The 72,089-nt window shown below is 36.5% G+C and overlaps 1 protein-coding gene and 1 pseudogene across 3 annotated transcripts; one reads left to right on the top strand and one right to left on the bottom strand.

The window, feature by feature from the left end:
* Positions 1-15,271: 15,271 nt before the first annotated feature.
* Positions 15,272-61,587, bottom strand: CHIC2 (cysteine rich hydrophobic domain 2). 2 transcript variants are annotated; one of them, XM_084900169.1, is made up of 6 exons: positions 60,898-61,587; positions 38,206-38,260; positions 37,984-38,055; positions 20,354-20,410; positions 20,131-20,190; positions 15,272-16,711 (listed from the first exon to the last, which is right to left on the bottom strand). In XM_084900169.1, exons 1-6 carry the CDS (start codon positions 61,014-61,016, stop codon positions 16,661-16,663), a joined length of 414 nt encoding a protein of 137 aa, XP_084756295.1. In that variant the 5' UTR covers positions 61,017-61,587; the 3' UTR covers positions 15,272-16,660. The 2 variants fall into 2 exon arrangements, with proteins under 2 accessions (XP_084756295.1, XP_084756294.1); XM_084900168.1 differs by having other exon boundaries at positions 37,900-38,055; positions 60,898-61,575.
* On the top strand, positions 32,078-32,952 carry LOC311625427 (small nuclear ribonucleoprotein-associated protein B-like; annotated as a pseudogene). Its single transcript has one exon. The product of its transcript is annotated as a small nuclear ribonucleoprotein-associated protein B-like (transcript).
* Positions 61,588-72,089: the final 10,502 nt, after the last annotated feature.

Raw genomic sequence — 72,089 nt, 5'->3', positions numbered from 1 at the left:
TAGCACACTTTAAATAGGATACATGATTTTACTCTCAGAAAACATGTTCTTCAATTATGGCCTAAAGCCGTAATGTCACTATTACTGATGCCAATAACCAAAACTAGGGCCTTCCCCATCATTTCTTAGGCACCTGCTTGTCAATTACCCTCAATGGCAGCTTACTTGATGGCCCGCATAGACTTCTGATTTCCACGATTTCGTTACATTAGTCAGTCACTATTTTCTCCATGCCTCCAAATTCTTTGTAACTTCACAGAACTTCCCCAAAGTACAACATGCTTGAAAGAATGGCAAGCTGGAGTTGGGTTAATTCTATTCTAAACTCTAGTGGGTGTTAATCATCAAATACTACATTTTTATATTCTTGCTCAGTACTGAGATTAATTTCTGTCCATGTGGATGCAAACTAGAATGGCAAGTCTATGGAGAACTGGCTTACCACATAGCTGAGCAATGTGCTCAGAGTACCTTTCATTATCACAAAGACTTTGTCATATAAAGAACATTACACAAAGTGTGCGTGGATTTATAATGTAAAGCAGTTCACCGAGATTAATGTTACTATACATTACAAGTAGCTTATGCTTTAAAATAAAAAAAGGAAATTAATGGTGAGGAAACTAGTGTTACGTTATTCACTGTTTGCTTGAAAAATGCAATGAGCACATACACACACCCCCCATCAGTATTTGCAGACCTGCCTTTGTAATTTAAAATGTTAATGAAATGTAAATTTTCTCTATACAAAATTCATGAATGTTCAACTCTAAGCTGTACTGTGTCCAACCTTGTTGGAGTCCTTTTTGTTTTATTAGTACAAAAAGTCTCTCATTGTCCGTCTCTTCCATTTCATCACCACCATACATTTGACGATCACAGAAAATACATTTGACGATCACAATCAGATGGTGTCAGTAAAACATAAAATAACTTTAATTTAGAAAACAACACACCCCTCACACATTTTGGTAATAAAATCAAGTTTTAGGGTTCCAAGCTATTCATCATGAAGAGAATGTGTTTAATCTGATGTGAAGTTGGCTACCCAGCAGTCTAGTCAGGCTGTAGAATGTCTAACTCAGGGTCTGGGTAGGCTGCCAGACATTCTAAATGTTTTCACATGGACCAGCAATACATAATTTTATGTCTAAGTCACAGTTCCCAGGTTGGACAATAGATAGAGCTAACGTTTCTTCACTGGTGGAAATTATTTTGCTTTTTGCATTGTGTGTGTAAGCATTTTGCCTTTAGGTGCTTTAGGCATAGATGATACTCTTTCAGTTACAAAGAAACAATTTTGATAATGCTTTCTGGATTTCAATCACTTTTAGTTTTTTTTTAAATTGCTAAGTTTGCAAAAGGGAAAATTCTATTTATAGTATTTATTACAGGAAATACCCCACATATGTATACTAGTGGTCACATGTCTGGAATTTTAGTCCTAGGACTGTCACTGATAATCTGTGAGCTCAGACAAGTGACAAACTCCCTAGGTTAGAATGGAAAGGGAAGATGTTTTATCATAATTGGGAAATGTTTAAAATAATATACATGCTCTCCTTTCCTCTTTCCAGTTCTAAGCGATGGGTTATGGGGGAGAATACAGTCATGTATGTTTGAAAACAAAACACTCTCCAGTTGATTATAATGCACATCCCCACTGGACATCTCTGGGGTTTCCTCCAGCTCTGAGATTCCAGCTTCTCTTAAGTGGGCGTGGGCCATGGCTAAAGAGCAATACCAAGTACTGGCAGAATTGGAAGATTATGCTTTCCTACACACATACTTTCTTCAAAGCTTTTTCCTAGTGCAGCTTAATTACCGATGGTTTTGACAGTATTTAAAAACATGCCATGCATTTATAAGTTACTTAACTCATCTTTGCTCTAAGCAATGTATAGAAGAAATACTGATTGATTTCTTACACTTGCATTCTTTTACACATCACCTTCCAGACAACAGTATGTTACAAACAGAAGACTGAAAAAAACTGTTTTTTCAAAGTTCACAAATATTACTGATACACTTTCCTATCTTTAGAAAATAATTTTATAGGAGTGTTTGTTACAGTTTGATGCTCAGAAATAAATTATACTATTTGTGTTGTATGCATGAACAGAACCGTTTTGCTTTCCTCTTCAGAGCAGTCTAAGTGTGAAAAAATTTAAGTATAAAGTAATTTAAAAGTAAATTTCAATAGATCATTTCTAATTTGGGGAAAGAAAAAAAACCAAACTTCTCAATAAAACCATAAAAACATTTTGTTTCTCACTACCTTTCACCTATAATTCTTAGCTTTTTTTCTCATTCTTATAATTCTTACATTTAGGATTATACCATAAAAGAATGGCATTATTAATATGGAAATCACTGACAGAAAGTACCAGATTGAAAATAAAATTCATTCCTATATTTTTAAAGTTTAGTCTTTAAGGTGGAGATTAATTTTGAAAGCTTTAAAAATATTGGGGGGAGGGGAGGCACGTGTCAACCAGAAGTACATGCAAACTAAAATTTGGGGACATAAGACAAACATTAATACATTTCGTCTGAGAATTTGGATTTTATCCATGAAGCAAAATAGTTGGCAGGCATCTTTTGGGGGAGAAATATGAAAAGACATGGTAATAATAGGAATTAAGAATTTTTTCAAATTTTTAAAATAAATTTTATATTTCCCACTGACACTAGAATGCCTGTTATTTATGCTTCTTGCCCAGACCATTCAATATTAAAGAACTGATAATTAGACTTTTAAATTGTTTTAACAGAAAGTTTTTCATCTTCAAATAATAAGAGGGTTGTTTTTATAACCCTTGATATTGCCTCACTTATGATCAATTTTTAAACTCCTCAGACCTGTGCAGCAATTTTTCTTCAGTTTTATATTATTTTTTATATTGATAATTTAAAAGATCTAAAATTTCCTCAAGTTGTATCAGTGCAGTATTTGTTCTCTGATTAAAAAACAAAACCAACCATATGGATGAACACCAGCATGCCCGAACAATGCAAACCAGAGGGTATTACTGTGCCACAAAGGAATACCTTAGCACCTTCAGATACTGCAACCTAAGCAAATCACTTCACTGGTTCAAGGTAGGTCTAGTAGCTGGCATTCTCCTTCCACTCACAGATAGAATATGAGTCTCATAGTAAGAAGAAAGTTTTTGGAGTCTAGAATACCATACAAAGTAAGGAGCATATAACTAAAACCTTCAGTTTAATCTGCCTAACATCCTTCTCGCTTAAAATGACACACCAACAAAAATATTTAAATGTGCTAGTCCTCACAATCAAAGAACTGGTTGATCCCTGGGGCTTCTTAAAGGACAACTAAAAGTTGTAAGGTATAGGCTAGTCTTAAGTCACACTCCAGGAAGGATTAAAAAAGCTTTAGGGGTGAGAGAGAAGCATCTCTTTGCCACCTCAGTTTCTCCCTTTTTAATGGCCCTATATTAGTCAATGAGGTAATCTATGGTGTGCCAGACTGGGCTCCAAAAAGTGGGTGGTCTTTGCAGAGGGAGGTGCTCACTCACTCTACCTCTGGCCAGGGCCAGTTCCTGCAGCTGGACCTAAGGCAGCCCACAGACTACACTCGGCACATTTCTTCATTTCTCACTTGAGTGCCCTTCTTTGGTTCCCTTTCAACTGCCCACTTTATATCGGCTTCATTACACCACTGCTCCATTTGTAATGTAAATTGGGAAACTCAGGGGAAGTTTTTCTTTTGGCCTTGTCTACGGAAGAATACAGAGAGGTATTCAAAACGTATTAACACAAATCAATGGCACCAATAAAAGCAAAATCTCCTTAGCAACATAATCTTGATTGCAAAAGGAGAACTGAGAGCATTTAGCAGAACACAGGCCCACATGGAATACGCATTTGTCTGGAAGAATCCAGCACAAAGCCTAAAAGAGAGATTTTGAAAAAATCCAAAATTAACTCACAGGGAACAGTTACTCTTTTTTTCAAAAGTACACAATTGGCTACATTAAATCTATCGTGTGCTTTTGGCTCAGCAACATTGTATCACACCGCTTTGCAAACTAAAATTACAACACCCTGCATGCTTCACATGAGTTGCAGGGTGTTTTTTGTTTGTTTTTTTGTGTGTGTTTTTTTTGAAGTTTTTTTTTTTCCTTCGTTGATTTCTTTAGTAAAGCAAACAAAAAAGTCTCAAGAAATATTCATCTCACATACAATGTAAGAAAATTGAATGGCTATCTATCTCTAAGACTATCTTTTTGGCTTTCTAAGATAGTTTAACTACTGCAAGCGCAATGGCATTTTTGCTTAGGTCTCCATTTGTGAAAAAGGAAACAATATACTGCTGAGAATTCTCACATTTTTCTTGGTAGGATAAAAAAAATGAATAAAAAATAAAAATTTGGAAAATAAAAAATTAGTTACAAACTACAATACTGAGATGACTCAAGGAAACATAGAAATAACCCATGTACACAAATTTTTCCCCTTAGTTTTTAAATGTTTAAGAATCAATTTTATTTTGTATTTTAAGTAAAACAATCCAGGCGGTGGAAGTAAAAGCATCTTTACTTCCTATTGCAAGAGATGCCTTAGTGAACTGAATTACAAATACTTTATTTTAAAATTATGTATGTATATATGCACAACATATCTTCTCCCATATATATATAGATGAAATTATTTTTTAAGGTTTACACTAGAATCTGGGTCACTTAAGTAAAATGAAAAAATAGAAGTCTGTATGACAAATAATCATTTGATAAAATACAACAGAAACTTTACTGCTAAATATGTATATTTATAGGGTGGTAAATTAGATTTCTGCCTTCCCTTGAACGCTTAAAAAGCAATATGAAATCTAAATAGAATAACTGTGAACCCTAGTAAAAAGCTGCATTACCTTTTAAATTTTAGGGACAACTTAAGATCTTTGGAAAAATGTTAATTATATGTTGTACTTTTTTCCTATTCTTTTTTCCAACTATAATGCAAGCTCATTGTTATATTAGTGTGATGTTGTGAGAATAATTATTTTTGTGATTTAAAATAGGAAAGCATTTATTTTTATGAGTGATTCATAGTTTAAATGTGAATTGTATTTCTGATCTTATTCTGATTTTAAGTAAAATATATTATTTGAATTGTGTTTAAGGCTTAGTATAAGTAACTCCATTTTGTGTGACTTGAATCCATTTTGTAAAACTTAAGTTTTAAAGTGACTCTGAGCCCAGACTGTGTGAACACCCTAACATGTGTTTATCTGGAAAGTTGTAACTGTGTGAACACCTTAACATGTGTTATCTGAAAGTTGTAAAGCGAGGTAAAAAGTACCTTGAGACCCCCAATTAAACACACTTAAGACTCTTCATGATACAGCGGAAAATGGCCATAAAAGGGACACTGAAGCACCAGGTTAGAGACCACGAAGGGCTCCTCCACCCGCCGTGCTCTCAGCTCCCTTCTGTCCCTGTTCGATACTGCGGGAAGCTCTGCCAGAGTGAGCTGTCACTCTGCCCGTGAGCTGAACCTCTGAGGCCTTGATCGTCACGGCGTGTTCCTGTCCAGTGTGTGCGTCTGTCGGCGCGGATCTCCAGGTGAGCTGCCTAGGCTTCTGGAAACCACCAGGACGCTGGTAAATAAACCGTGTGTGATTCATGCATCTTAATATTTGTCTCTGTGTTTAGTTTATGCTCGGTCAAATTTAATTAAGTACTGTGGGCAAACCCATATAAGTCCAATCCTTTGGCTGAGGGACCCCAGTCACCTGTGCATACGTTCCCACCTGAGGGTGAGTTGGAACACTCATGAACACTTAAGATTTTCTTTAAGTTTATTGCACATATTTCCTAAATTACATTCATGTCAATTATTTTATTCCCAGATATTTGAACAGGTCGTGTCCACAGAAGAAATATGTGTATTCATTCATATATGAGGCCATTTCAACAAATATTACTAGTTTTGTCAATATCCTTTTAAGTGATTTCATCTATAATTTCCAGACTCTTTCTCTAAATTGGTTTAAATTTGTACTTAATATATTATAGTACTTAAAGATCAAGAGCTATGAGCTAGCCCATATTTTAATTCTAAGAATGAAATTATGCGCTAAAGTCTTGTGTTAAAACAGACTCACTTAAAAACAACAACTTGCCTGGCCGCTGTGGCTCAGTGGCTGAGCATCAACCTGTGAACCAGCAGGTGACGGTTCGATTCCCAAGAGGGGCATATGCCTGGGTTGCAGGCTCGATCCCCGTTTGTGCAGGAGGCAGCCGATCAATGATTCTCTCTCATCATTGATGCTTCCATCTCTCTCTCTTCCTGCCTCTCTGAAAACAATAAAAATATAATTTCTAAAAAACAACTAAAAGCATGTGACCAAAGTTCAAATTAGAACTCCATGTGTTTACTAAAAATATTTGTCAATGAACACTTAATTTTATAAAACTCAATATACTGCAATCAACATAGGGCCAAAAACCAAGCCACCCTAAATATTACCCATCTACATATTTCTTCACAATTATGACAGCCAACTAATTTTCATCTAACCAAAAAAATCTTTTATCGGGTCTAGTAATAATTAATGTCGTTTTCAAACATTCGTTTAAAATCTTGCTTGGCGTTGACTTGTATTGACATAACCTTCAAACACGTGGTATCTACAGAACGTGTGAAGTGCAATTAACAAGTTTTGCTTGAAAAAGTTTGTGTTTGGTTTGGTTTTTGTTGCAAAACTAGGGCTAAGAAGATGGCGGATGAAGAGCATATTCGGCACTGCATGCTTTACGAGTTCCAATTAGGAAGAAAAGCAAGTGAGGCTGCAAAAAACATCGGTAGTGCTCTTGGTCAAGATGCAGTTAGCGCCAGAAAATGCCAGCGTTGGTTTGAGAAATTTCGCGAGGGAAATTTTTCGTTAGATGACAAGAGTGATCGAGGCCGCGTGTCCAATTTTGATCAAGAAGCTCTTCAAGCTCTTTTGGTGCAAAATCCTCAAATTACCCAACAAGAGTTTGCGACAACTTTAAATTGTTCACAAAAAACAATTTCCAATCAACTGTGTGCACTTGGCAAAGTCCAAAAGTTTGGAAAATGGGTTCCTCATGAGTTGACTGACAACAACCGTAATCAAAGAGTCACAATTTGCAGTTCGCTCCTCTCTCGTCAAAACCGTTTGCCGTTTTTAGAGCAAATTGTTACCGGAGATGAACAATGGGTGCTGTATGTTAATTTGAAAAGGCGGCCTCAATGGTTGAACAAAAATGAGGCTCCTCAGCCCACGCCAAAACCTGACTTGCATGCGAAAAAAGTGATGTTGTGTGTTTGGTGGAATTTTAAAGGAATTCTTCATTATGAACTTTTACTATCTAACCAAACCATTACAAGTGCAGTGTATAGTGCCCAATTGGAAAGGTTAGCCCAAGCTTTAAGAGAACAAGAACCTGCGCTGATTAATCGGAAGGGCGTAATTCTTCACGATAACGCACGACCGCATACTGCAAGAATCACTGCTGAAAAACTGCGCCAGTTGGAATGGGAAGTTCTCCCTCAACCTGCATATTCTCCTGATATTGCCCCTTCCGATTACCATTTGTTTCGTTCTTTGCAAAACTTTCTTCTTGGAAAAAAATTTAATAATGAAGAATGCCTCAAAAATGCATTGACCGAATTTTTTGCATCAAAATCACAAGAATTTTACAACAGAGGGATTAAAATGCTTCCTGAGCATTGGGCACAAGTAGTAGAAAACAACAGCAACTATATTGTTGATTAAATTTTGTTGTATTGTTTAATAAATTCGATTTAAAAAAGTATTAGAAAACGACATTAATTATTACTAGACCTAATAAACAAACACAGGTTATGTTTGGCAATGGCTTTAATTTCTTAGTAATGAAAAATGTAATACATACCTTTAAAATTCAAGTTTGTAGCGAAGTTATTTTCATTTTTTTAAAATGTCACTAGACTTAGCTGAATGTAACTAGAATCACCAGAAAGCATAATAGAGACCCTGGTCATGGGTGTACATAATTGCCCAATCAGAAGTTCCTGATATATTATACTTGAAAGCTATTCCATGCTCACTGAGGACATAGGAACAGGTTCCTAGAATAATTTATTTAGTATTTTTAATTGTTTGTCACACAATTATAAAAGATAAACAGAATACTTTATTCAAGGTAGCCTCCCACTAACTTTTCAAAAGACATGATAGCAGAGAACTATTGATAGAACATTTTTCTTTAAAAAAAAAAAAAAAATTTCCATTATAATACACAAAGAATGTAATAAAAAGAAAGCTGTGTGCAATTCCTGGCCATTGCATAACCTTCCCACTTGTAAACCAAAGTACAGGTAGGATAACAATGTAGTTATTTCTCTCAGCCAGATTTCTGCATATTGCTTTCCAATCATGTCTACTTTGCTTCCACTGCCAATTTCACAATGCTAAACTCTTCTGGGCAAAATATCATTAACTCCAACAAATGTAAAAATACAATATATGGACATTTTTAAGAGATCTTTGATAACTTCAGTTAAAACAAACTCATGTTTTTGAAGACTCCATGGCAATGCAATGAAACTAATTAAATAAGCTGCTACTAAAAGAGAAAGGGAGGAGGTGGTTTTTTATTTAGTACGAAAGGTTTCTTGAGGAAATGGGCTACTCTTTCCTTCTAGGACATTTTAAGTCTATATAGTGTTTGTGTCAAAAAGAATTTGAACCAGTTTTACTAAATTAAGAACCAGTAAGAGATAATAGGAGAAAATCTGCAGTTTGAGGGTACATTATGGTACAATAGTACCCAAAACACTGACACATTACTTATGTTCTCCTGAAAGCTGGTTGACGTTGCTTCTTTAAAAAGGAAAAAAGCAACAGATAGCTTATTTGCCAAAATTAATGCCTGGTGTAGTCATTAAAGGTCTCTAAATACATTAAAGTATTTCTGAGATAAAGAGCTAGGAAAGTGCTCTGCCAGTGTAGCACAGCAGTTGAGCTTTGACTCAGAAACCAAGAGGTCGCCTGTTCAATTCTTTATCTGGGCAGATGCCTGAGTTTTAGGCTGGGGGTATGCAGGAGGCAGCTGATCCAATATTTCTCTCATCAATGTTCCTCTCTATCCCTCTCCCTTCCCCTTTCTAAAAAAAAAATCAATAAAAAACATTTTTTTAAAAAGAGCTAGGAAAGTAATATACTATGTTTTTATAAAGAGAAAAAAAGTCATCTCTCAAATTCAGATAAAGCACCATATTTATGTAGAGAAAAACTTTTTAAGGCATGATTTTGCTTAAGTATCTGAGATGAAACAATAGTTTAAAAGGTATTGGAAAAAAACTTTTCTTAATTACTATATAATATTTAATGTCTACCTGATTTTAAAACATGCAAAGCTTTACTATGCTGAAAGCCAATTCCAGCATGTCAGCAGGGCTGAATCATTTGAGAATGGCTAACGGCATTTCCCCAAATCTGAAAAGGATGATTGCTTGCTGCAGACAGCTCAGGATCTTAATTTACACGTTATTTCCTCCTACTGGCTAAATACCTGAACAGCCTGAGGTAATCCCCCAATTCTGTATACAAACCTTTGATGTGTATTATCTACCTTGCTTTATGACAAAATGTGTTAATAAAAAAACAAGGGCCCTGAGACAGGTGAACTTGGTTTCTTTAGCTAAGTTCCTCTGGCCCCCATAATGCCTTCCAAAATTATGTTAGCACTCTGGACTCTTGAATAATTTACGCACAGTGCCTTCTCCAGATTGCCAGATCAAGATCACCAGCATTATTACTATAGGTAGATACAGGGAGTATTCATTCTAATGCTTTAATTTTAAATGCAAAATTTGAAAGTAGCTCAAGTTTTTGCTGACACTGAAAATTAAGTCAGAAAAGCTACTCAACTATTAGTAGTAAACATCTAGCTATTCTTACTTTTATACAGGATGTAATAAGTAACAGCATAATAAATGATTTTTAAAAATATGAGGTAGTCATAGTATCTTCCTTTTGTGGAAATGAAAATAAAAGCAAAGAGGCAAAGTATCTTGATGATCTTGCAGAACAGAAATGAATTAAAACTCAGGATTAGCATTCTGAATTTCTGTTTTCAGAATTGTCTATTAAGGCTATAAGCAAACTCTGTTGTTTCAATTTACCATTGGGGGTGCAGTGTGGAATATTATTCCCTATTGCAGAAACAAGTACACTGAAATATGACTAACATAAACAATATATATAGGCTTCTCTTAAGTTACTATCTAAAAATCTTTGTAAAAGTATAGAACAAGATAACTCAAATTTATAGAGAAATCCCCTTCAAATACCAATTTATATGTTCCTAAAAATAATAGTTGGCTATTGTATACACAAAAATTAAAAGTTACTTTACATCCTTTTCTAAAGGGTAAATACAAACTATTATGGAATAATTAATAGTTTGGTTTAGAACTGACCTTTAGTCTATTCTTTCTGCTCTAATACTACATATAAATCAGCTTTCTTCAGAAATGGTTTGAGAAGCCCCATGTAACTATCCTATTACTTCCTCCCTGAAATGTCTGGACTGATAGGAGCTGTTGAAAAAAAAACCAAAAAAAAACCCGCCAAATACACCTCTACACCAAATTGGAAATTTAAGACACTCCATTTTAAAAATGCAAGTACCATCTTAGCAGAATTGAAAGTGTCAGCTCTTCATCACTTAATGTGACTGACTCACTTTAACTGGCCTTCCAAACACCCAGCTATAAATGCAAAAGAAATTGGCATTCTTACTGAGAGCTTCAGGGAAGGACAGTAGAAAGGCAATTCTGGACTATGTCCCTGCCTGAGTGAAGACTCTGGACATTGAGAGGGCAGCAAAAGGACCCGCAGTGCTTCAGTAGGATAGGAGAAGGAAAGAGGCTCCAGGACCAGAGGCTGGAATTCAGCTAAAGACAGTTTTAAACACACTGTACTTTTGAGTTAGTACGACTGACGAACAGTTGAGCCAAAACAAATATGAAAATCAGGAATGCTGCTAAATGTTATAACTGTGGAGCAGAATACCGTAAGAAACAGTCTGTATATAATGTTATATAAAACTAGTGTGAACTCAGATGGCTGTGGGTCCAACTGTATGTTTTTAATAGCCAGAGATTAATAAGAAAGGTCAAAATTTTATACCTTTGCTGTGTCTACTAATATAAAGAAGCAATGAGAAGCTCTGTACAAATAACACTGAAAACACAACTATGGAAAAAGTGGTTGTTCTTAAATTAAAATTATTCAATTACAAAACTAGTTTTTATAGTAAGAAATCATTGTTTACTGTTATTAAAAATTTGAACATTTACTGATTTTAGGCCTAAATTACATGTTCATATTTTAAATGAATAAAACCCAGTCATTAAAGAATCTTAATAAAGCATCTGATAACCATTTTATATGGGTAAGGTGACCCTCTTGTGAAGGGAGGGCATTATCTACCTTAGAAGCTAAATGTGTCCCTTACGTTTCACTATAGTCATTAGGTTTTGGAGTATGTATTTTAAGCCAGATATATGTACACTGAGTGGGCAGATTATAATGATCTCTGAATGCATAATAATCTAGCCACTCAATATATGTATTAGAGGCCCAGTGCATAAATTCATGCATGGGCGGGGTCTGGCCATCCTGGCCAGGGGGAGGGGACATGGGCAGTTGGCTGGCCTGCCTGCTGGTCAAACTGCTGGTCAAGGCGACAATTAGCATATTACCCTCTTATTACAATATATAGGATATACACTGCGTGGCCAGGTTATTATGCTTTCAGAGATCATAATAATCTGGCCACTCAGTGTAATTCATGTATTAAGTTGAATAGAGTTTGCTAAGTACATTATTTGATAAAAGAATGTTTCTACCCAGGAATGGTGACTGATGGTAAAATGCCAGTAATATATAAGCAAAGATCCTAAGTCATTCATTTAGCCTATGTAAAATCTATACATTAGGTTTTCTGCCAATATTTTTCCTTGGTCAGTTTTAAAAGTACCTATGATTCATGCTTCACAAACTTTAAGTCAGAAAATATGAACAGAAGAACAATCATCGTTTTAAATATTTATAATTTCCAATAACATGGGCACTAATATTCATGAATCAAGAAAGGATAGGCCAAATGAGTTTACTGGAGGCTACTAGCCCAGAAGCTCAAGCTCAAGGCATAACTGACTTATGGTAAAACCACATATTAATCATTCAGGGTTTTGGTTTTTTTTCTATACATTAGAAATTATAAGAGTGCACATTTCTAGGGAATCCTATATAATAAAGAGCTAATATGCAAATGATTGTCATGCCCTCACGCCCTTGCCAGGGGACCTGAGGCCATGCCCTCCGCCCCAGTGTTGGAGCTGGAAGACCTGAGGCTGGGCCAGGGGGTCATGAGGCCGCGCCCACGGCACTGGGTGACCCGGTGGGGCTTGATGGGGGACCGCAGGCTGCGCGCCCCGCCCAGTGGGACTTGACAGGAATGGAGCCCGCTGGGTCTGGGTCTCACATGATTTCGAGGCGCACGCAAGTGGGCAGGGACTTGACTTTGGGTCCTGTGGTATGCCCCAGACTCTGACAGAAATGAGGTTTTCTAAAATATACATTTTACTAATTTTCTTTCATCTGACACTTCTATTATAAAGGGCAAATAGCAGTATTAAAATATTTCCTTTCATTAATTCCCTTTTAAATGTGCACAAATTTCAAGCATCCAAGCCACTAGTTATGGTCCTCAGGTTACATCAGAGATCTGTTCCTATGGCACAACATAACACGATTTTCGCCATAAGTCAGAACCCACTTACATAAGCACCTACGTCACTCACATGGAGCACATACACAGCAGTAATGAAGTTAAACAGTAAAAAGAATTTAAAAGAAAGATAGCAATTCCTGACCTTTACTTGTGGTAAATAATAAACATAAAGCACAGATGTACATACATCAAAGTGACAGAACTTTTTTTTTAATAAATGGAAGATGGCGACGTAACCACAAAATGACATAACATTGAGTCCGACGTAACCAAGGACTGCCTGTATATAAAAGCCGAAGTGACCAAACAACTGGTCAACCAGTCGCTATGATGCACACTGACCACCAGGGTACAGGCGCTCAACACAGGAGTTGCCCCCTGATGGTTAGTGTGCTACCCACAATGGAGCACCACTTGACTGAAATGAGTGGCTGTTCCTACTGCAAACCCTGGGCTGACGGGCAGGAACCCATGCTGCGATCATCATCTCCTCGCCCCATGCTGCTCCTCCTCCTCCTCCTCCTCCTCCCTCCCTACTGCCTCCTTCAGGTGCTTGCAGGCCACGCAGTGCCACCACCGGGCTGAGAGCTGACCCTGGAGGTGGGAGGCAGGTTCATGGCTGCTGCCAGACTGAGGCCTACTCCACTGCCTCTCAGTGCTATTGTCCCCCGGGCCCGGCCCTGACAGGGTCTCCTGGAGAAGCGAGTGCTCCAGCTCCACAGAAGATGCCAGACCAGGGAGCAGCTTCTCATAGGGCAGGTCACAACCACTTGGCTAGGCTGATCAGGATGGGTGGCACTCTACAGCAGGCTGATCCCCGTAGGCCATGCCCCCTACCAGTGCAGGAATCCCGTGCACCAGGCCTCTAATATGCATATAAGATCTTTGGTTAATCTCTTCCCACTCTCCCCCCTACCCACTGAGATTCATCAGTTTGTTCCATGCTTCTATGCCTGTGTGTCGAGCATCTGTCCCATGGTGGTCAGTGCGCATTATAGGAAATGGTCAAATGGTCACTTAGGCATATATATATATATATATTGACTCAAGGCCCAATGCACAAAATCTGTGCAAGGAGCTCAGCCCTCATAGCCCCGGCTGCCTCAGTTGGCCCTTGCAGCCTCGGCTGGCCCTCACAGGCCCTCACAGCCTTGGTCAGACCTTGCAGCCCCAGCTTCATCTGGAAGGTTGTCTGGGAGGATGTCCAGTCATTCTGCTGTGTGGCCTAATTAGCATATTAGCTCCTTATTATATAGGACTAGAAGCCTGATGTATGGATTCGTACACTGGTGGGGTCCCTCAACCTGGCCTGCAACCTCTTGCAATCTGGGATCCCTCAGGGATAGGGCCAAAACTGTCACTCTGACATCCCGAGGGATGTAGTAGTGCGTGAAGCAGCAGGTGGCCTGGGAGAAGCCTGCACTGCTCTGCTCATCCCAGCACCACTGTGCCTGCAGTGGCCTCTGCTCAGTAAGCTTGCTGAGCAGCGCTCCCACTGTGGGAGCACACTGACCACCAGGGGGCAGCTCCTGCATTGAACATCTGCCCCCTGGTAGTCAGCGCATGTCATAGCGACTGATGGACTGGTCGTTTGGTTGTTTTGGCTTTTATATATAGACTAGTGGCCCACAAGTGCAGATTTGTGCACTGGTGAGTCCCTTGGCCTGGACTGTGGGGATCAAGCCGAAACCAGCAGTCTGACATCCTGAGGGGTCCCAGATTGCGAGAGGGCGCAGGCCAGACCGAGGGACCCCACTGGTGCATGAATCTGTGCATGGGGCTATCGTCTTTAATAAAATTAAGGCTTTTAAAAATCTTATACTTAATACTATCAACTATGAAATTATCTTACTATTAAATATTCTTAAAGGAATAATAATTTTTATTTTATTCCTTTAAGAATATTTAATAGTAAGATAATTTCATAACTGATAGACTAGTAACAGGAGAAAAAAATTATGTCTCAAAAGATACAATTCTTCTTATAAAAGCTGATCAATATGCTGTTCTACAAATTTATAAAATTTTAGATATAGAACACTATGTTGCATAGTCTGTAGTCATATTTTTCTGCTCTTGCTGAATATTGAGGCAGATTTAGTATTCCCCATACCATTTTCCACACTGAAACCAGAGGAATACTAGAGGTTTTAAATAGCATTACCTTTTAATTGCACTACTTTAAGGTGTCAGGCAACACCCTAGACATAAGGTAAATGAAGTGAGAAGTGTTTAGATTCTTTCTACTTAGACCTCTTCAGAAGAAAAATGTTTTATAAGTTTAACTTGTTAAGTATTTTAGGGGGCAAGGGAAAGAAATAATTCTGATACAAAAAAAAAAAAAAAAAATCCTAGTTTTTAAGATAGTTCCTAATGTCCGATATAGGATATATAATACTGACATTCAACTATTCAAATTCATACAGAATTACAGTACTTTGGAGAAGTACAAAGAAATATTTTTTAAAAAATACAGGTATATAAATTAATGAAACTGGTATTTAAAAAATTTAATACAAGGAAAAAAGGTATAGTGGTACCAATTCTTAATACAAATTATTAAGCACAGTTTATATAATTTCAAAAGTTATTCACATTATTGCTCGATACCACAGCTGTATGGAACAAGTTCTTGACACACATCAAAATTTTTATAATTTCAGGTTTATAAAAACAAAAATTTACATATAGGCCATTCAGAAAGCTTTAAAATGCATGGACATATGTACAACCAAAAAGAGGGGGGGAAATGTATGTTTGGATATATGTAAAAGAAATAAGCTCATCTGATTTAAACTTAAATGTCACCTTCTCAAAAAAAAACAACACATAACTGGACCAAAAGCAAACTAGTAGATAAAAACAGTACTAAATATGCTTTCCATTTTTTAGTAATAGTCTGTTCTAAATATCAATGGGGTATTAAACACCAGTTTATTTTCAATTCTAAAATTTTTACTTTCTTTCAAAACTTTTTAGAAACATATATCCATTCTACAACTGTGTTAGATTAGGAGAAATATTTTCCTTAGAAACTTTTTAAAGGAGTATTTCCATACTTTTGTATATAAGATTTGATAAACAATAAAAAATAACCCAAATAAGGCATTATCATTTTGACAAAAAATATACACAGATTGTAATGATATTAAAATTTTATGATCCTGAGCTCTAGTAACCATTAGATGCATGCATACCATTCACTGATTTGTCTATTCTAATAAAAAATAATTTAATTCTGCCTTGCTACCTTTGAAACCAGAAATCCTTTCAAAACTTTTTTATAGGTCTTCATAATGTTACAGATATTTCCGCTGTAAACAGAGCATTAGGAATTGGATGAGTAAGGATATGTTAAATTCCAAAAAGCTATTAAAGAAAACTTACTATTTTAAAAGAATAACTATGTTAAATTTAAAAGGGGTGAAAAATAATACGAAGAGTGTGCTTGCTATAAATGATGAGTAGAGCCTTACAAAAGTGTTTCTCTATATTAAGGAATTAATAAATAAAAGACTGTGTATATCTTGGTGATAAAATAAAAAAGGCTGGCCATTTTTTATGCTAAGTTCAAATGTATTTTTTTTTTTTTTGATAATACAAAAAAGTAACCTTGAAAATCAGAATACATAACAGAAAAGAGCACAATAACTTAAGTATTAAACATCTGTATGAAATAACTGTTGCAAAGTTGGACAAAAATGCACACTTAGAACATGCGGTTATTTAAAAAAAAAAAAAAAAGAAGAAGAAAAAAAAAAGAAAAAAACACCACACGATTCTGTAGAACCAATGTTATGTCACCACCAGAAGAGCACCAAGCAAGGCACCATTGGAAAGACAACATACTTGGAAAGTCTCTATAAATAAAGTAAATGCTAATCTGGTCGAAAAATTGGTGTCTTTGGTAAAAATTCTATGAGGATGACCTGTAGAAGGAGAAAAGAAAAAGTTTTTAAGCTACTTAAATAGATTTTCATCTTAATAAAACTTTAGTTACATTCCAATATTTAAAACAATTTGGGTAGTGACACACAGAATACATGCATGAATAAAGGAGAAAACAGAATTAGCACTTACTAAGAATAATTATAAGTGTTTCATACTATCTGGATTTATTTAATCCAAACAACTTTTCTTATGAGGCAAACATCATCCTCATTTTACAGATGAGGAAACTGATGATCTGAGAAGGGTAACACTATAGATGTTAAGTCACTATTTGAACAAAGGTCATTAACTGCAAAGTTTTGCCTTTTTCTACTATACTCTGTGGCTGCAGTTTCCACCTTCAACTAACCCAATTCTATGGGTCCGTGGGTTCTAAGGTTGCTCTCATTTTACTCTAGCAAGATATGTGATCTCTATATAAAGGGTATTGATCCCTTCTCTTGTAACTTTTTGTTTTATTTTTTTAATATATTTTATTGATTTTTTACAGAGAGGAAGGGAGAGAGATAGAGAGCTAGAAACGTCGATGAGAGAGAAACATCGACCAGCTGCCTCTTGCACACCCCCGACCGGGGATGTGCCCGCAACCCACGTACATGCCCTTGACTGGAATCGAACCCGGGACCTTTTAGTCCGCAGACCGACGCTCTACCACTGAGTCAAACTGGTTTCGGCCTCTCATAACTTTTTAAAAGTCCTTTTCTTCTTAACAAAATTAAAGGTTGAGATTTGTTCCAAAGGATCTTTTACAAAAAATCAGATAAACAAACAAAAAAACATAAGGAACCCTAGCCGGTGTGGCTCAGTGGATAGAGAGTAGGCCTGCAGACTTAAGGTCCCAGGTTCGATTCCAGTCAAGGGCACATGCCTTGATCCCCAGGAGGGGTTGTGGAGGAGGCACAATTTTTCTCTCTCATCATTGATGTTTCTATCTCTCTCTCCCTTCCTCTCTGAAAGCAATAAATATATATTAAAAAAAAACAAAAACAAAAACTAAAGGAAAATCAACAAAGAGAGAACACATTAACACAGAAAGACTAGAACTAATTTGTATTCCAAACTTGAACTGTCTTAAATTCCAATCGATTATTTCCCTTTTGCAACTATGGTATAGAATACATGCTAACAAAAAAATTATTTGATTTGAATATTTCCAAGTTTAGTGAACTTATTTTCTTTTTCAGAAACTGTCTCTAAAAATTGATGATTAAATGTTTAAACTACTTATAAGTCAATATTCAATAAATACTTCTATATTTCAAATGTGTCCTCAATCAAGCAGTCTACACAGTTTCAGCTCCTGAATGTAGGCATTACATTTTACAGTGTATATGACAGAATGGAAAATAAATGCTATCTTTGGCCATAATTGCATTATTACTTTTTAAAGAATATAATGTACAGAAATTAGCCACTTTGTTGCATTCCTTCTAAATCATACTGCTCTACCACATCAGTATAAAAGAAAAATTGGTATCAAGTTGGTATTTTTCTAGAATATCTCCAATATTCAAAATATAATCAAGGAGAAATATTTCCTTTAACAAGTGAAATATTTGTAAGTTTAAGAAAAGTTCAGTCAAAGAAAAATACATGATAAGAATACCCAATTCATTAGATAAGAAGCCCTCTCTCCTTACTAGATTATTTGTTATCTTAAGTTTTAAAAATTATTTGTTAGAAAGTTTTTGCAATTATACTATTCTCCCATTCAACTACCACAAATATAAATACATTGAAATGCTTAGAAAAAATATAATTTTTTAACAATTTTATTACTCTTCTGAATATCTTCTATGATGGTATGGAAAATACAATGGTTTTAATAGTAGAGTTTAATTATCTACAAACTCATAAAAAAGTAAAGGAAATTATTTTACAAACAAAGCACACAGCTCATGATGTTTTGAAAGATTAGATTTTATTTTTAGTTCAAAAAATATAAAACAAAGATGAATATAAGAAATATATTTTATGAATGAATAACATTCCTATAGTTCTATCTGGAAATAATTGCATTGGAAATAACTTTTGTTTTTCTTTCCAATATAAATTTAGAAATGTGCAAATATAAATTTTAAAAGCCTCAGTTTTTTAATCTTAGTGGTTGAGTTTATAAATAGAGCTTTTTTTTTTTCCCCCCACAAAGTGCTTTAAATTTCTTACATATCCATCCCTCCCACCAAAACACACAAACTATCTCTGATGAAAATACAAGACTAGCATTTTCATAAGTCAATCTAAAAACAGTTATTTGAATGTTTTATTGTTATAAAGTATCAAGTATCTTTCTCATCAGTATAAAGTAACAGATTTTATATAAAAGATAATGATAAATTTTAAATTATTTGGTTCACTGAATATAGACCTATTCTATGAAAAAAATGTATTTTAAGACATCTTTTATGTTCAAGGCTAGAAATGGGATTTGACTGTATGATAATGAAAGAAAGGGTAAATACTATAGATCAAAATGATTTTATGACAATTACCAACTATTTAAGCACTGTTTTAATCAATCTTTTATACACACACACACAATCTCTGATAACTTAACTGTATCAAATAGAATTCGTCAAAAATGATGAGCTAGGCACTTCACAAAGACGATAACTTTAATTTCAACAATCAATTCTTCCTTAGATGTTTTTTAAGTAATATAATAACTTTTCATATTTATAATAAAATACCCAAGCTCAAAGCAAAAAAAAAAAAAAATTCGTAATTCTGAATTTTTCAAAAGGAGAGAAATTGTTCAAGTAAATGAAAGAGTTGGTAGATTAAATATCATACTGAATAAGTTCTTAACTTCATTATATACATGTGCCAACTTGGATTATCTTTTAAAGAATAAATAAAGGTCAGGCAAAATCCCAACTCCTACATACTTTAAGGACAATTTTTATAAAACAATATTCTAATAACACTTTAAAAGATCCTTTAAAGGCCACTGAGGTATGGGTAGTTAAAATTTATAAAGGCTAAAGGTTTCTTAAGCTCCAATGGCTTGGCTGAAAGGTTTTCTTCCACACTTGGAAACTTGATTAGCATTATATAAAAAAGCCATATCTGACTTGCTGCGTAACCAAAGTTGTGGTTATTCTTTATACAGCACCTAAAATTTCACACTCCATCAACACATGTTCAGGCTATTTTATCTTGGCAATTAATTTATTATTTTTCAGAACACAGTGAAGCCTTGTTTTCAAGTCATTCATAACTTTATAAATCAGTCTTGCACATGAAACCATGCATCTGTGAACCGTAGAAAATCCTTGCACTCAGGAGATTAAGCTCCTGACACCTTTGCTGATTAATAATCATGGAAAGAATAAGATCAGAAGCAAAATAAATGATCATTTAATAGAGAAACTCACAAAACAGCCCTTTAACTTACATATTCCATCATGTTATTCGTTTCACATTTCCTTTTGCTCAGTCTCCAGTGCAAGCACAGCTAGACAAGGAGAGTAAAAGAAGAAAAATGAGCTCTAGTTTATTGCAGCAAACAGACTAACCCATTTGTCCACCTTTCATATTTTTAGTTCAACAAAAGCATCTGTTTCCATACTGTGCAATTCAGACCCCAACAGTACGAAGCTGCTCCCTGTGGTACTCACCTTGTGGTATAACCTATTGTTTTCCCATTCTAATAACTTCTCAATCGATCTTCGTGTCTGGAAGACAAATGAGAAAAAAGTTTACTCTTGACTGGTTTTAGAAAAACTGTTTTGCAGCTGCTTTTTGTGTGAGAAGAGAGGTATAAGACAGTGACTGAATATAGGGTGGCCTATAACACTATCAACAGTCTAGCATTAAATAGTAATCTAAATACAAATAGTACTCTAATAAAGATAGGCTTCGTTTTGTTTTTAGCATTGATTCCTTTTTTTTGCTATTTCAAACTTACTAACCTCTGATTTAAAACTATCAAAGTCTAAAAAGCTAGTTATCTACCAAATGATATAAATTTAAATTCCCATTTAGTTCAAAAATAGATTTGCAATACTGAAATAGTATGTAAGTATTAGGTATTAAAACAGGAGCAAAACTGTATTTAAATCCACAAGAATGATAACAAAATCAAACTCTTAATCAACACTATTGTTAAAGAAATTAACTGCGAAATTTATGTTTAAGATTACTTAATGTTTGTGACATGTATGCAGCATGACATGTTTCTTGCTTGGGAGTTAGAATAAAGGAAAGGATAATTCATGGTGCCAGGTGTTAGGATGAGACTGACACAGCTGCAGGTGCAAAAAGGACAGTGTTTCCACAAGAATCAATGCAACTTGGTACAGCTACAGCTTCCTCACAAGGGAAGGAAAGAAGCATCTAACACTATTAATGTGGCACAACTAAATAAGTACTAGTAATCAAATTGTGAAAAATTGCATATCAGGCAAGGATGAGGTAGGTGGGAAACTGTAGGATCAAGCTGGTTTTCAATAGTCAAATGTTACATAAGAAAATAGTATCTACTATTAACTACTTACCATATTACCTTACAGCATGTTGAACATGCTAAAGACACACCACAGGCACAAGGTGCCAATTATATTTCATAACTATCAGTGAATTATCACTACCGGCTTACATTTTCCAAGTATATGTCATAAAAATCAGAAAACCAACTAACTCTTTGGATAATAATACAACAATGACCAATTTATTACATTATTCTTTTTAACACTTTTGGGGGGCAAGAATTTTAAAGGGAAAATAGTGCCCTTGCTAACAATGATCAGCAGACCTCACTTGTTTCTTTGTAAAGATAGCCTTTTAGAGGCAGCTCTCCTTTTAAATGAAAATAGGGCAGCAGTTATGGTCACACTTTTTGTTAATTTAGTTGCCAGTCAGCCCCAAATCAAAAGAAAATAAGGCTGCAGAGTGTAATTAACATTCAGTTCAGTCGTTTTGTCCCTTGTCTAGCCCCCAAGCTTTGTTAAAATTGCCATCTGAATGCTGAAGGCTGTAGGGAAATCGATTTGATTCTAATCGCACCATGAAAAGAACATGATCTAACTGCTTTCAGCCCTCCGTAAATCTGTACTAGGTCTTTAGCACAATGCAACTTCCAATTTAAAAAGCACTGAATGTCTCGTCAATGACTTTGTGAAGAAAAAAGAACAAGGAGCAGACATAAAAATTCCAATAGTTGTTTAAGCATTAAAGTTCATTTGCATCACAGCAAACCTGAAAAGGGCTGACCTCTCAAACCGCCTCTCAGGTCTATGAAGTTGTAGCCTTGACAAGCTCACATTGACAGAGCTCATTGACTCTGAAAGGCTACTCTATCAATGGTGAAAAATGGCAATAGGTTCTACTCTGAGCAGGCATCTGCCTGCCCACCCGCTGCTAAACCAATGGCAAAACCGATTCAAGACCTGAATCTACCTTGTAATCTTCCTTTCTAGGACCTTTTAATAATAGATTAAGATTACTATACAATTTGAGGTTTTCCTTTTAATGATGGTTTAAGAATTGGGGCTGGGGGTGAAAGAACTAGGGTGGGAAGAACAAGATTTCCAAGTCTTGTTTAATATTAAAGTATAAAAATTAAAAGCTTAAAATTACATTCTGCAAAACTTCACTACTCAAAGAAAAAATGTATAGTTCCCACTATCATCTTTTCATCATAAATTTAAACCCATGTTATATTATAATGAGAAAGAACCTCACTGTGAATGAATTTCATGATGTATATTATCATATACATACACACACACACAATTTAAAACTTTTTAAATATTTACTTTAAGTAATTTAAATCAACTAGCAGCATCTGAATAAAAGGTAAGTATAAAGTATGAATCCTAAATTCCAAAATATTTACAAGGAATTCTGAATATACTCTTTGCCTCTAATTAGTTTAATGATTTAATAATAGGTTTGGTATAATAATTGCATCTTACAATATTTAAGAATTCTAAACCAAACAAACCCTGCTATGGCATATTCTGGATAGGCATCTAAATATTAAATATTTCTACACACTTGACAGTCTAAAGTAAAAGCTGTGAATTAGCACCATCTAATCTTGCTGTAAGACCTCTTTCCTGCTTGACAGGTGAAAAAAAGAGTACTTGCACGTGCAGCTTAATTAATCATTACACTTGACATTTCCATGATTTACAGGGAGGAGCAGGTGAGAACATACAAAACCAGAAAGAAACCCTTGATAGGAGTGGAACATTTCCAGCACACTAAGGTGACAAGTATATAGATTCTATCAGAAAAAGAAAAAGAAAAAGAAAAAGAAAAAAGAAAGAAAGAAACTGTGCCACAAATTATTTGTTAGTAACAACAAAAGCTCAAATTAAATGGGGAAAAAAAAAAACTTTAACTATTGAGAATGTTAAATATTCTGCAATTATTTTTAATTAACAAAATCAAAATATATTTTTAAGATTAAACACAATACCAATTTGGCAAATACTAAATATAAATATGACACTTCAGCATTTATAAGAGCTATTTAAAGGCCTTTGAGCATGAAAAAAAAGCACCTATAATTGCAGTATTCTGTCCACATGGTTGCCAGATATTATTTCTAATAAAATGTATGATTCAACACTGCCAAACTCTATAATTACTATTAAGTAAGCAAACCTAAGCATATAAAAACCTGTCCTTGATTTTTAAAAATTTTATCGACCACTAAATTCAACATAAATTAAAACAAACTAATATTCATTAGAAAAAAATACTATGTTTTGAATCTGCCAACATGACATATAAAAAAAAATTTTTTTTTCGGTATTCTAGGCCAGTGATTTCTAAAAATAAGTTATCTTAATTTCTTAAAAAGAATTTGGTGCTTGTGAAAAGCACCAGATTGATAGTCATGGGAACTAAAAATCTTCTATTTAATTGAAAGAACAGAGGAAAGGGCAGTGCAGGCTTCAGTGCAAGCTTCCCTACAGTGGGCCTTAATCCTTTTCAGTGCTCACACCCTAGGGGTGAGAGGACAGGTTAGTGGTTCTTAACCAATGAATTCTCACTCCTTCTGCATCAGATGATCAACAAAAAAAATCTCATTTTATCATGAATTATTGCCCTTAATTAAAAGGGCCAAGACCACCAACTCACAACATGCAAGCAAAACAAGTTTTTTATGAATGACATAATACATCACTAACCTGGTCTGGAAGAGGATGTCAAAGTACAATTTTAAAGCCATCTCTCTCATCACAGAGCTCACTTTAAACTTTTTCACATATTTCCTTATTTCAACACCTTGCTAATCATATTTTTCTCACTGGTGAACTAATTCTAGCATAGCCATTAAACAATTTTAAAGTAAAAATTAACCAAGATTCAAACATCATTTCAATTATTCAATAGATTTATTTATTAAATAGATTTAATTTGAATAGCAAATAGTAGCAACAGAAGGATAGTAATTTTGGTTTCAATTTCTATTGCCTTTGATTCTTTTAAAATTAAAACATACGTCAAAACATGAAAACTACAAAAGAAATAAATGGCCTATAAATCACAAAATAGCTAATCACAAATAATAATCAACAATTAATTTTATCAACTTCCAAAGACCCTATAAAGTAAGCTTAAACTTGTCAAATACATATTCATTTAGAAAGAGTAAGTTACAATAGAAAATAAGGGTTTTCTGAAAATGAAAATTTATCTCACTATGAAGAAGCATTTTTGTAAATTCTACATCTCATAACTTTCTGAGAAATAAATTATTACATAAATTATGTGCAATTAGATATAAATAAGTCTTTCAGGGAAGCAAGAAGTCTTTTTAAAATTTTGAATATATTACTTCCCTACTTTATTACCACTAATAAAGTTCTTACAGTATAGTTCATTTATTTATATTCAATCGTTTGAAAAAGTGGTTTTTCAAAGACATGATTTTCTAAAGTTGCTAATAAAATCAATGGGAATCTCATGGATCTTAAAGTACTTAAAGCCAAAGGGGGGAAAATGTGGAAGCTGTAACAAAATTTCTCTGAAATTCCCCCCCTTAAGATAGCATTATAATCAGGTTTTAGGACAGAAATATGCCAATATATGTTAACAAAATGTATAAATAAAATATCTCACTAATTACTATAAAGGTTAAACTATTTGAATTTGAAATTTATTTGAATAGTACTTATTCATAATATCACAGAATGTCAAAGTACAATTTTAAAGCCAATTTCTTATTTAAAACTGGTTTTAATTTTACACTCCCAAATTATAATGCATTAAGCTTTCATAAGAATAATGCTTTGAATGTACTCATAATTTTATTTTTTAACTTTTCAGCATTTTTAAGAACTACACTTATATTTTGACATCTGTACAAATTCAAATTACCAACCTAAGTTAAAAAAGGTTAACTATAAGTCATTAGAAGAAAACCATCTAAATTTTTAAATAAGTTATTTTAACTTAAGAGAAAATTACTTGATTCACCTATTTGTTCTGGATTAATAGAAATCTTATATTGCAGTGATATGAACAAAATTAAACTGCTTATCTCAGTATCATAATACATGAAAAATCTGGACTCACTAAAAAGATAAACTAGAATATGGTCAGATTTCTCAAAAAAAAATCTAATTTCCTTGTACTTAAACGCTCCTTTTGGGAGCCAAAAACACACAATGGAGAAAAGAAGGTCTCTTCAATAAATGGTAATGGGAAAATTGGAAACCCACATGCAAAGAATGAAACTAAATTAGTTTGTCCCATGTATAAAGATTAATTCAAAATGAATCAAAGATCTAACTATAAAATCTGAAACAATAAATTACACAACAGGAAAGCATAGGTACTAAATTTATGGACTTGGACGTAGGAAACATTTTATGAATTTGACCCCCAAAACAAGGAAATTAAAGGCAAAAGTAAAATGGGACTGCATCCAACTAAAAATCTTCTGCATGGCAAAAGAAAGGTACAAAACAAAAAGGCAGCCAACCAAATGTGAGATATTTGCAAACAACAGCTCCAACAAGGGTTAATATCCAAAATATATAAAGAACTCATACAACTAACACCAAACAAACAATCCAATTAAAAAATGGGCAGAGGATCTGAACAGACATACAAATGGCCAACAGATGTATGAAAAGATGCTTAACTTTACTAGCTATTAAGGAAATTCAAATCAAATCTACAGTGAGCCCTAGCTGGTGTGCTTCACAGTTAGTTGGGCACCAGCCTTGTGCATCAAAAGGTTGTTGGTTCCATTCCTGGTCAGGGCACATGCCCAGGTTGAGGGCTCAATCTTTGGTGTGGAGCATGCAGGAGACAGCCATTCTTCCTCTCACATCAATGTTCCTCTCTCCCCATACCCCTTCCTCTCACTCTAAGAATCAATGCAAATTTAAAATTTAAAGTACAATGAGATAAAATGGCTATTATCAACAAGGCAGGTAATAACAAGTGTTGGAGAGATTATGGGGAAAGAGGAATTCTCATTTGCTGCTGGTGGGAATATAAACTGGTATAGCCACTATGGAAAATAGTATGGCGGTTCCTCAAAAAACTAAGAATAGAGTTACCATATGACCTAGGAATCCCTCCTCTGGGTATCTACCTGAAAAACCCCAAAACATTTATTCACAAAGATACATGCACCCTATGTTCATTGCAGTATTACTCTTAGTGGCCAAGACATGGAGAACACCAAAGTATCCAACAATAGAGGATTGGATAGAGAAGGTGGGGTTACATATATACTATGGAATACTACTCAGCCATAAGAAAATATAAAATACTGCCATTTATGATAACATGGATGAACCTTGAGAATATTATGCTAAACGAAATAAGTCAGTCAGACAAAGCTAAGAACTACTTGATTTCATTCATATAAACAGAAACTCATAAACGTAGACAACAGTATGACTGTTACGAGGAAAGGGGATGGGGTAAGGTGGGGCAATAAAGTATAAAGGAGGCCAAATATATGGTAACAGGTGATTTTACTTTGGGTGATGGGCAGACAATACGATATACAGATCCATGTATCACTTGAAACCAATATGGTCTTATTAAATAATGTCACCTCAATAAATTTAATTTAAAGGATAAATAAAAAAGTAAAGCTATAGTAATTTTAAAAAAAGGCTCTTTTAAAAAAATTTTATGTGCTGAAAGAAAGTGAAGGGATTAGTCAAGAGCATATAGGCATAACCCACAGACACAGACAGCAGTGTGGTGACGGTCAGACGGAAGAGGCGGCAGGGGCAGAGAGAGGATGAGCAAAGGGCAGGAAAATGGGGATATCTGTAATAGTGTCAACAATAAAAAATAAAGTTTAAAAAAAGCTTCTTTTAAAATTTTTATGTAAACATTAACTTTTGAATATATATTTTTTATTGATTTCAGAGAGGAAGGGAGAGGGAGAAATAGAAACATCAATGACAATGATGAAAGAGAATCATTGAATGGTTGCCTCCTACACGCCCCCTATTGGGAATTGAGCCCCCAACCCGGGCATTTGCATTGACCAGGAATCAAATGGTGATCTCCTGGTTCATAGGCCAATGCCACAACCACTGAGCCACAACCACCAGGCTATAACTAACTTTTAAATATCCTAGATACACTAAAACATCCACCAAAATATAATTAGAACAACCCTCTTAGTACTGTTTATTAAAATAGTTTTAGATGAATATTAGTCAAATATCTGCAAGCCTTTTGCATATAAAAAATCCTCTGAGCAGTGATTTATAGGAACTAATCTTAAAGACAAAAGTATACTTAAATACAATTTCATAAAGAGGTTATGGGTAGTAGTTCTTAACCTTTCTAGATTACTGTGAGTACTTTACAAATGACAAAAGGCACATACACACAAATATAAAATGTTGCACAAAATTTTAAGGGGGTTAGCCCACTCACCTCTGATAAAATTTCAGAAAATACTGTTAACATCTCAAAAAACTAAAACTGACCTTCTATTGATAGCAAAAAATTAGAAAAACTGTACATAAGACAAATGAATTTTAGATAACACAAAAAATATTACTATCAGGGATTTTGAAAAACTGTATGATCATACAAGGAAGAATCACTTGATCAGGATCAACAAGTGGGGGAGAAGGGGATTACCTACCAACTAATTATAATGGACAACTGGAGAAACAAAAATGGGTAAGGAATAGTATCTGTTGATCTTCACTTTTGGTTTGATTCCATGCTAGGAAGGTGTCTTTCTTTTATTACCTTACTTAATCTTCACAACAAACTTATTAAGGCAGCTTGTTAACTTTCTTTTTACATATGGAAATTACAGTTAAAGGGGTAAGAAACTTAAAGCTAAACTACGAAATAGTGGAACTAAGATTTAAAACCAGGATGGTATGGCCTTCAGCATCATACTCATTCCATTATACTACAGAGCCAAGAATTTGTAATTCGTTGAATAACATGTGTATGACATGCAAGGTATGTTAAGCCACTAAGCTGTAGTGCTTGAACAATCAAACTTGCTCTAAAATTTGTAAAACAAAATGTACTGTAAAAATAAATTTTTTTCGGCTAACAGGCTAACAGGCTGTACAGGCTGGCTCAATGGATTAGAAATTAGTTGTGCTCTTAAATGCAGACCAATTTTCTCTAGAGACATTACTGAGTTCTGGGGCAGCATAGAAGGGTTGGGAGGCCAAGCCTGAAAGGCCGAGAAAAATAAGTCACAGTCTACCACTGCTTAAGAGACAAAATTCTGTTTACATGGGGAGTCAGGGGTAAGGATAGGCATCAAATACATGACTGGTCTCCCCACTCAAGACAATGAACCTGCATGGAATGAAAGGCTAAAATCCCAAACTCAAAATATGCTAAGGATACAAGTTTTAGGATAGAGGTGAACTGAATATTACTAAAACTTGCAACCTAGTACAACCTAGCTCAATCTTTTATTACACCAAAGTGACCATTTCCCTCACACTATCTCCCTAATACAGAAAAGATGAGACCCTTGATTGTCAAGTTAACTATGATTAACGTGTTCAATAAAATAGAGGGAACAGAATTTTATTTCAGAATAAAGTGAGTGAAAACCATTTCAGAAGAGAATGTGATTCTATATATTAGACTCAAATATAGAGTATTAAATGAAACTGAAAAATACATATCTGAAACTAAGAATTCATTGGATTAACAACAGAATGGACACTGAAGAAGCTAGGCAAAGCTTTCTACAAACCACTAAACTAATACTATCTTCTAAATATTTAGACAGAATTAAATTTCAGCTAGCTCTTGGAAAAACACATTTTCAAATGAGTCTAACACAAATTTAAAGTCCCAGTGTCAGCCATCTCTGAACATTTAAGACTCAAAGTTTACACTCTTTTGAATATCTTTTTTCATGATGAGAATTTAGTAACATTTTTTTTCCAATTAAAAGCAAATTGTCAGTGTAATTTATTTCATTTATATGTCAGTTTTCTAAAATTCAAGCTTAAAGTATTCTTTAAAATGAAATATATACCTCTGGTTATCAGACATCTTTTAGAGAAGTAAAAACTGATGTTTACAGAGAGTGAACTGATAAATTAGTCACTCAGAAAAGCGCTTCTTTCCAAACCAGTTCTTTCTAGCACCAAAGTACAGGTCCCAGCTACCACATGTTGCAGCCTACTTCCTTCTCTAGACTGTACTTCCCTATACCTAAGTGAATGGGAATAGAAATATACACTATTTATTAAAAAGTCCTTACAGAGCACTTTTAGAAAGTCACACGACACTATTCATATGCAAAAGAGAGATTAAAGCACTAAAAATGGAGAAAAACACGACTAAGAAGTTGGTGTATAAAGTCTAAAATTTAGGGTTCTTCAGTCAGAAGGGATATGGCTAAGAGCATACATAAACAAAGTCTATAAAGTCACTAATGTTCGGATATAATATTTATATGCAAAATCTCAGAAGACTAAAACTAATAGTTACTTTCGGATAGAAAACAAAATAAAACAAAATACTGTTACACATCATATAGTAAAATTATGACACTTGTTTCCTCAAAATATGAGTCAGGCTGAAAGCAGATACGTACAAGTTAGAGAGAGTTCACTTACTTGGACATCAATTTTTTAAACTACAATACTATAATTAGGACACAATTAAGAAGCAAAATATAAACAAAAGTTTTTAAAAATAAATGTCAAAATCTATTTAATGAAGCATTTTACTCACTTGTAAGCTCCTCAGGCTCTTACAAAGAACCTACTAAAAGGCTGAGATTTCCTGTTTTATTGTCTCCCAAGTACCACTATTTGTAATTATCTCTTTGCTTTTTATCTTTTTATGTCCACAAGAGGAACCTTATAACTTCTAAACAGCATTTGTCATATAAATGGCATCTAAAACAGTACCGAGTCTCACAGTGCAGGTTCAGAAATATGAGTTAATTAATGAGTAAGTAACTTTCAGCAAATGGCACACTAGCAGCATAAAGAAATAGCAGCCAGCTTGCCAGTTTGGCTCAGTGGATAAAGCATCAGTCTGCAGACTGAATGGTCTAGGTTCGATTCTGGTCAATGGCACATGCCAGGTTATGGGCTCGATCCCCAGTAGGAGATATGCAGGAAGCAGCCAACTGATTGTTCTCTCTTATCACTGATGTTTCTATCTCTCCCTCTCCCTTCCTCTCTGAAATCAATAAAAATATATATATATTTTTTAAATAAAAGAACCAGTTGTTGAACAAATAAAATTACATTTAAAAAGGCAGTTAAAACCAGCAATTTCTTAAGACAAATATCCTTATTTTCCAAGAGTATCAACTTTATTCATTTTAAAGTTTCTATTAAAGCAAATATATGCAATATAATACAATTGAAATTTCAAATGGGTGTTTGAAATATAATAGAAGACTTCAAATATATTTTGTGGATATAGGTGGCCAGTTCATATTTCTAAACCCTAAGGACACATATTTATTGTCTTCTGATATTAGAGCTTCATGAAAAATATTAGAAGTACTTACATACTTAAACTATCTCTGTACTTACCTACCAATTATCCAAAGACTAGATGTTCTTTAAGTAGAGTATTAATATACATCTTTCTATTCTTATCACCTAGTATAGTACTTATATGTCAAGAATACTTCTATTAAAAAACAAAAAAGATATTCAAACTCTCCTTTTCAGTAAAGATAAAGCAATAGCTTTACCTCTAGCCTGAAATATATGAAACTGTTTTCAAGACAATGTACAATGGGAAATGAAAGAGAATGATTCCTGAGAAACGAGAAACAAGTCAGATGGGCCCTACGATTCCTAAGCTTATTGATGTAAGAGAGCTCCAGGTGGCAGTGAATGGAGAACTGACAAAGCCTGGAGATTTCCTGAGTTAAGAAGCCAGCTGAGAGTCTAGGGAGACCAAGGCAGCTAGCAGCCATAGAACAGATCACTAGAAAAGAGAGTGCTAAAAAGATAAAGAACTCCAAAGATCTGAACAAAGTCCCTACTGAATATTTCAGTGAATACTGAGCAGCACATGCAAATAAGGAAACTACCAGAGGTGGAGCAAAGAACTACTAGGAAGAATTGGAGAAACAGTTCCCAAAGCTCACAAAGATCTGGCACAATGCCTCTTTCCATCAGCCAGACTACAAAACATTGTAATTCACAAGCCACTGACTACACTATCCAGGAGGGTCTTGCCTATTAATAGGCAATAACTAGCCCTACACTAAACACGGCTCTGGCTCCTCAAAAAGTTCAATACAGGGTGGAGCAAAAGTAGGTTTACAGTTCTGAGTATGAAAAACACAGAAGTTATTCTCGTATTATTACTTTTTGATTATCACTTTTTTAAAAAATATATATTTTATTGATTTTACACAGAGAGGAATTGAGAGGGATAGAGTTAGAAACGTCGATGAGAGAGAAACATCAACCAGCTGCCTCTTGCACACCTCCCACTGGGGATGTGCCCGCAACCAAGGTACGTGCCCCTGACTGGAATCGAACCTGGGACCTTTCAGTCCGCAGGCCGACGCTCTATCCACTGAGCCAAACCAGTTTCGGCTCGTATTATTACTTTTTAATTATTGTATTATTTCCCATACAAACAACCTACTTTTAACCCATCCTCTATACACTTATAACCCCACACTCTTAGGTATATACCCCAAAGAACTGAAAACAAATATCAAATGAATATATATTCATCCATGTTCATAGCAATAGTAAGCCTTTGGATGGAAACAGCCCATTAATGGATGAATAAATAAACAAACTATAGTATATCCATAGAGTGGAATATTATTCAGCCATAAAAAATAATGAAGTATTGACACATGCTACAACATGGATGAACCTCAAAAACATTATGCAAAATGAAAGAAGCCAGACACAAAAGGTATATAATGTATGGCTCCATTTATATAAAATATCCAGCTGGTAGTAGTGGCTAAAAGCGAACTACAGAAGGGCCAGGCCTTGGCACAGGCAAATCTGGTGGGAATTGAAGCCATCCGAACCGCCACCATGACTGTGGGCAAGAGCAGCAAGATGCTGCAGCACATCAATTACAGAATGAGGTTCATCCTGCAAGATGGTCGTATATGCATTGGCACCTTCAAGGCTTTCGACAAGCATATGAATTTGATCCTATGTGATTGTAATGAATTCAAGAAGATCAAGCCAAAGAACTCAAAACAAGCTGAAAGAGAAGAGAAGCTAGTCCTCAGGCTGGTGCTACTTCGAGGGGAGAACCTGGTATCAATGATAGTAGAGGGACCTCCTCCCAAAGATACTGGCATTGCCCGAGTGCCACATGCTAGAGCTGCTGGGGTCCCGGAAATCAGCAGGGCTGCTGGCAGAGGAATCCCAGCTGGTGTTCCCATGCCCCAGTTTGTGGGGTTGGTGGACCATCCCAACAGGTGATGACCCCACAAGCAAGAGGCACTGTTGCAGCTGCTGCTGCTGCTACAGTTAGTATTACAGGGGCCCCAACCCAGTACCCACCGAGCCATGGAGGTCCTCCCCAACCAATGGTAGAGGGGCACCCCCTCCAGGCATGCTGGGCTCACCTCTGGTATGAGGCCTGCCGTGGGTCCCCCAATGGAGATCCCCTCGAACGAGGAACTCCAATGGGCATACCCCCTTCAGAAATGTGAGGCCTTTGATCCTTGCCACAGAGTTAGTACAAAAGTAGCTCCACAGAGGCATGGTCCCGGTTCACCAAGGCCACACTACCACAGACCTGTTTGTTTGTTATGCTATTGTACTTGGAGTCTGACCAGATTGTCTGGTTTCCCTTACAGGGCCCCCTACCTCAGGAATGCACCCACCAAGGCTCTCCTCAGCTCCCTGCCTGTTTCCGGAAAGCCTGTACATAGGTTTTTTTTTTTAATTTCTGTGTGGCCTATGAAACAAAATTTCTTAATAAACTCTTAATAGGATAAAAATAAATAAAATAAAATATCCAAACTAGGTAAATAAGTCTGAATATAGATTAGTGATAGCTAGGGGCTGGAGGGAGAGGATAATAAAAAGAAACTAATGGGTAAGGGGTTTTAGTTTGGATTGATGGAATTGTTTTAGAACGAGATAACAGTTGCACAACACTGTGAATGTAAATAACACGAATGTCCTTCAAATGTGGTATATCAATGCAATAGAGTATTATTCAACATTTAAAGGGAATAAACTATAAATCCAACAATATGGATGAACCTCAAAATAATTATGAATAAAGGACAAAAAAGCACACATTTACACAGAATTCTAGAAAATGCAAATTAATCTTAAGTGCCAGAAAGCAGATCAGCAGTTGCCTAGAAAAAACAAGGGGATTACAAAGAGAAATAAGGACACTTTTAAATGTATTAAACAGGTTCACTGTCTTGATATATACATGTATGTATTAACATGTGACCAAACTTACCAATGATACACTTTAAATATGTGCAGTTTACTATATGCCAATTATACCTTAATAAAGGCACTAAATATATATATATATATATATATATATATATATATATATAACTTTTAAAGATGTTATTATCAAGATATATTGTATTCAAAGACATAAAACAAAACTTAATACATAAAAAATGTGTTAAGGCATACCTCTCCATTTACTTACATCTTTTACTTTTTTTTTATCATTGTTTTATAGTTTTTGCATACCATACAGATTATGCACATATTTTGTTAGTTTTAAATGCATATATTCCTTTGTGTTTGGTGCTACTGTTAATGCTATTTTTAAAATGTTTTATTTTCTATTGTTTAAATTCACATTTTTAAATCCCAGGAATGGTTTTTCTGTAGATTTTTATGGGATTTTCTACAGAGATAACCATGTTGTCAGAAAACAGTGACAGTTTTATTTCTTGGTTTGTGATCTGCATATCATTATTTCTTTTAATCTGTTTTTCATTGGGTAGGATTTCCAGTAAATGTTGAATAGAAATGATATGAGTGGATTATTTGCTTTAGTCCTGATTTTCTCTATTGTTTCCTGTTTTCTGATTTTTTTATACACTAATAAAGAAACATTTGAAAATCATATAGTTGAGGGGTTTTGTACTTTAATGATTTTATTTTTATATATATATATATATATATATATATATATATATATATATATATATATATATATATATATATATATCTATGGCTAATATGCCAAGTGTCCAACTATCCAACCAGTCGCTATGACTCACACTGACCACAAGGGGGAAGACAATGCAGGAGCTGCTGTGACTCGCACTGGCCATTTACTGAGAAATGACACCAAGGACCTAGCACGAACAAAGTAACACTCTGCTTCCCCCAAGTGGGACCCAGGCCCCACCACCACCCTGGAGCAACACCCCACCAAAGCACCGCCAACACTGCCAAAACCACAGGGCACAAAATGCAGCTCACAGCCCAGCCCAGCCCAGAAATGGTGGATGTGGGCGCCAGGTAATGACATCACATAGCAATGCCAGGCTTCCTCTCCCTAGTGACTAGCCTCCTTAGAATTTCTTCATCCTAGGAACACAACTTCCTTTATAGCCAGGTGGAAACATTTTACACTTTAACCAAATGTCTGTGAAGCATTTTCCTGTGCTTCATCTCATTTGATCTTCACAGAAGTCATGGAGTAGGTAGATGGGAGACTCAGTGAAATCCTTTTTTCATTTGCCAGAAAATGGAGATTTAGAAAGCTTAGAAACTTGACCTGGCTAAAAAGAAGTAAGAAATGGTGGACCTTGAAAATGACTGCAGGTTTTCTCACGGCACAGAATATAGTCAAACACAACTGCAGTTAAATATTTTACCCTTTGTTCTCCCTGTGTGATCTACAATAATAATCTGGTTTGTGTTGATATTTATTGCTGTGTTGCTGACAATTACCTGAAAGAGAAGTTGTGGTGCTTCACTGGCTGGAAAAAGTTTAGTTAAATCAGAAAACGGGCCGGGACTGGTTTGGCTCAGTGGATAGAGCGTCGGCCTGCAGACTGAAAGGTCCCGGGTTCGATTCCGGTCAAGGGTATGTACCTTGGTTGCGGGCACATCCCCAGTGGGGGGTGTGCAAGAGGCAGCTGGTCGGTGTTTCTCTCTCATCGACGTTTCTAACTCTCTGTCCCTCTCAATTCCTCTCTGTGTAAAATCAATAAAATATATTTTTTTAAAAATCAGAAAGCAGGTCTAATTAAGCATATATATACCTTACTGGTACCAATCACACACGTGTGTTTTGATCTGTCATTGTCAATCGTGAATTTGGATGAGACTTCTATTATAAAAAAAGGGTGATTAGCAATATTAAAATATTTCTTCTAACTAATTTCCTTTCATTGTGCATGAATCTGTGCACCAGGTCACTAGTATGTTTTGTAATTGGTTCTCTTTAGAATCCTATGTATTTTATACTTTTAAAATACATTAAATCTTGTAAAATACTCTCTCACATCAGCAGTCGTCCCCCCCTCTCCCTCCCTCCCTCCCTTTAATTTTTTCTAAAAAATATCCTTGGGTGAGAATTAACAGGGGGGAAAAAGGTTAAAAATCCATGCTGTAAATTACTCTGCTCTTATCTTACAAAGCATCCCTCTCTAATACATGCACCAAGTGTCACCCACTCCATGATTATACAGTTGACACCCAAAACAGAGAAATGCATAGTTTTTTTTAAACAATAATCATAACTGTTTATGCTTAAAGATAGTATAGTCCATATAAAAATGTATCAAATAAACATTCCATCTAACCACCTATATAGAGAGACCTTAAGTTAAATACTAAAATGTCAAATTAAATATACTTTCTGAAACTACAATGGGAAAAACCTGAAAATATCTACCTTAATCCCAAATAAAAAAAAGTATAATGAAAACATCTGAAAAATGATCTTAAGTTGCTAAAAACATGTGGAGAATATGAAATTTACTTTTTGTCTTCTCAATCCTGTACTGTGCAAACATTGCAGTATCTTGTTTACTCATTTAAAAAGTGAAAAACAGAGGATATCAAATGATGAGTGAATAAAAAACTATGGAACATTTACACAATGTAATGCCATTCAGCTATAAAAGGGAAGGAAATCTTACCTTTTGTGACAGCATGAATGGACCTGGAAAGTATTTTGCTAATTGAAATAAGTCAGTCAAAAAAGATAAATACCACATTATTTCACTTATATGTGGAATCTAATGAACAAAATAAATTAACAAACAAAGTAGAAACAGAGAACAGATTGACAGTTGTCAGAGGGGTGGGGTTGGGGGCTGTGTGAAAAAGTGAAAAGATTAAACCAAAAAACAAACAACAACAAAATCAACTTATAGACACAGACAACAGTAAGGTGATTACCAGAAGGAAAGGAGACTTCACGGGCGAAGTAGAAGAGGATGAAGGGGGAGATAAATAATAATGGAAGAAAATTTGATTTTGGGTGGTGAACACACAATATATAGATGATGTATTATAGAATTGTACACTTGAAACCTATAAAATTTCATTAACCAATTTCACCCCAATCAATCAAAAAAAACTTAAAAAAAAAAAAAAAACCCCACAGAGAATTTCCAATGATTCCTTGGGTTAAATGACAGAAAAGTATAAACCAAGTAACATATAGTAGTTATTTAAACAACAGAAACACCCAAACAGTTGAAAGTGAGGGGATCTATACTACAAGAGCTACAAATTCAACTATGAGTCCAATAACAACCAAAAATTTAAGAAGTTTAAAAATCAAATAATTCTACGGTCTGAAGATGATCTGGAGAAAATAGACATTATCTCCTTCTTATCAATAAAAAATACTAGCTTAAAAATATTTTCAGTAGAAATATATCTTATTTCATTACAAAAATCAAGGGACAAACAGAATTTGCTTTTCTGTATTTCCTATCATTTGAAGACAAAATGAAATGTAGCCACACAATTGCATTCATTCAACTTCAACTTAACAGTATTTCATTTTTATACATATAATTACCGCAATTTTAAAAATCTTTAACAAAAATGTAATACATTCGATCGATACCAGTTTTTTATGTCTCTACCAACATCTTGAAAATTTTATTATAAGCACTCAAATTACAACACCTTAGATAATATTTTCTGATTACAGAATCATTATGTACTCATCACAGGAAACTTGTAAAATATAAAAGAAAGAAAACAGAATTCCCCATAATCTTACCAATTATAAATAAGCATTGTAATAATTTTATTTCTTTTATGGGAAGTATCTTATATATTAATAAAAATGCTACTAATCAATATTGGATTCTTTCTTTGAGCTACTTAGCTAAGAGCTTTAAAAATACTATTTTATTTCATTCTTACAACAACCCTGCTTTAAATGAGTATTTCCATTTTACAGATATGTCAACAAGAATTTAAAGAGTTTAAGAAACATGCCTAAGGCCACAGAGATAAGTGGTACCGTTGAATCCAGCATTTTAGATCATTATCCTATCATCAACATATACTACATACACAGAATGGTGTTTTCTACTCTGCTCTCAAGTAATTTTAGAAGGCTATTTAATATTAACAGCATGTGAGCATACCATAATTAATCACTCCTCTACTGAATCAGGTTATTTTTATATAGTATTCAGAATAGAATGACTCATTCAATACAAAAAAATAAAAACAGATAAATGCAAGACTTGCTTGTCTACTTCTAAATTTATATTAAAATATATAATTCAACTTACTCTTTTACTGAGACAAATAACTGGCCACATACTGCAACCTAATGTGCAGCAGCAACAAAGGCAGCCACAAAGTAGCCAACGTACATTAACAGGAAGGTTCTTCTTAAGACAACTGTTAACTCTGTTGATGCTGGCTTTAAATTCTTCAGGAGCTACCTAGAGAAAAAAAAATTAAGAAATAACAACACTGCAAAATTAATGTCAATAAACATGCATCATTAGTATAAATCTTATTACTAATTTGTTAGAAAAAGACTTTAATTTTGAGGTGTATAAATGATATATAAATAAATAACAGACACTCACTTTTCCAGTTAATGAAGAAGGGAATTCTGATTCAAATTTGTTGCTCAGTCCAAATCTATTTTAAAAAGGAGAAAAATGTTATTGCATGTCATTGCTGCACAAAATATACCATTTAACTTAATCAAGGATCAAGTAAATTTATTAACCAATTTATTAACCAATTTCACCCCAATCAAAAAAAAACTTTTAAAAAAAAATCCACAGAGAATTTCCAATGATTCCTTGGGTTAAATGACAGAAAAGTATAAACCAAGCTTCATATACAGAATAGCCATGGAAGATTGAGACACAAAAACATTCTAATCAGCAATTTATGAAATGTAACAAGCAATTTTAAGCAAATGAATCAAAACTTTTGTATAATAAGAGGCTGAGAATAACTTGTTTGGGGTTATCTTTGCGAAACAAATGTAATAAAAAACAAAACAATGTTCAGATGTTCAAATTTGTCAAAATTATGAAGGTTCTTCCAACCAAGTAACAAAGCTAAAATCTCTATTAATTACTCTTTAGGTCAAGAGTATTTGTTAACACTCAATATTAGTAGAAACATGTCTAAAAATGCAAACTGATTAGTTAACACTTTCTGAGATCTATACTATTACAGCCAGAGAATGCAAAAACACCTGGAACAATGTGGTAGCTTGCCTGGCTATTTAAGCTTTCAAATTTTAAGACATTTGCTATCAATACCCCCAAAGAAATGAAACCCAAGTAGTATATTTTATTATCTTAAAGTGTTTAAATGTCTGAAAAGATCATGAGAATTGACTGGGCACCTGACTACTTCTTCACATAAGTTATTAGATAAGAATAAAATAAATATTAAGACACATTGGCAATAGCAGATCACCCTGGAAATAAATATTGAGATTCTTCAATATGATGATTTTTGTTGGACCCTAGAATCAAAATTCTTTTAGTTTCATTGAGAGATAATTTACACATAAAATTATATTTAAGGTGTACAACAATGGTTTGATACATGTGTGTATTATTAAATGATTGCCAAGTGAATTTAGTTAATGTCTATCACCTCACATAGTTACAAAAAAATTTTTTTTCCTATGATGAGAACCTTTAAGATTCACTGTCTTAACAATTCTTAGATGATACTGTAAACAGGGTAGCTGACGCTGGTAAGAGGGAACCCCTGAGATTCTGTATTCAACAGTTGGCTAGACTAGGAATTTCTTATTCAACCACCTAGTAGAGCTGGACAGGGAAATCAAATGAATAAGGTGAGCTGTGTGAAGGCATTAAGGAATTATGGGGCCTACCGGTGGGGAGGGGAAAAGAGAGGTGGGGAAAGGGAGAGAGACCAGATCCAGCGGATTACAGTCCATCTAGAAGGCAGACCCACTTTTGACAGACTATATGATTTTCTTTTTCCTAGAGGAGGTGGAAAACCAGATTTCTATGCACTTTCCCATCTCTAAAACACTGTGCAAGTCAATTAAAAAACATCTGTGGGTCAGGCTGTGGTTTGTATCATGATCTAGACTTCCCTACCTGTAAAGCAGAGAATACCTATAATTTGCTAGATATATGCTAAATTGGAGAGAGCAATCCATGAGTTTAAACCCTAATTTCCTTTCCTTCCAGAGCCTGGATACTTCCTCATTGGATGAGTGGCTGAATGTTGATGCTTTGCCCAGGGAGCACTATGAGCTAACTGCCCTGCTGTTCCTGCAAGCAGAGCTTTAAGCCAGGCTAGTAGTTATTTTTCCAAGTTAAGAACTGGTAATTTCGAGAACATTCTTTTGGCACTCAGTTCCTTTTCTCACACATTTTGTTAAGTTGTATCTTAAAAACAGATAGTAATTCTTCCCTTCCTTCATCTCGCCCCCAAAGTAATGTCCTAAGAAAGATGAACAGTAACATGATTCACATTAGAAGGGAGTGTTCGGCTTTTCCAGAAACCAGAAATTTGGAATTGGTGCTGATAATTTTCCATACTCCCTTGCTAGTGTTTCCACCAGCTAAACAAGAATACCTGAAAGAGTCCTAACTGGTTTGGCTCAGTGGCTAGAACATCGGCCTGTGGACTGAAAGATCCCAGGTTCGATTCCTGTCAAGGGCATGTACCTTGGTTGCAGGCACATCCCCAGTAGGAGGTGTGAAAGAGGTAGCTAATGGATGTTTCTAACTCTATTCTCTCCCTTCCTCTCTGTAAAAAATCAGTAAAAAATATATTGAAAAAAAAGAAAGAATATCTGAAAGAACGGTCAAGAAAATGCTGCTGTTGGTGGCCTTAGAGTTTCCCCAACAAATTCCAACAGCAATTTGCTTTCCCTTTTAAAAATTTCTAAATAAGAGAATATTCAAGTGAAATACTTCATGACTATAGGCAGAATGGGCAATGATAATCAGGTACCCTTTCCACATCTCCATTTGAGATATAGTACTCTGCTGCAGGGGTATTTAAATGTTTGGTGCCAGTACCTCTTTGCTTTTTTAAATTCTTGAGGACCTCAATGACCTTTCAAATTTATGTGGTTTACATTTATCGATATTTTGGATTAGACATTAGAATTAAGACATCTAAAACATTTTAAAATTTTATTTATAAATTTTATATATATGCCAACAAAAATAGCACTTTTATGCAAAATACCTGTTTTTCAACACAAAAATCTTTAGTGAGAAAAGTATCTGACATTTTCACATATCTTTTTAACATCTGACAATGGAACACAGTTGGATTCTTACATCTCTTTCTGCATTCAATCAGTGATATGCTCTTTTGGTTGATGTTGATGAAGAAAATTGGGCCTCACCAGATATGTCATTGAAAAATATATTTACTACACCAAAACCTGATAGATGGCAGTCTCTTATGGTTTTGCAAGGACACTGAAAGTCCATCCATGAACTTTTAATACTCTGCTAAAATTTAAAATCTATTGGCATATATTTTGAATGAATTTTTTTATCCAGACCTGATTTTGTAGTTTCATTCATTTGTCAAATGCTGACATACTTTATTTTATGACATAAGAATCATCACATTCATTAATATGATCACTGACCTCATCAGAAAGGTCTTTACATATTGGGAAGCTGTCCAGCTTACAGTGGCAGGTACAAATTTTCAAAATTCTAATTTTCCTCTGAAAAGTTGAAATTTTATTATTGACAACAAATGCTACAAGTTGTTTTCCTTGAAATGACAGTTTTGCTTTATTTAAAAAAAAAAAGGGGGGGGGGGGCTGAATGTTATCCATAAACAAAAGAAAAAATAAGCTACCACCCATACCTTAAAAACTGACTTTAAACCCTATTAATAGAGAAGTAGAAGGAAAGAGGACGATAATAAATAAATAAAAAGAAAGTTTGGATTGGCCAACTGCTACCAACAACTGTTTTATTTATTATCCAATACCTATTAATTACCAATCTCTTAGATGGTATGAAAGAAAATGACGTGCTATAACTACATCTATTCTTACTGCCTAAAAGACCTTTTCTTGAATCATGGTTAAAATATTCATGACTGCCCTAGCTGATTTGGCTCAGTGGATAGAGCCTCAGCTATCCAGTCCCAGGTTCAATTCCAGTCAAGGGCACATGTCCAGTGGGAGGTGAGCAGGAGGCAGCCAATCAATGATTCTCCTTCTTCCTCTCCAAAATCAATAAAAATATATTTTTAAAAAATAATTATAACCTTGGAATTGATAAAATACATAAACTATTTTCAAAGGATAGAAATATGACAGAGATAAAATGCATTAAACTTAATCTATTTTACTCTTACCTATTACAAGTTCACAAAGTCTACTAGTATTCCCAGAAAAGAGAAGTCTTTGAAATCACAACTATTAACTTTTTATGTAACACTTCATGATCATAAGGTCCTACAAAAAAAGACTTAATCTCACTTTAAAAAAAAATTTTTTAAAGAAAGCATGCACAAGGCAACTTGTTTACTTTTATATAACTTGAGGTAATTTTGAAAGTTCATGTAATATATCTGGTAAAGCTTTGCAGAGGTACTGTAACTTCACACCTAAATCTAAGTGTCATTTTGAAAGAGGCTTGTTTTACCCATATCCTACCTACTGCCATTTCTGTTTATGGGTGGATATAGTACCATAATTATCTTTATACCTCAAATATCTGGCCAATGCCAGACATAAATATTCAATATTTGCTGAATAAATCAATTTTCAAACCAGAAAAAAATGTCCCGTTTCACTAATTCCTCACTGTAGTCTTCCACACCATTGTTTCTCTTCCTCCAATGCCCATGAATCCTGACTTATACCACATTGTTCCAAGTCTCAACTGTCATCTTCAGGCTTCCAGTTCACTCCCTCTGGGTTGGGGGCCCACAAAACCAACCTCACGTTCAATGATTGATTAGGACTCACAGGATTCAGCATATAGTTGCATTCAAAGCTAGATTTATTACAGCAAAAGGAGACAAAGCAAAAGGAAGATACATGGGGTGATGGACACAGACTGGGGGGCAGGGAGGAGGGCATGTACAGAGGGATGGGGATGGCTGGTGGAGAGGTCAATGGGAGGGAAAAGGAAAGTTATGTAATACTTTTAACAATAAATAAATAAATAAACAAGAACATCAACAACAAAAATACATTACAGATAAAATAAAAGACACACTGGGATGAAGTACAGAGAAAACCAGAAGTAAGCTTGCAAGAGTCTCGTCTTAGTGAAGACACCGAGGATGTGCTTAATTCCTCCACTACAGTCAGCCCTCAATTTTGTGGACCTAAGTTTAAAGAACTTCAGATTTAATGAACAAAATTTCTGGTCGATATGTCATATGTGGAAATTAACACCCTGTTAATTTTAAAATTCTCTTAACAAGATTTGTTTATAATTAACAGGTTACTTTTTTGTTTTGCTTTACTGTTATTTTTAACAAATGTTAGTGAATAGGTCATATGTTGGAAAAAAACATTAGTAATTTCACCAACATAAATATTACATAGTCTACATGTAAAATCTAAGAGTTATAAACAATGTTGGGTAAATGATTTGCACGTGATCACACTACATTTCACACGGTAATTGGTTATGTCATGTGCTGTGACTTCTACAACAGTTTCAACTCATGTAGGCTGTTTCTAAGTGTTCTAAGCCACGCCCCAGCCATGTGCATCTGTTTACTCACTGTGACTGGTGAATGCACATTTACTAGTCCTATTCAGTATAAATTAAAAATGACAGTAATATACATAGAAAACTTTTCTGTGAAATTAAACTTTCCATACATACTTAATTTTAATTACACAAACCTGTTTACATAAGTCGAAACATATAAACAAAAAACCCACATAAACCAACTAGTCAATTTTTTAACCTACACGTTCAGAAAAGCTACTTTATTATATGATGGGCTTTCAGCTTTAATGGACACCCCCTTGTCGATTTAGTCCATTATATCAAGGTTTTACTGTAACTAGCTTTGACAATATGTATAAAATGTTGTCTACCCAGAAAGCTTATTACTCAGTGCTTTGGTCACAGGGGCATCCTCTCCTTAGCATGTACCAAAATCCCAGATTCCCAGGTGTTCACTATACACCACACTTTATAGGTTAGGCATAGTGAGCCATTCTTATAAATTCTGGGAATACTGAGAACTCTCCTAAATTCCAAATTCCCAGACACAACACAGGAGCCAACACTATAAGCAAGACTTTCTAAGAATAGCAGTCTCAAGCCTATGTTAAAACTCTTTCTGCCCACCTTCACACTCTAAGGTCATAGGCACCCATGTCAGTTTTTGTTTCTACCATGACTCTTGTCTTCATTCTAATTAGTTCAATATTCAGCACCAGAACTAAGTGGTCACCTGACTTCACCTATTCTGAGGAAATTCACCTCTATTTAATTCAGCAATCTATTTCACCGTGAAATAGTCTGTACAGTAGTGCCTCGCATAAAGAACGCCTCGCACAGCGAACGCTGCACACAACGAACTTCATTTCATGATTCATACAACGAACTTCGTTTCACACAACGAAGTCGCCCGAGCTTCCACGACCGCTTTGCCCGAGCTTCCACGATCGCTGCCGATGTATTGCATCCTTCCGCGCAGGCACTGCAGGCAGTCGTTAGTCACTGCGCTTAACTTAAGCACGTATCGCGGCAATCGTTCTTCATTACGAATTAAATCACGCACGTATCACGGCAGTCGTCCTTTTAAGTTAAACTCAATACACTGTATCCGGATTCAGCTGAAGCAAACAGGATCAACGATCCGATACTCTTGTCCGTTATTTCCGGCAGATGTTGGAGAAAAGAGAAAAACAAACGACTTTGGACAGGTTTTTCATGAAACCATCGGCCAAAAAGCAGAAAATGGATGAAGATGTGCAAGATTCGGTAGACTCTACTTAGTCTGTCTTAAAATTAAAAAAATGTGTGGTTTTTTTTTAAAAAAATTATGTTTTTAGATGTATCTAAATAAAAATAATAACAAAAAATTTATCTTTTTTTATGTCATCTTAGCATATTTTATGCTACAGAACGAATTATTTTTTTTATCAATAACATGTATTGTTATGGGAAAACGCGTTTCACATAACGAACTTTTCGCATAACAAACTTGCTCCTGGAACGAATTAAGTTCGTTGTGTGAGGCACCACTGTATATTGTCATCACTTGGAACTGTATCTAAAATTCTGAAGTGTAAAATTCCCCTCTTGCCACTACCATCAATCATTTCATTTCTCCCACCCTTACCAAATTTGTTTCTTCATCTCTGGCTGTATCCTACTGCTTACCACTCCTCCTAGCTTTTCCACTCTATACCAGCTCCCTTCCTGTCTGCCACAACTATACAATCATTTTGAGCATACTCCAACAAACACCCTTTATTTTCTGCATCTCTAATGTCTCATCAATCCAATTCAACTGAAATTTCTACTTTCTTTAATTCCCACTGCCTGGCGCTATAAGAGAAAAATCACATATTATATATTATCTAACTTCAGTTAGGTTTACATTATAATAACCTTTATTAATTCCTAATCAACTCCCTTTTCCATACTCCACAGTTGCTGTTTCTCAACCTTATCCTCACAACTCACAGTTTTTTGCAGATAACCATAGTCCTTAATTCTAATCAGAGAAAAAAAGACCACTGAACATAAACTACTTTGCCTCTCACCCTTTCATTATTAAGATTTACATATGTCTTCAGTATCTTTACCATCTTTCTAAATAGAGGCAAGCCAAAGCTACCCATTTACTCCTAGTTGCAATTCCTCCAGTCTCCTCTGCAATCCACTGTATTTCTCCCTCTCTTCTGGTTCCTTATACATAGCCTACAAACCTGCATAAGTCTACCAAGCCTGAGAATCTGAACACCTATTTTCTTCTCCCTTAAATATATAATGGCAACCTTCTCTTTTCCTTCCTCACCCAATTTCCTGAAAGAGTCCTCTACATTCATTATCTTTATCTCACCTCCCATTCATTATTCAAACTACTAGTCAGGCTTAAAGCAACATTACTGATGAGTCTGCCCTCAACAACTGAAAACTGTTCTTTTCAGCAAGTTCTCCTTCATACACCATGCTTTCTCCTAGCAAAGAGCTTGAGTATCAGAGTGGGGAAAGTCTTACAGACATAGAAAACAGCAGCTCCTTTGTTAGGTATTTCATTTCTGCTAAAGCCTTTTTTTTTTTTTAAATTCTAGGTCAACCAAAGTAATATTGTCAGATAAAAGTTTTATAAGACCATCTTATTTTATTAAATGGGTAAGAAAAACTATATTTCATGTTTCTTAATATTAACTATAAAATGTTACTTTTAATTACTTTAATGTGGCATAAGTTAGTTTTGATAATAGTTCTATTTGGGGGGATGTTTTTTAAGTTTGGCAGTATGTGGGGTTTGTTAGCAATGAAAATGAGATACATGTTTCAGGTTAACTTGACAGCATCATATCCATTATGCACCTCTAAGTTTAATATTTTTAAGTCTGGTAAAAAGAATTTACTTTTTTTAAGTCAAAGTACAATTAGCCCTGGACAGAATTGGAAAGGCCAAGTTTCATCTTTAAAATGATGACCTGAAATGCTTGAAAGAAGAGCAATGGTGTAGGAAGCTGAACTCCCTTCAAACCTAATAACCTAACATTAATCCAAAAGGCTGGAAGTAGCATTTAATTTTGAAAAATGTGATTCAAGGTGGCATCTTAATTCAGTTATCTTCAAAGACTAATAAGTAAAAAAATAATAATAATATTTTATGTTGGTAAGAAAATCTTAGAATGAAAAATATTATGCTCTATCAGTGAAACTATAAATTATTAAAACCATTCCAATAATCAATTTGGCATTAATAATATTTACACTTTTGTCACAGTTAATTTCCCTTTTAGGAATCTAACCTAAAAATAATCTGGAATGTAAATAAAAATGTATGCATAAACATCATGTGAATGTTAAATAAATTATAGTATCTCAATATAACAGAATATTAGACAATTATTAAAAAGGAAGTTTGCAAATAACATGGAAAGTACATATATTGTTAAATAAAAAGAAAACACAAAACTAGCCAGGTTTCAGGTTTGATGGATTTTTTTTTTCTCTCTCTCTTTCCTCCCTCTCCCCTCTTCTCTCACCTGGCCAGTTTGGCTCAGTGGTTGAGCATCCATCCGTGAACCAGGAGGTCATAATTCAATTCCAAATCAGAGCACATGGCCAGGTTGGAGGGTGCAGGCTTGATCCCCAGTAGGGAGCATGTAGGAGGCAGCTAATCGATAATTCTCTCTCAACTTTAATGTTTTTTTCTCTCTCCCCTCTCCCTTCCTCTCTGAAATCAATTTCTCTCTCTCCCTCTCCCTTCCTCTCTGAAATCAATTCCTCTCTCTTCCTCTCCCTTCATCTCTGAAATCAATAAAAATATATTAAAAGATAAAATCAGTAAAACATATCCTCAGATGAGGATTAAAAAAAAAAACCTACAAAATTATATTCTTCAAGGATACAATTAGATAGTAGTCTATAAAAATTAGTCATACCCTTTGACTCAGTAATTCTACTTCTAAAAATGTATCAGAAGGAAATAATTACAGTGGCACAGATATGTTATTGAAGAATCAAGTATTCTGCTCTGTTATTTTGGTAAGGGAGTATTAAAGACATTTTACCTCATTTGTTTTCTTAAAGTAGAATGTTTTTTCAGCAGATGTATAGTAAGTAGTTGCTAAGTAAATACTTTAAATGTATTTTTATAGTATAACATCATAATTTTTTTCTATTTGAATGTTTTAATTGATATGAACTAGGTATCCTATCTAATAAAGAGGGAATATGCTAATTGACCATCACACCATCACAAATATGGCTGCACCACAGCTGAGGCCAAATTCCCATAAGGAGCCTTAACAAGCCATCAGCAGGGACCTGAGGCTACACCCGCCCCCGCCCCCGCCCCCGCCCCCACCCCTGCGGGGTTTGACAGGGGACCTCAGGCCACACCCCACACCCCAGCACCAGGCCAGGGGACCTTAGGCCGTGCCCCCCCACCAGGTGGGGCTTGACAAGGGACTTTAGGCTGTGACCCCAACCCTGGCACCAGGCTGGGGTCCTCAGACTGCACCCCCTGCCCAGCGGGACTTGACGGGGGACTTCAGGCCACACCCCCACCCAGCACCAGGCCAGGGAACCTGAGGTTGCACCCCCTTCCTGGCTGGGCTTGACAGGGGACCTCAGGCTGTGCCCCCCACCCAGCAAGGCTTGACAGGGGACCTCAAGATGCACCCCCCAGTGCTGGGTAAAGGGAACTCAGGCCACACCCCTGCACCAGGGGGTCTTGACAGGAAACTTCAGGTCACACCCCCCACCCCAGCACCAGGCTGGGGAACCTGAGACCTGAGTTCCCCCGCACCCTGGGAGCCCTCAGCAGCAGGAGGGGGAAGGCGATGTCCCATCACACCTCTGCTGCTGCCACTTCCGACAGCGCAAGCCTCGGCTGGCCCTGGTTACCTGAGCCTCGGGCAGCCCTGGGCAGCTGGGGGGCTGAGCATCTTGTGGCTATGGGTGCCACCATCTTTGAGGGCAGGGCAGTCAATTAGCATAGTCCCTTCTTACTGGTGTAGGTGCCAACATCTTTGAGGGTGGGGTAGTCAATTAGCATATTCCCTCATTGGCTGTGGGCGCCACCATCTTTGTGACGGCATTGGCGTGGGGGTCAATTAGCATATTCCCTCTTTATTAGATAGTATGCTCCTTGTATGCCTCATGTTATTGTTAGAATTCACTAATGCATCATTATTTTGAATTAAAATATATTTTGAATTAATGGTGAGTTCTGCCTTTTAAATGCATAACTGTCAAGAATCTGTTTCAATGTGTCTTGTTCTATGATTATTTTTCTTACCTCCTAAATTTCTATTATTTTAACAGTGGGTATTAAAACAATAGAAGTCTACTACAGTTGTATTAATTATAATACATCAATATGAAAGAATACTATACAGTTCAAAACAATGTGTAGTATAGAATAAATATTACTCTGAGTGCCTGACTAGCAGCTAGCTCCCTATGCCTAGCAAATTAAAAGACAAATGGGCATCTGCTTTAAGAACAGCTAATCACTGGGCTGGCTAGCAGCATATGGGATGGCAGGCCCAACAGACCTACCTGACTTGCACATTAGCTAATTCAATCTGACACTATTTCTTGAGTTATCTGAAAGTAAGAGACAATTGTTGATAACATAAAATTTAACTGAAGCCAAGATCCTGTAAAGCCACAAATAAGTAGCAATTAAGCTGAAGCCAATAGTAAGCAGAAACTATGATAGAGGGAAAAAGTGCTCTGCCAGTTTATGTGGCAACAGCAGAGGCTAAAATTGAAAGTCAGGTAAGTCACTGTGAGACTAGTAGACCAGGGAACAAAGGACACACACTGCCAAGAAAAATGACGAATAATTTCATCACCAGAGCTGTACTATATCCAAAACAATAATATTCCAGTCTCCTTGAACCCTGGATGACAAAACTTATTGTCTTCCTTAGTCTCCATGAATTCTTACAATAAACTTCCACTGCTTAAGGCCCCTTGGTGGTTCTATTATTTGAAATCTAACAGACCCTAATATGTCATACTTTTAAAAAACCAATAATATTACTGGCATATATTTCCAAAATGTTGAATGGAAAATGTAGAATACAAAATATCTTATAAGCATGGTCTCAATTATTTTAATAAAAATATTTATATACACGAAGAAAAACAGAAAAAGTTAATCCATCAAAATGTTAACAGTGGTTAACCCTAGCCAATATTATGGGTAATGCTGCATTTTTAACATTTTCATATTTTCTATAATAGCATATATTATTATTTTAAGATAAAGATTTCTAGGGGAAAATTTGAATAAGGACTAGGAATAAATACACCAAAATATTAAATGACCATTGCCTTTTGGTGATTATAGATGGTTTATTTTCTGCTTCACTGGGAAGTAGTACCTCCAAATTTTTAAATCATCATTATGGTTTTCATTATATTAGGAAAAAGATTAAACCTGAAGGAAAGATAGAAAATTAAAGGAACTTTCTTTTTAGTTTTAAGTCAGATTAAGGAAATATGTGTGCACAGTGGAACCTCGGTTCTCAAACTTAATTCATCCCAGAAGGCTGTTCAAAAACCAAATCTTTTTCATTTTGTTTTTGTTGTTAATCCTCATCCAAGGATATTTTTCCCACTGATTTTTTATAGAGAGTGGAAGGAAGGAAGAGAGAGAAACATCAATGTGTGAGAGATTACATCCATTGGTTGCCTCCACATGGAAGATCGAACCTGCAACCCAGGTACATGCCTTTGACCTAAATCAAACCCAGGACCCTTCAGCTTACAGGCCAATGCTCTAACCACTGAACACACCAGCCAGGGCCCAGTTCCCATTAGAAATACTATAAATTGTTACCTATTTTGGAAGATGAAGTTATAACTAGAATTAAAATTCTTTAAACATAAAAAATAATGCTTTAAATGAATCTGGCTGCCTTGATATACATCTGAATATCAATGTAGCTCAAGAAGGAAGGGCTAGAACTGAAAGTGTACTATGTTTATCCAGAAGATATAGAACCCCTAGAGTAGGAGACATACACGTTAGTCTAAGAATAAGTCTAAAAATTTTAACTGTGTGAAAAAATTCTGAACGTTTGGGTTCATATGGCTCTGTGAAAGTACATGGACTAATGAAATCAAAGTCTTAAGTTAAATCATGTAGTACATTCACACTATCATAAATCTCATCATTATACAGTTCTATAACATGCTCGCATTAGTTTTACTAATATTCAATTAAAGGTATATTTTCAAGTATTGATAGATTACATATGTTGCTAAACAGTGAAGTTATATAAATGAATACTGATTAAACTTTATGGTATTAACTTCATGGTATTAAATAATATAAGGATTCAATTAATCCAACTCAACTATTTTTTTAATTTTATTTTTCAAACAGTTGACATTTAATATTATTTTATATTATTTTCGAGTATATAGCATAGTAGTTAGACAATTATGTAATTTACAAAGTGATCCCTCTGATATTTTAAATACCCACCTGGCATCATGCATAGTTATTACAATATTATTGGCAATATTCCCTATGCTGTACTTTACATTCCTGTGATGATTTTGTAACTACCAATCTATACTTCCTTTTCACTCAGGCCCCCAATCCCACTTTCCTTTGGCAACCATCAGATTGTCATCTGCATCTATGAATCTATTTCTCCTTTGTTTGTCTATTTAGATTCCACAGTAAGTGAAATCATGTGGTGTTTGTCTTTCTCTGACTCATTTTAATTAGTATAATACCCATGAGATCTATCCATGTTGTCACAATTGGAAAGATTTCATACTTTTTTAAGGTCAAGTAATATTCCACTGTATATATATATATATATATATATATATATATATATATATATATATACACAACTTTTTTATCCACTTGTGTACTAATAAGACACTTGGGCCAACTCAATTACTTTAAATCACCCATACCTAACCACCTCAAAAAAAGACTTTGTATACCTAATTTATACATATTTTAGAATATTTTTAAACTTATATAAATCTTATGGTCTATACAATGATGATAAGTTATGTTCATTTAAGAATATATGGTTGAACTGGTTTATAGTATAAACTACCAAAAATATCAATTTAAAATAAAGTTTATAATTGAATACTTTTGAAAGGGCAGAGAAAAAGGCTGGGTACATAGGAACTCCTTCACTGAACTAATCAAGAACTCTATTAGTATTGTATCTACAATGCAAAGTCAAAGAGAATAAACAAGGGCCTCTTGTGGGAAGCATATATATTTATATACATGCTTGTCAAATTAAATATATAAACATTCACTTCTTATCAATCCCAAAACAATGATAAATTACTCCAAAGTCCAACCAACATTACCCTAAATAAAACTTCATTTCCTAACTAGTGGTAGGCTGGAAAAAGGCTTAAAGGAAAAAATAATTTTTTCCAAGACTGTGAGAAAATTTTAGCCCTCTTATACAAAGTTCAGTTTTTAGTATAAAGATGTAAAAAACGTATTTTCCTCTCATGTAATCAACAGATCATTGTCCACACCTCTTGTAGGTAAAAGATTCCACTTTACAAAGGTCCTTTCTCCAAAATCTATATAATCTTGTGGGAAAGCCCCTCTACACTTCTGACACATGCAGTTCTCTTGGCCTACTAGTTGCCCTGTGGCAGCAGAACAGGAAATGCAGGTATGTCATCAAGACAGTCTTCAATCAACAGTAAGGGCAGCCACAGTTCTTTGACCTCAACCTACACAAAATCAAAACAAAACAAAAATAAAACAAACAAAAAACACAACTGATGAATAAGAAGGCAAAAGGGGCCATTGCTACGTTTCTTCACACCTCATAGGGAAGTTGTGAAATTTGATGGCTTATAGAACTGTAATACCTCCTTAATGTAAAGACTATCACCCAACGCATAGTCACTATCATGTCTCATCTAGCTTGTTCTAATAGCCCTACTCTCCTTAGTTTCAGTCTAATCCTCTATAACCTTTTCTGGTCCCTACTAAGATTACCAAACCTCATTTCAAGGAGCTATCCCCTTTGTTCATTATATTCTAGCCACAATACAGAAGTAGCCTTTCAGTTTCTTAGGCAAGCCATGCTTATTTTGTTGTTCTCTAGGAGTCTTTCGTCCCTTCTAAATGTCATCTACTCACAGAGGTTCTCTTAATCACATTCTTTTTAATCACAGCACTTTATTGGTCTCCTTCAAAGCAATTTTCTTATACGTAGTTTGTCTATTAGCTTGTAAGCTCCATAAGAGTAGAGAAACTATGTATGTTTCATTCATAACTATATACTCTGAGCCTCACATTATACCTACCATAAAATTTAGCGATTACTTGTTAAATTATTAACATCAACAAGACAGCTGCTAATGAAGGATTAAGAGAGAAAAAAATACTCTTAGGAAACAAATACCTTGCAACCCAAGTATTAAAATTCAAACATCTAGCCAGGCCAACGTGCTTACTGGTTGAGCTTTGACCTATGAACCAGGAGGTCAAGTTCAATTCCTGTCAGGGCATATGCCCAGGTTTCGGGTTTGATCCTCAGTGTGGGGTGTGCAAGAGGCAACCAATAAATGATTCCTTCATCACTGATGTTTCTATCTCTCTCTCCCTCTCCCTTCCTCTCTGAAATCAATAAAAATATATTTTAAAAAATTCAAACATCTAAATCCAGCACTCAGAATCAACATCTCTTACTTTATTAGTATATATGGTTCTAATAAAGTTAAGTTGTCTCATTTCCAAAGTAACCTTGATGAACTAGATTTTTTTGGGGGGAGGGGGGATTAAACAGAAAACAAAAGCCCACACGTGAAATTCAAGAGACATTTATAAATCCTCAAACCCCCAAAATACCTTGACAGCCTCTAAGAATATCACCTTTACTGGCATAATATCTGCTTTTAATTAAATGTTTCCTATACTCTATCAAAATCTTGTTTTAAAGCAGGAAAGAATATATCACCTTTTGAATTGATTCCAAGAAAACAGTAAAGATTTACCAAAAAATATGCATGAAGGATTAACATCAAAATAAGTAATAATCATTTGCTGAATGCCTACTATGGGTCCAGATCATCAGATACATTATTACTGATATCCCACCTAATCTCTGAGGTAGATATTATCCCTTTTGCAGATGAGAAGACTGAAGTCAGAAAAGCTAATAGTTATAATTAGCTTGCAGTTAGGAAATATCTGAACATTGAAACCAATCTGCTTGACATCAAAGACCACACTATTTTCATAGGACCATTCAATGCTTTCAAAATGTTTATATAAGTGTCACCAACGCTCTTATTAATAATAAAAATTCCAGAGATCCAAGATGGCAGCTTAGGTAAACACACCTAAACTGCTGCCATGCACAACAATTTCAAAACTACAACTAAAAGACAAAACGTCTATCCCCAGAACCATGGGAAAACTGGCTGAAAGGAAGCTCTACAACTAAACAGAAAGAGAAAGGAGCGTTCAGAGCACAAGCGCTGAAAAACTGAGGTAAGGGAACACATGCTATGGGCTGGCGTCGGATCCCAGCTGCCGGAGGGCGTTGCTTTCTTCAACCCAAAGAGAGACAATCTCCCAATCTCTCTGAAATCCAGTTTCTGGGGAGAAGCTAGACTGTCTGCCATCATGTCAGAAAGTAAGAGTGGCTTGTTTGCAGAGTTGTTTGTAAGAATAATTGTTTGCTGTGCTGGGGCGCGAGATGTGGGGACGCAGGAGAAGAGGCAGAGACTGCTGATGAGCAGCCATTGCTGTTGGCCACACCTTAGCCTAGTGATGCTTTGAGACTCCACCCTGAGACTCCGCCCCACACAACTACAAACACACCCAAGCTCCAAGCAGTGGCTTTTGCATATGAATGGCCTTCTCTAGTACAGTTTAACCTAGCAAACTTGCAACCTGGTGCAGACAGCTCCAAAGCCTCCAAGCTCCAAGCTCCAAGCAGGGAGGAGAGGAGTGTGGTTCTCGCTGTAGCTACTGCAGGGTGGTCTCAGAAAGTTGCTGAATTGCACCCCACTGGAGATCCAGAGCCAGTGTACCTAGTGGTTGGTGTGAGACACCAGATTTCAACTCCTCACATCCATAAGTGACACATTCAGGAGGCAGACTCAGTAAGCACCAAAGCCCCACTGAAACAAGGCCTGCACCATAAGCATGTCTCCAGCGCAGCAGTTCTTCCATTATAGACACAGCAGGTCCTCACAGCCAATTGGCCTGGAGGTCAATTCCTCCCAGTGTACCAACAGCAATCAAGACTTAACTAAACCAAGACTTTGCACTCAGCCCACAAAGGGGTGTACCAAGAGCAACCACCTTGGGTGATTGGGGAAGTTGAGCTACTGGCCCCTATAGGTCACCTACCACACAAAGCCACTCCATCAACACAGGGAGGCAACCAAAATGTGGAGACAGCCAAAACCGGTTTGGCTCAGTGGACAGAGCATCGGACTTCGGACTGAAAGGTCCCAGGTTCAATTCCGGTCAAGGGCATGTACCTTGGTTGTGGGCACATCCCCAGTGGGGGTATGCAAGAGGCAGCTGATCAATGATTCTCATTCATGTTTCTGACTCTCTATCCCTCTCTCTTCCTCTCTGTAAAAAATCAATAAAATATATTTTTTTTTAAATGTGGAGACACAGAATCATGTCACAAATGGGAGAGATGGAGGAAAGTAAACTACTGGACAACAGAGAGTTCAGAATCACATTTATAAGGTTACTCAAGAATCTTCTAAAAACCGCTGAGAAACTTGGAGACCTTCAAGGATCTTAATGAGAATACCAAAAAAAGAAGAGAAAAAAAAAGGAAAAGGACCAGTAAAAAATTAAGCATACACTGTCTGAAATAAAGAATATACAGAAACTCAACTATAGATCAATGTACCCCAAGAATCAAACCAAAGATTTGGAATATGAGGAAACAAAAAACATCCAACCAGAGAGGCAGAAAAAAAGAAGAATCCAAAAGTCTGAGGATAGTGTAAGGAGCCTCTAGGACAGCTTTAAGGGTACCAACATCCGGATTTTGGGGATACCAGAAGAGAGCAAGCAGGTTACTGAAGGCCTATTGAAAGAAATGATGACAGAAAACTTTCCCTACCTGGTGGAAAAAATAGACTTACTATCTCATTTATTTAGAGAACATTTCAGGACCAATAACATCCCAGACAGCATAATAAGTAGTGGAGAAATAAGGACCAATAAATACAATCTCTGTCCTCAAGTTTACGGCTTTGTGGAGAAATATAGTCTTCAAAAACCTTAAAATAAAATATGCCTTAAATATTATGCTAGTTGGAAGGGAAAAGATGGGAGTTATGAAGTTAAAATTGTTTAACTGAAGTGATTCTATTATTTCAGCAAATCTTGTTCAAGTCTCTCCTTGCTACCATAACATCTAGTAACAGTCTTGAAATACCGATACACTTAAAGATAGACATTTTTTAATTGACTCTACCATTAGAAAGCTCAATCAATATACTAAAGTGTTCTTTTGATGTCTCTTATGCAGAGATCCTATTGTACCCCAACGTAGTTTCCAAATTTTTTCATTTCAAGTCACATTTCTAAATCTTTCAACTTTCTGTACCTAAGATGAAGACAAGCAAAGAGAATGATTTTCCACAGCCACTGATAAAAACTGGTGAAGGACATATGTGGCAGTATAAATACATATGTAAGTGTTATATATTTAGTGGTATGTATCCATATATGTGGTATGTATGGAGTATGTGTATATATATACCAGAAGGAGCCATTTGGTATAGCCTACTTATTGGTATGTTAAATTCATAACAAAGGAATCAATTAATATGCAATTATTAACAATTAGAGGTGAAAAAAAATTGGTGAAGGATGAGGAATTATTTGTGGCAATGGTAGGAAAATTACAATATACCTCGGAAGTGAAAACATGATAATTTAGTGAAATAAGAAAAGAATAACATTAGAAACAAACTGTAGCAAAATAACTTGTCTCTATAAAGGGCTTAAATTAGAACTCAAACATTAGAAAAGCTCCAAGTTTGATTCTGATATAGGAAGTCACGACTAAGTGAAAAGGAAAAAATGACAGTTATAATTGTAGATTAGCTAGGAAATACTGGTCCAAAACTAGATTTAAATTCTAATTTTTAGGTTAACAGATCCTTTAGCACAGTGATTCTCAACCTTTCTAATGTCGCGACCCTTTAATACAGTTCCTCATGTTGTGATGACCCCCCCCCCCCAACCATAAAATTATTTTCATTGCTACTTCATAACTGTAATTTTTCGTCTAAGACCATCGGAAAACACAGGTATCTACATTACAATTCATAACAGTAGCAAAATTACAGTTATGAAGTAGCTACAAAAATAATTTTATGGTTAGCGGTCACCACAACATGAGGAACTATATTAAAGGGTCATGCATTAGAAATGTTGAGAACCACTGCTTAGCACTATCACCATTGTGAAAAATCAAAGCCTTCAACAAATGATCATATTTTGTACAAATTTATTTTGAAGGGTAAAGAACTCGATAATTTTTAAATATTAACCAACCTGGCCAATTCTACCTAATAAGTTAATCACTTTTTCCCTCATCTTCATTTATATAATAAAATGAGAAATATACCCCCACACACAAACAGGAAACCTACTTTAATTAAGTATGAACTCAAGTCTTTTAAATTACATATGCATATTATACAATAACAGGAACTTATCATTTCCCTCTCTTCCTTCAAATATGATTTTTTGTCAAAATACGCTCCTGCCAAGATTTCTCTCTATTGGAGCTGCCATCTTGTTACATTTGCTACATGCAAATCTAACAATGAAGAAAATTATTATACTCCCATCCAGAAGAATGTCAAGAAAGAATGATGATCCTGATGGAATTACAAAATATAAGTCTGATTTGGAATCAATATGAAAACATTTGTATTAAAAACCACATTAAAGTAGACTTTGTTTAGTTAAATTATACTTTTTACATTATGTCCCAAAAAATCTGATTATGTCTCAAAATTAACTAAGACCTACCTGTGTAGTAGAGAATGGAAAACAATGTAGTTTTTCACACCACTTTAACATACCAAATGATATCATATTAGAATACAGTGATTTCTAAAATAAAATAAAAGCAATTCTATACTATGATATAGAATTAAAATAAGGGAAAATATTCAACTATAAAGGTCTACTCAAAAGTGATTTCTGTGAAAAACACATATGGATTGACCTATAGCTTTTCCAACAAATCTGGATTACAGATGACTCAGTAAACAATATCATTTATTTTCAAACTGGTGAGGGAAGACCGCTCCTTAGTTTTAAAAAAGGGATGGGGCAGTGGCAATGAGTGAGAAGCTTAACCACTCTTACAACAACTGTTTTAATAGCTCTTTCCATTTAAAGGCAAGAAAAACTGAACATGTTCAATAGTTACAGTAATTTTCCTAAGCACTAATTTCAAAAACTTTTATAGGTACAATAGGCATTAACTGGGCTACCCACTGGCATAGTATGCTTGTGAATTAATTATGCATGACAGAGTTATATATAAAAAAAAAAAAGTTTAAAAGTTCTGTATTACTATTACCTATATCTATGAACTATACCTATGTCACCACAAAACAGGCTTAGATATACTTTTTGTTTGTTTGTTAATCCTCATCCCATTGATTTTTAAAGAGAGTGGAAGCAAGGGAGGGATAGAAAGTGAGAAACATCTATGTGAGAGAGACACATGGACTGGCTGCCTTCCACATACACCAGAGGAGAGGGGGCAGGGATCAAACCTGTAAACAAGTTACATGCCCTTGATCAGAATCAAACGCAGAACCCTTAGTCTTCAGGACAATGCTCTATCCAACCGGCTAGGGTCAGGCTTAGATTTTCAATCAGAAAAGATTCTCAATAATTCTCATAGAAACATTTCACATAATTTAACCTCATGCAAATATTTAAGAAATGGAAAATAAGACAAAATGAAGCACTGTTAGGTTTAAAAACAGCAGTTCAGATTTCTTTACACCTAAGTGAAATAACATGTGCGGAAGATAATTAATAAAGGCTAATGTTTACTGAGCACAGTACCACACAATGTGACTAATTCTTTGCAAGTATTGTCTCATTTAATCCTTAATAATCTTAAAAGTTCAGGACTATCACTATCTCTATCTTAACTGAAGAGGCACAAATAAGTAATTTACCCAAGAAGTGGCAGACTATAGATTTCAACCCAGAGCCTAAAACCAAGGTAACAGGGAAGAGAGGGAAATGGTTCAGGGAAATCACAGAAATATTAACTCCCAATGTACAAAAGAACACTGTTTACTGGTGGCATATACTACTCTGAAATAGTGGCTTGCAATCCTGGCTACACATAAAAATCACCAGTATGACTTTAAAAAAAAACTATCGAAGCCTGGGACCCTCACTCTGATATTTGGCCTTCGATTGGCCTGGCCTGGGGCAAAGGTAGTTTTTTTTTTTTAAGCACCCCAGATGATTCTAATGGGCAGCTAAAACAGAACCACTGGTAGTTCTCTCTCATCCTGTTAACCTCTCTAGTAGCCAACTATAATCAAATTAACTGATCACCTATTTGGTTCTGAACACTTTGCCTATTATATTTTCCATTTACTCGAAATAAATGCTTAGCTTTTCTTTTCCTAAAAAAAAAAGGGGGGGGGGGTACATTACAACTATTGCTATACCTTTTTAAATACCAAAATTTTGCCAGTTTTTCTTTGACATCAGGAATGTTGGGGGGAGGGGGGGGGAGCAGATAGCATAAAAAAGTTTGAAAATCCCTTCTTTAAGCGTCCACATATTCCTTAGATTTAAAACCATGTAAAAAAAAAGTCTTAAGAGTCGTGTTAAAAATTAAATGACTGGTTATGAGAGTAAAATAAAAGTTCTGTAAAATATGTTAAAGAAAGATTTACTATCCATGGTATTTGGTTATAACTCTTAATTCTGCTAGTGATGACAGTTAAAACATTAAGTAACTGTCCGGCTGTAGTGGCTCAGTGGACTGAGCATCCTCTCATAGACCTAGAGGTCCCAGGTTTGATTCCTAGTCAGGGCACATGCCCAGATTAAGGCTAGATCCCCAGTAGAAGGTCTGCAGGAGGCAGCCAATCAATAATTCTCTCCCATCATTGATGTTTCTCTCTCTCTCCCCCTCCCTAAAATCAATAAAAATATAATTAAAAAAAAACACACACACACTAAGTAACTGCTACTGTGGTGATAAATTCCATTGTCTTTTCATGGCACTGTGACATTGATGATGCAGTTTTTACCCTATAAGTTCACCTAAATATTAAACTAACAGGGGCTAAAGAAATGAAAGCATTATATAAACATAGCCTAACAGCAATACCGCTGGTCATATCACGTACTGACAAATGCAAAGATTTTCCTGACAATCTTATATGAGAAGCCTTACTGTTTCCCTAAAGTTATTCAATTACACATTCCAATCACCCTATACCAAAATAAAATGGAAACTGTTTAAGAGTCTCAGATTTGCTGGCCCTTTTATTTTACTGCAAAGGTAGAAATGTGGAAATATCTGACAAGCATGGACGTTTGACCTATGATTTGAACAAGAGATCTAACACGGGGAAAAAAAAAAAAAAAAGAGTATAAATAGTTCAAGTAGTACAAAACTCTGGACTTCTCGGAGAAACATTACAAAACTTCCTGCTTCCGGCCAGCTCATTATTTGGTTCAGACTTCACGTTCCTTTATTAGTCACGACCATTCAGGAAGCCGTTTGAATAATATCGAACTTTTAAATGTTCCCAATCAAGACTTTCAAGAAGGCATATCAAATGAAGAAGCCATCCTAGAGTTCATGCCCCCCCAAAAGAGGGAGTTATATTTCAAAGAACCCTTAGTAACCTGAGAAGTATGTCTATCAGAGATTTTTTTAATTACTTGTACACATATATCGTTCTGCAGATTTTAAGCATACGTTCATCTGTGCGGTCTCACCATGCACAATTACGGGAACTTGCATTAGTTCTGCAGAAATTGACTCTGCAAGAAACTGAGTCTTGGGGGCGGGGGTGGGGGGGGAGACAATGTGTGAAACACACAGACACGACGACAGTGACCCAGTCATTGTCACCGGGGTCTCAGACGGCCCAGATCTAGCCTCTAAGCCAGAAGTCACTAGGCTCAAAGGCCCAGACACGCGAGCGAACCACAGGGTAACTGGGTGAGAAAACAAGGGGGAGGGGCCTCAAAAAAATGCGTGTACTTCTTACCCCGAACCTGAGGGGGTGTCCCGAAAGGAATGACCCCAAAGAAAAACCTTCCCTTCTGGGATCCTGCCTATCGCCCCTAGGCCTGGAAGGCCTGCTAAAAAGGGTGGTTGGGGGGAGGAAGATCCTCACTTCGGAGACCAAAAACAAATGAAAATAAAGCAAGTTCTCACTTCCTGGTTGCCTACTTTCCCAAAGGGCCCCCCGACACCAGACGGACATCGGGAAAATGGGGCTCCTGAGGAGTCAAGGCCACCCCACCCCCGTGACCCCCGCCCTCGGCCCTGCACCCTCCCGTCCTCGCCCTCGCCCGCCTCCGGGCCTTACACGGTGACGTGACCCGAGCCGCGGACCACCACCGGGTCCGGCGAGTACTTGAGCAGCTGCTCCTCCAGGGCCCGCTCCTCGTCCTCCTCCTCCTCGTAGATCTCGTCGAAATCCGCCATCCTGAGTCTCGTCGAGACCCCTGCCCGAAGGAGCCGGACTCCAGAGGACTGTGGCCGGGGATACGGGGCTGCGAGGCGACGGAGGCTGAGGGGAGGCGCCGCCGCGGGCTCAGAGGCCGCGGACTTGGCTCCCGGTGGTCTCTACTCAGGCTACAGAGGAGACGTGGTCCCGGCCGCCGCCGCCGCCGCCATTACCGTCAGCAATAACAACACAATGTCAACATCCGCCCGAGGGCCGACCCCTCCACCAGCGCCGCCGCCGCCGCCGCCGCCGCCGCAACTCAGGCAACCACAGCAACAGCCAGAGCCCCCCGCAGCGGGAGCGAGCTACGGCATCGCGAGACTTCCCGGGAGCGCGGGCGGTGCGTGGGCGCGTGGGCGCGTAGGCGCGTAGGCGCGGGCACGAGAGCAGCGCGCGCTCCCAGGCCGCCTTCCCTCCCCCGCTCCCACCGGCGGACGGCGCCTGGAGGGCGCGCTCCCGCGGCGCGTCCCCGACCTCCCTCCGCAAATAGGTCACCGACCAGCGTCGGGGGCGCGGCTCCGGGAGCCGGAGGCGGTGACCCCGATTCTGGAAACGGGGCTCCGAGCCTGCGGCGGGGCACTGAGTTCACCTAAGTAGCTCCAACCAAAACAACTGAAAATGAAAACCCTGATTGGAAATAGAGAATGGATCGTGCGTCTGATTGGCAGTTTATCTAACAATTGAATCTCGCTTTTCGTCGGTTTTTTTTTTCGTCTGTGATGAAGGCAACCGTCGGACTTCCCCAATTTGAGAAGCCCCCCACAGACACTGCAAAAACGTTTTTGTCCACTAAAATTCAAAATTTTTTAAAAATATATTTTATTGATTTTTTTACAGAGAGGAAGAGAGAGGGATAGAGAGAAACATCAATGAGAGAGAAACATCCATCAACTGCCTCTTGCACAACCCCCACTGGGGATGTGCCCGCAACCAATGTACATGCCCTTGACCAGAATCGAACCCAGGACCCTTCAGTCCACAGGCCAACGCTCTATCCACTGAGCCAAACCCGTTTCGGCAAAAATTCAGAATTTTTCAAAACAGGCCCAAATCTAAGCATCTTGTCCGATCATCCTTTTAAATGTATTCTAGTAGGCGAGACCAACGATGCTGATACTTTCTGTTCTTAAAAGGAAACTCACTGTCAAAAAGAGAATGAACTTTAAAAAAAAACAGCAACAAAAAAAAAAACCTCATAGGCACAGACAACAGTATGATAATTACCAGGAAGGGTGGTGAGGGGAGTAGAACAGGGTAAAGGGGAGATAAATGGTGACGGAAGGAGAGGACTTGGGGTGATGGACACTATACAATAGAGTAGACAGATGATGGATTACAGAATTATAAACGTAAAACCTATATAATTTTATTAAGCAAGATCATCCCAATAAATTCAATAACTTTTTTTTATAAAGAAAGAAAACACTGTAGTCACACCGTAAAACAAAATTGGCAAATTCTCTGGATTACCTCAACCATAACCTGTTTTCTTCCATTAAGACTTTAGGTAATCCCTTTCCTCCTCCCACAAAAGAAGGAAAGGGAAGGAAGAAAATGTCTAACGAATGCCTCTTACCTGCTTAGACCAGTAGTAAAGGCCTAAGGGTCACCTGGGTACTTGGTTTCAGAGTCAAGAACCTGCCTAGGGGAAAAAAAAAAAAAAAAAAAAAAAAAAGGAAAGAAGAGAGGGAGGGAGGGAGGGAGGGAGGGAGGAAGGAAGGAAGGAAGGAAGGAAGGAAGGAAGGAAGGAAGGAAGGAAGGAAGGAAGGAAGGAAGGAAAGACCGAAAAGATAGAAAGAGTTCAGAGACAGGAGAGAGCTCCTGAGAGTCCTGGCTATTGAGCACATACTGTGGGGCAGGAAAAAATAGTCATATTGGACCCAAAACTGGTCAGACTATCCTCCAATTTCAATCACCGCCTAGCAGTTCACTTTAGATGTGAGAAAGTGCCAAGGAGGGCAATGAGGATAGTGAGAAGTGACAAACAATCTCCTCCTGGAAATAGTTGAAGGAAATGAACACAGCCAAGAAAAGGTGAAGAAAAGACACAGTAGATGTGTCAGACTTGCTGTGTATTTCCCTAGAGCACATGTGTCAAACACAAGGCCCGTGGGCCAAATCCAGCCCACCAGGCCTTGCAATGTGGCCCGCACCGCGCTGTCATCACTGCACTCTGCTGTCAGTTTATGACATTGTCAGTTTATGACTGTTCAGTAAACCATTCGGCCCGCGATTTAGACTGGATTTTAGATTTTGGCCCCTTCTCTGATTGAGTTCGACACCCCTACCCTAGAGAACATTTATTCATTTATCCAATGATGTAGCAAGCACCACGCAAGTGTGTATATGTGTACTTGTGTATGTGTGCATGTGTGTGAATGAAATATAGTCCCTGCATTACAGTAGCTTATTTATCACAAAGGGAGGCCATTGAACTGCAGTTAGGGATCCCAGAAGAGTATACAGAGGGTGCTAAGGAAGCACACGGAAAACAGCTTGGTTTGGAAGTTAACAATGAGCTCTGGAGCCGGCCTGCCTGCCTTTATTCTCAGCTCTGCCACTTACTATGTGACCTTGAACAAGTCACTTAACCTCTCTGTTCTTCATATGTAAAATGAGGCTATCATAGTACCTAGCCCACTGGGTGTTTAGAAGAGGGCTGGGCTCACAGTAAATATGGAGTGGTACCAGGGGATCTCCAAGGCCCCATTCAGCCCATCAACTCTACGGGGATCAGCAGTTTTTTACATTAGGTACTAGTATAATCTTTACTGTTTAAGTAATACTTAATATTCCCCAAGAACCCTGTGAGGTAACTAAGGAGGGCGTAATTTATTCTTTCATTTCAGGGACACTATGTGACTTTATCATGGCCAAATGGCTATTTAATAGTCAAACTCAGGACTTCCAACTCCAGTGCACTGGATACACCCAAATCTCCTGAATGTTCTTCTTAGTAGGAACCAGGAGGCCAGTGGCTGTTCTTAGTTGAAGGAGCAGCAGTTGAAGGAAGGTCGGACTTTTTCAGATATGGTCATACACCTTTCTGTAGTAACAGGGGCCAAGTTAAGGAGCAGGTGCCCCCAAATATCTAAATCGTAACATAGCTGACAATTTGCCAGGGGCTGAGGAAGTCACTCACGGCTCCTTAAGCCTCCAGCACCTTCCTTGGTTCCTGCTCCAGAGGAGGAGCTCAAAAATCTTAACTGAATTGAGATACAGAGTTACTAGTGCTATTTCTAGAGCATCCTGAATTAATTCGGCTTCTGAGGACTGCAAAAACCTCATCCTTATCTTAGCACAGATTCTATATGCAAGCAATGTTCTAAGATCTACTCAACAGAGAGATTCTTGTATCTCCCACCGCCTCAGGGTTAGGTGGGGGCTGCCTTCTTTCTGTTCTTCCTATTTTGATCTTTTTTTCTGCTCTAAAAACAACCTATCAGAGCCAGCAGAAGGGTGTGGGACCCGGGAACTAGGCCCAACGGGTGAGGAAACATGTTGACATCAGAATTCCAAACTCCACCCCCAATCCTCTGGGCTCCAGTTTCCTGTCACACTCCTTCCCCCAGTCTCTTCCCTGGGCTGAACCCCACTCACAGTATCTTTTCCTTCTGTGTTTAGGTGCCCTCCTGCTCTCTGCTGAGTGGACTCCTGCATGTGAGTGTGCCTTTACATTCCTGCTTCACACGCTTTCACACTTACCTTCAGACAAATGGCTTCAAACCAAAAGGGATAATGCCTCAAGAGCCTCATGAGGCAACAAAAATCTTCAGTTGTTTTTAAGACAAATATTCTTAGGTTTGAAAACTTCCATGACCCAGCTGAGTCCCCTTGGGCAGAGTTAATTTTCCAAACTTCCTTTTCTTTGGCCAGCATTGAAACCTATGTCATTGGGTTATCAAGGGTCAAATGAGGCAATGCATGGCTATGGATTGAATTGTGCTTTCTCAGAATTCCTATGTGGAGGCCCTCCTCCCCGCCCCCCGATGTGATGGTATTTGGATATAGCACTTTGTGGAGGTGGTTAGGTTCAGATGAGATTGTGAGGATGGGGTAAGTGCCCTTATAAGACGAGACCAGAGAATTTGCTCTCCCCATCACCATTGTGAGGACACAAAATGAAGACTGCCACCTGCCAGCCAGGAAGCTGGCTCTCTAGTGGGGCTACTGGAAGGTGGAGAAATACATTATTGCTGTTTAAGCCACCCAGTCTATGCTCTTTGTTATGGCAGCCCAGCTGACTAAGACAGCATGCAAACCCTCATTTTTTCACTCATTCATTCATTAAATAAGTATGTATTGAACTATTTCCAGGTGCCATATTCTGTGCCAACAACTAGGGTTTAGCAATAAGGCAGTAAACAAAATACAGTCCCTCCCTCCCTTCCTTAAGCATAAAGCCCAGTAGGAAGAGCTAACAGATAATTATAAACATAATTAACTGTGAGAATTATCATCAGTCCTATAGAGAAGGGAACCATGACAGCCATTAATCTAACTCACTCTGGGTAATCGGGAATTCTTTTCTAGAGAAATAACATGTAAGTTGATGAACTAAACAAAAGTATGAGTGTGGGGAAAGAGAAGAGATGAAAAGGTTCCAGGCACTAGGAATAGCATGTTTGTCTTAGTGGATTTGGGCTGCTTTGACAGAATACCATAGACTAGAAAGGTCTATGGTGGGAAGATGGTAATGAGTAATGGAGAATAGCACTGCTGCTTCAGGGCCCTGGGATTATGGAAAGGTGTGCAGTACAATTGCATGAAAAAAAAAAACTTTGGGGACTAACAGAGATCCTCTTCCTCTTTCATAGACATCTCAACAACTGTGATGCCTGAAGAAGTGGGAAAGAAGATGACCCAAACTAGACTGGGAGCTTCCCAAGGGGACAATCTACTTTGTTTGGAGAAAGAAACAAAAGCATATGTAGCAAATATAGTATTCCAGGTACTGTTCTAAGCACTCTGTACATATCCACCCGTTTAGATACACAAACATCCCTATAACACGGGTACCATCTTCATCTCTATTTCATGCATATGCAAACAGAGGCAACTTGACCCAAAGCCACACAACTAGAAAGTGGTAGAACCAGAATTTGAGTCTAAACAGTATGTTTCATCACCCATGATTTTATCACCATGCTCTGTTGTCTTAAACACCAGCAGGGTTAATAGTCAGACTGCCTTCTGTTTCCCAATACCTACAACAGTGCCTGGCTTATAGTTAGTGCTTTATAAATATTAACTACGTGGCTACATATGTGAAATAATATTGTTTTCCTTTTTATTTTTATAATAAATTTGTAAAATCCAAGTGGATTCTCTTAGATTATCCTAAAATAACATCTATGGCACCTCACCTGATTTAAACCAATGCTGTAAATATAACATACAAGTTGGGCTGGGATTTCTTCACTGCTATCTTTTAAATTTACAAATATCTGGGGACTACTCCTAAAATCTTGTGCTCAGAAAACGAGAATGGAGCCCCAAAGTTGTCTCATTCACACTGACTTCCAAAACAATGCTTCAGTCTAAATTATGCTTCTTTTTTTTAATAAACCTTTATTGTTCATATTATTATAAAAGTTCCTCATTTTTTTCCCCTCCACCAGGTTCCTACCTCACCCTCTGCCCTTTCCCCACTCCCCATGGTCCTCGTCCATAGGTGCACAGTTTATATTCAGTCTCTTCCCGCACCCCCCACTCCTCTTTTCCCTGAGGATCATTAGTCCACTCCCCTTTCATACCTCTGATTCTATTATATTCAATAGTTAATATTGTTCATCAGTTTTTCTATTCCCTTTTATTTTATTTTATTTTATTTTTTTTATTGGCTTCCAAAGGGGAGTTTAAGGTCAAAAGGAGCTTCGGGTGTGCCCAGATCACACTCATCCAAATCTGGGTAAGCTCCCCATTCCTTGGTAAAAGATTTATATGCTTCTTTCTCTATTGAACATCTCCCATAATTATATTAAATATCATTAGCCTATTGAGCACATGCAAAAATACTGTGTGTGTGCATGTGCATGTGTTTGTGTGTATTCTTTGGTATCTTTTTTAGTTTCATCTTATCTGGTGCCTCTATAGCACTACTATAGTGCCATACTTACATAGACACTTAATACATTTGAAATATTGGGCTTCACATTTAAGTCTTGGGGGTACAACCAATTTTACTCCTGAATGGGTGTGGTGAAAATCTATTCTTTACTCTTTTGGAACTCTCATGGGGAGCCAGTGGCCTTCTGACTCACCAATGTTAAGATTTTCCCGCACATCTTTGAACATGATACAGGCAAGAATTGGATTTAATGGTTATAATCATGCTGCGTTTCTCACAAGATTGAGCTGATGCAGTACCAGTTTCCATGGGAATTTAGGAGATAATATGTTCATTCTCTCTCTCTCTCTCTCTCTCTCTCTCTCTCTCTCTCTCTCTCTCTCCTCTCCCTCCCATCCCCCCACCCCAACACCCAACAGAGACAGGTGGCCTTGCTATGGTGCATATTTTTCTCATATCTAATTTTTACTTATAATATTTTCTTTCTGAATGTCTGCTTTTTTACATTCATGCTTTTGAAATTTCTTTTCTACTTTCATTGGCTAGTATGTTTCAATCTCTTCTTATAACCTGAGTCACTTTTATATAGAACTAAAATTTTAAAGAACAAATTCTCTCAAGTAAGTTGACTTTAGGGCTTCAGTATCCAAGGTATCATGATGCTCCTAGTGACATTAAGCACTTAAGGAGATACATGAATAATTTTAGGCTTATGAGATTGTCTAGTAACTCTCTCGTTGGTATATTTAATGATGCCAATGTGTTCTTTAATGATATAATGCACTGTGAGGAAAACTGGAGGTTTAGAAAATTAAATGCACCTTACTCACCATGAAAATAATTTAGACCTGGAGGAACAAAATAGTTCTAAGTAAGCTACTTCAGAAACATTGTTATTATCTTTTTTGCTGTGATTAATTACGTCGCTTGGAAGACATTTGGATCGGATAAACATGTAAAAGAATTCAATGTCTTTATTCAGAAAAATAATGGGGAAAGAAATGAGGCAAAGAAAAAAGACCATCTGTAAGTAGAAATATTTATATCAGTGTTACATAGCACTCGATATTTAACAAAGTATTTTCATTTATAATGTCTTATTGGACCCTCACATTTCGGTGAAAGAAACAGGGATATGATTCCTATCCTCTAAACTTCAGAGGAAAATGAAATAAAATAACTGACTTGTTCAAGCTCAAATGGCTCCTAAAAGGCTGAGATACAACAAAGATCTAATATTCCTTTTGCTTCAGGGGGTAAGTTTCCACTACAAGGAAGGGAAGAGAAATAAGAAGGGAACAGACATAAACTAACTTAGTGAGAAAGTGAGGCTGTTTTAATACAGTAAAATGAGGAATTGGTAAGTGGTTACAAAAAGAGCTAATTTACTCTTTCAAATTGCTCTTATCTCAGGATGATATTAAAGAAACAGGAAATACTTAGCCAATACTTGTTATCCTCATCTGTGCAATGGAGCTAATTATAGCACTTGTTGCACAGAGTTGTTGGAGGATTAAATGAGGTAATATATGTAAAGAATGATAAGTACTCAGGAAGTTGTTATTGTTGATGGTGATACTGTTATTTCCATCAGGGTAGATTAGAATACTAGAATAAAGAGTAGTAGATACATATTTTCATGCTGCATTGTAACCAGTATACTCTATATTGTCTTCCTTCAATTCTCTTATCTAGAGAATGAAGAAAGTATTTCTTTGTAACTGCCGATTTCATTAATTCTCACCCGAGGAGATTTTTCCCCAATGATTTTCAGGAAGAGTGGAAGTGGTGGGGAGAGTGAGAGGAGAGAGACACATCGATTAGTTGCCTCCTGCACGCACCCCAACTGGGGCCTGGACGAACCTGCAACCCAGGTAAATGCCTTTGACCCTTAACCAGGAATCATACCTACAACCCTTGGATGCATGGGCTGATGCTCCAACCACTGAGCCATGCTGGCCAGGGCTGTAGCTGCCTTTTTCACAGAATAGTTTATCGTGTGGATCATGTTCTGAGCATCTACAAATCCCTGTGAAAATACAAGAAGGTGCTGAGACCATTTCTCTCTTCCAGTTTTTCTTTCTTCTTGCCATCCTGAGCAAAGCCATACTTTAGAGTAGTGAGAGGGTTTATGAGTAATCATCCATTCAGGCCTACACAGTTGCCCAGCAATTTAAAAACTCAGTGGCTGAACAGTCAAGATTCAAAAGAACCACACACATTGCCTATGAGGGGTTCAACGAGGTGGCAATGCATATATCACCTAAGGAATGGGCAGATTATTTTGCTGTGGATTAACATGGTGATTAGCCTGTGAGAGGTCAGTCTACAGATGTTTCCTCCAAAAATCCTTGCAAAGCTATTGTGTCTGGTGCTCAGCTTACAAGTGATCCTACCTTGGACTCTGCCCACGGTGCATTAGGTCCCTGTAACTTCATTCCCACAGCAGCCCTCCTGTGACCCCACTGCCAACCATGAGGACCTGTTATTTAAGGGCATAGCATATGAGCAGGTGATCATTCTTGTTAGTATCACAGAGCAGCCAATCATTCACAATTAGGCCATGACGATTGACTCTATCAGGGCCAATTTGGACACATCTACATCCTGTGACATAAGCATGTGGTTCTATCCTGTCCTGCCTGATTTGAGACACTTTAGGAATGATGTAACTTGGCAAATGAATTCAAAATCGAAACCTCTTTAGATGATAATCTCAGATTATCTACCAGTGATGCCAATCAACCCATGAATATAATGTTTCTCACATGTTGATTCTGTAAGAGGTGCCCACGAATACAGATTTTCTCAAGTTATTGAAATGAGTTTACAAACTTTAGGTAACTCAGGACCCTACCATCATATACAGGTCAAATGTCATTTTTATAAATGCCATTGCCAAAGGGTCATATATTACTTTCTGTTCTCATTCTTAAAAATGATCAAAACAATATTTTAATTGTCATATTGAACAGAGTAGTTCACTCAGAGTTAATTAAGTCAGATTAGGCTCAGACGATTAGGGAATAGTTCTACAATCCTTTTTAATGCCATGTTTCTAGGACATAATGAAAAGAACATATAAACAACCTTATTAATATACTTTTAATTATATTTGTCTGTCTTTCAATTGAGCCCCTCTTTCATTTTTCCATTCAACTCAACTTTAAGAGATCTTCTTGTGATTTAACTATATTATTTTTTCATTTTCTTCCATGATATTAAATTATACAGTCCTAGTAATTTTACTGTATACTTTCCCTTTAGGTTAGTGTTAAAACTTCCCCTTCTTGATTCAACTACAGTCTTGACAGTGGGGAATACTGGAAACCTGGAGAAAAAGCATTAAAAAGAAACCAGCCCATGAGATTTATTATCACTGAACCGTACTAACTGGAACTATTAGAATCGAAGCCCACCTGGGAGAAGACCTCTGTTGTGTTCATTACTTTTCCCTAGTTCCTTGAAGGGTGCTCGACATATAGGAAGCACTCAATAAATATTTGCTGATTAATGAAATAACTGGTTTCTAATGAAGGATCTTTTATCTGAATATTAGCAAGCTTTGTCCTTAAAGAGAGGGAGAATCCATAAAACTCTAAGTAGACCCCTTCTGAGGAAATGGGTATGCAGAGGAGCAATTTTTCCAGTTCTCTCTGGGGTCTGGCCTTGCAGTTACTGAAGCAGATCTTACTTTCTTTTGCTCCCCTGTCTATCCTTGTCAAAAATACTCAGCAAAATGTTTAGTACAGTGAATCCCATAGCAGAGGCTCAATGAATGACATTGTCATCATTATTATTCTTACCATCTAAGAAACTTCAAAAGACTTAGTTGAATAGTTCATTCAACTCAACCATTTCTAGGTGATGCTGAGGACTAGCCTATCAGATATGGTTTTGAAAAGATTAAGGGTATGCATAAATAAGTCCTAATAATTATACCCCAATATATACTATGTTGAGATAAAACCTACAGTTACCATAGATATAAACAGTAAGGGCCTTGGCCCTTGTGGCTCAGTTAGTTGGGCATCCTTTGCCCCGAAGGGTTGCCAGTTCAAATCTCATTCAGGGAACATGCCCAGGTTGTGGGTTCAATCTCTTGTAGGGGATGTGCAAGAGATAGCCAAATCATGTTTCACTCTCACATCTGTTTCTTCTCTCCCCCCCCCCTCTAAAAATCAATACAACTTTTTTTTTTTTTTTAAGAAACAGTAAGGAATTTGGAATGATTTGAGTTTTCACCATTAAAGGAAAAAAAAAAAATCTGTGAAGAAGCTACAGTTTGAGGACATTTTAAAGACTAAAAAGTAGATGATCGAGAGAAGAGTAAAAGCACCTTAAGTGGAGAAAGATGTCAGGAGTAATCCCCAGATATGGAGCTGTGTGTGCTATGGACCACAAACAGGCCTGCCTCATTGAGGCAGAGATGTTGATCCAGAATGTAATGGTTTGAGGGCAGTTAGATAGGTAATGAGGTGACTAATGGAAACTAGTCAGGGTCAATAAAAAAAGTTATAGCTGATAACAAATTGTCATACTGTATCTGATTTTTTTTTTTTTTTGCATTATCTTACCATTTTCTATCTACATGGGACATCAAAGATGACCATGACCATTGTGAGAAGAGAGTAAAAGCACCTTAAGTGGGGAAAGGTGTCAGGAATGAGCCCCAGATATGAGGCTGTATGTGCCATTTTGCAAGTATTTAAGTCCTTCAGGAAAACACAAACACCTTGTGACCTGGAGCAGTTATTAAAATTCTGACTCAGACCGGGAATCTGAGCAATGCTGAAGTACTAAGCTAGGACCAGGACATAAAATCTGGTTGCCTTACACAATGGGTCCTTGGCATGTTAAGTTGTCAACAGGCTTTGAGGAAATAAGGTGAGTCAATTAGAATGTCTAAGATCTATATGAAAAAGAAAGATTCTTGGAAAGAAAACAAGGTAGGTTATCTAAATATTACATCAGGATTTCC

The sequence above is a fragment of the Pipistrellus hanaki genome, assembly GCF_964339955.1.
Source record: "Pipistrellus hanaki genome assembly, chromosome: 1".
Lineage (NCBI taxonomy): Eukaryota > Metazoa > Chordata > Mammalia > Chiroptera > Vespertilionidae > Pipistrellus > Pipistrellus hanaki.
Note: the sequence above shows the minus strand (reverse complement) of the source record. Positions and strands in the feature narration are given on the sequence as shown.

Excerpts from the sequence above, each read along its gene's own strand:
- CHIC2 (XM_084900168.1), bottom strand. The coding sequence starts at position 61,016 with ATGGCGGATTTCGACGAGATCTACGAGGAGGAGGAGGACGAGGAGCGG. Across the intron at positions 38,261-60,897 it reads GGCTCGGGTCACGTCACCGT|ATTTGGACTGAGCAACAAAT; the intron begins GTAAGGCCCGGA and ends TTTTTAAAATAG. Across the intron at positions 38,056-38,205 it reads CTTCTTCATTAACTGGAAAA|GTAGCTCCTGAAGAATTTAA; the intron begins GTGAGTGTCTGT and ends TTTTTTCTCTAG.